General features: G+C 54.1%; 3 protein-coding genes across 9 annotated transcripts; 1 reads left to right on the plus strand and 2 right to left on the minus strand.

Moving 5' to 3' along the window:
* Positions 1 to 255: 255 nt before the first annotated feature.
* Positions 256 to 29,829, plus strand: LOC137166525 (protein sel-1 homolog 3-like). The gene is made up of 23 exons (XM_067568301.1): positions 256 to 321; positions 3,562 to 4,081; positions 6,251 to 6,377; positions 7,137 to 7,258; positions 8,225 to 8,340; positions 8,953 to 9,011; positions 11,536 to 11,668; positions 12,955 to 13,093; positions 13,858 to 14,001; positions 14,504 to 14,709; positions 15,779 to 15,958; positions 16,830 to 16,949; positions 17,628 to 17,768; positions 20,056 to 20,118; positions 22,312 to 22,485; positions 23,287 to 23,414; positions 25,144 to 25,227; positions 25,538 to 25,628; positions 26,974 to 27,061; positions 27,409 to 27,521; positions 27,897 to 28,024; positions 28,401 to 28,503; positions 29,728 to 29,829. Exons 1-23 carry the CDS (start codon positions 256 to 258, stop codon positions 29,827 to 29,829), a joined length of 3,147 nt encoding a protein of 1,048 aa, XP_067424402.1.
* A 4,536-nt stretch (positions 29,830 to 34,365) lies between these two features.
* Positions 34,366 to 38,677, minus strand: ART1 (ADP-ribosyltransferase 1). The gene is made up of 4 exons (XM_067568282.1): positions 38,602 to 38,677; positions 37,123 to 37,879; positions 36,109 to 36,147; positions 34,366 to 35,996 (listed from the first exon to the last, which is right to left on the minus strand). The coding sequence occupies exons 1-4, from the start codon at positions 38,671 to 38,673 to the stop codon at positions 35,902 to 35,904; spliced, it is 963 nt and encodes a 320-aa protein (XP_067424383.1). The 5' UTR covers positions 38,674 to 38,677; the 3' UTR covers positions 34,366 to 35,901.
* A 4,874-nt stretch (positions 38,678 to 43,551) lies between these two features.
* ART5 (ADP-ribosyltransferase 5) lies at positions 43,552 to 51,616 on the minus strand. 7 transcript variants are annotated; one of them, XM_067568276.1, is made up of 9 exons: positions 51,286 to 51,616; positions 50,602 to 50,698; positions 50,314 to 50,420; positions 49,662 to 49,740; positions 49,056 to 49,219; positions 47,690 to 48,413; positions 46,925 to 46,957; positions 45,905 to 46,016; positions 43,552 to 44,141 (listed from the first exon to the last, which is right to left on the minus strand). In XM_067568276.1, the coding sequence occupies exons 5-9, from the start codon at positions 49,125 to 49,127 to the stop codon at positions 44,072 to 44,074; spliced, it is 1,011 nt and encodes a 336-aa protein (XP_067424377.1). In that variant the 5' UTR covers positions 49,128 to 49,219; positions 49,662 to 49,740; positions 50,314 to 50,420; positions 50,602 to 50,698; positions 51,286 to 51,616; the 3' UTR covers positions 43,552 to 44,071. The 7 variants fall into 7 exon arrangements, with proteins under 7 accessions (XP_067424377.1, XP_067424376.1, XP_067424380.1 ...); XM_067568275.1 differs by having other exon boundaries at positions 49,056 to 49,147; positions 49,662 to 49,859; XM_067568279.1 differs by having other exon boundaries at positions 43,552 to 44,133; positions 49,662 to 49,859.
* Between the last annotated feature and the right edge of the window lie 17,086 nt (positions 51,617 to 68,702).

The raw sequence follows: 68,702 nt of genomic DNA on the forward strand, positions 1-68,702 counted from the left end.
GCCGATCTTATTGCAATTTCTTTGTTCACATGGGGCTTGATCCTGCTCCTGCTGCTGTCGGTGGCAGGCCCTCGGCTTTCGTGGGTACAGAAGCAGGCCTGAAACCTGCGTGATGGTCACATTTCCTTGGGAAGAAGTTGTAGGAAAAGTGCAAGGGCTTCCGGTTCTGCAGCTGCCTCCTACCAGACACTGAATGGGCGGGTGAAACTCACCCTTTCCTGTGATTTACGCAGGGCGTCCTGCATTTTCGGGGCCATGTCCCCACGTTCCCGTCCCGCCCGCTGGAGGGAGCTTTTGGCCACCTGCCTCTTTCTCGGCCAGGTAAGGAACCCCCTGCGTGCGTCTCCACTGGCTTTTCCCCTGTGGAGAGTGGGCGCCGGTCTCCGCCATGCATGTCCCCTCACACCTCGTCACAGCCCCGCGTTGACTCACGTCTCCTCTGCACCTGCTGATGGGCTGCCCTGGAGCGTTGGCCGGCTCTTGAGTGGCCGGTGTGAACTGAGTGTGTAGGGTCCCCGCCCAGGCCCTAGTGCAGAGGGGTCCGTATCACAGACCCACCGGGACTGCCTGCCACTAAGACCAGCAGCTCAGTGGTATTTTGGCACCACTCCTAGGGAAATCTGTGGGATTTAGGAGCCTAAATAAGTTTGATGGTCTGGAGCTAAGGGCCCCTGATGGGGAGGCTCAGCAGAGAGCAAGGACTGAGGGAGTAATGGGGGCTGAGCTCCCCTCTCGCCCCTAAGGGAGATTCCTCTAGCTCCTTGGCCATGGTTGGTGGGGCAGCATGGGGGAGGGGAAGCTGTGTTCTGTGGGTCAGTGGGGGACACCGATCTCCAAGGCTCTGGGTCCAAGGCTGCACTAACATATTTAAGGGCTTGTCTACACATGAAGCTATTCAGGAATAGCTATTGTGCTCTAATTCCCTCCCTTAATCTGAATTAACTTTCAAGTGTAAACAAGCCCTAAATTGACTGTGAAACCAATTTATTTCCTCAGTGTATCAACTGCATGTTGACCTGCTCTCAGTCTGCCTTAGGGCTGTGAGGGCGGGGTGATCGCATTTGTGACGGGATCTGGGTCTGATCCTGCACTGCCTTGTATGCTCGAAGAGCCAGATTCTGCTCTCAGTACCCAGGTGTAAACCTGGAGCAACCTCACTGGAGTCACTCCAGATTTAGGGGGATGTGACTGAGAGCAGAATCTGGCCGAGTGGGGCGGTAGAGAACTAATATTCTGATCTGAAACCATTTCAACATAGAAATGTCGGGCTGGAAGGGGCCTCGTGAGGGCATCACGTCCAGCCCATGGTGCTGAGGAAGGACCAAATAACCCTCCTAGACCAGTGTTTCTTAACGACCAGTCTGTGGACTGGCCCTGGTCCTTGAGACCTCCCTGACACGATTTAGGAAGGCAGTAAACCAGAGTAAGCTGGCCCCTGTCATCATAAAGGTTGAGAAACACTGTCCTAGACCCAGGGCCCAAGCACAATTTTTTCAGGCCCACAATTGTAACCCGGGCCCCCTCCCACACACACACCACAATCCCTCGTCCCAGACGTACAATCTTATGAGCCAGGAAAATTTTTTTCCTCATGGTAATGGGGGTTGCAGCCTGGGCCGGGCCCCCTAAGGCCTCCAGGCCCTGGTAAAATGTACCCTTTTTCCCTCCATGTGGGGGCCTGGCCTAGACCAACCCTGACAGCTGTTTGTTCAACCGGTTCTTCCAAACCTCCAGTGGTGGAGACTCCTTGTCAGCCTGTCCCTCAGCTGAACTCCCCTGGGAGTCAGAAAGCTTTTCCTGATATCCAACCTCAGTCTCCCTGGCTGCAGATTGAGCCCATCACTTCTCGTCCTACCTTCAGTGGTCGTGGAGAACAATTGAGCCCCATCCTCTTTAGATCAGCCTTTCACAGACGGTTCTCAGCTCTCCCGCTCCGTCAGCTTTTCTCAAGACGAAACGTGCCCCGCTTTTTGAACCTTTCCTCAGCGCTCAGGTTCTCTAAACCTTTGAGCATTTTTGTCGCTCTCCTTTGGACTCTCTCCGATTTATCCGCATCCCTTCTGAAGCCGGGTACCCGGAACCGGACACAGTTCTCCAGCTGACGCCCTACCCGTGCTGCGTAGACTGGACAAATGACCTCCTGCATCTTACGTACAACACGCCTGTTAATACAGCCCAGAATGCTATTAGCCTCCCGTTGCACCACAGGGCTGACTCATTCTCACTGTGGCCCACTGTAATGCCCAGATCTTCTCCAGCCGTACTACCGCCTCGCCAGTTAGCCCCCAGCCTGTAGCCGTGCATTTGATTTTTTTTCCCTTCCTAAGTGCAGTACTTTGCACTTGTCTTTACTGAATTTCATCTGGCTGGTTTCAGCCCCGTTCTCCAATTTGCCAAGGTCGTCTTGAATTCTCAGCCCCTCCTCCCAGTTCATATCCACTTTGCATGGATGTAAATGGCTAGAGAAGATGCCGGGCAGGCGAGAATCGGGCCGGAAGACAGATTTGTAAAGGCTGAGTGGAGCATGGTTATTAGAGAAGGGGCCAGGATGCTTGGCTTCTATCCCTGCTGCATGACCTTGAGCAAGCCAATTTACCTGTCTGTGCCTCTCTTTCCCCAGCTGTAAAATGGGGAAATGATACAGCCCTCCTCTGTGGAGCATGGGGCGCTCGATTGATGACAGGTGCCAGCTCAGAGCTAGCAGTTATGATGATGTTCCGGGCGCCAGGTTCCCCACCTGTAGAACGCGCCTTAATAACGCCGCCCACCTAGGCACGAGTTGCACGGAGATGCTTGTTGCAGGGTCGGTTGAAGAGAGAGAGATTGAGCCGGGTGGAGTGATAAGGAGGGTTTATTCAGTTACAGCCTTTAAGCCACTCGTTCCCCTTTGCCACGCGTCCAACAAAGTGAGCCTGGAGTTAACTACTTTACAACTTTTTATCTAGGATAACATGTAAACACACACACTTCTACAGCGCCCCATAAATCCCGATGTGGTGATAGAAATGGTTATAAAATGAATATTAATGGCTAGGCGAGGCGTATAATTACACCCACCCCTGTTTGTTATTTCCTACTTAACCTGCCTGGCATATACATTTTCCCCTGAATGTGGCTATCTTGACAGCAGGAATGACCATAAATCTTGTTAGCGAACCAACTGCGAGGGAAGAACAGGGGGGAAGATATCCTGAGCTTTCTCTAACAGGCGTGCTGCCTGAGAACGCATTTCTTATCACCTTCTTTGTCCAGATGGTGACGGGAGGAATAGAAGGGGGGGGGAACATTATAACCCCCTTACCATGGTACCCCTCCCTAACGCCAAGGCTAGGAAATTGCTGTGTGATCAGTGCATGATTATTGCTGGTGTAGTGCATGGCCTTTTTAGCCCAAGACGGGGTCCTGTGGAGGACAATTCCTGCCCAAAGTCTGGGCCCAATTCCCAGCCCCCCAGGAATGTGGCCCAGCGCTGCCCTCCTTCGTGCCCCGCACCCACAATGCTCAGAGGAAAGAGTCTCCCTCAGCGCAAAGCGTTCTGTTGCTGTTTCTTTTCTCCTCCAGCTCGTCGTGTGCCGGAGCGGAGAGGGGGAGCTCCCCCGGCGTCCCAGCGCCTTCGTCCGGCTCCTCAATGCCCCGCAGGCGCCGGCGGATGGCTACCTGCTCCGGGTTCTCTATCGCTGCACGGGCAGGCAGGCCGTTCACCTGGCAGTGGTGGCCTCCTCCGAGACCCGGTCCGAGGTGGCCGTGTTCAGGAGGTGGTGGGCCTGTGGCCCCAGCCCGGCGGGCACGGTCAAGGCGGTCAGGTTGGACTTTCCGGACCAGATGCTTTACAGACCGGATGATGTCCTCAGACACGCTATAGAGCTCCACGGCGTGGAACTGAGAGTCTGGGTCACCGAGGCCTCTCCTGGGCCAGCTGAGGGGTCGTACGAGACGGGGCTGGCCAGGGCCGCTCACCTTCTCCAGCCACTCTCCCCGAGCAGCAGGCCCTTCAAAGTGCACCCGCGCACCCTCCGCTGGGACCAAGAGATCCTCTGGAGCCTGGGGAGGGGCCGGGCCTTCCAGTGCCAGGCCCAGCCAGGTAAGCGGGGCGCACGGGGGGACGGGGCTTCCCTCAGGCGGCTGTGACAAGCGGGGTCGGCTGGGCCCCCGGCCGGGTTTGGCTCCAGAAGAGCCGTTCTGCAGGAACAGTGATTGACTCCACGGCTGCTGCTGAGCGTGCCAGGTGCATCCAGGCAGACAGCAGCCCCCTCCCCCGCCCCCCAGCTGCTGAGTGTGGTCCTGATCCAAGGAAAGCACGTGAGCACGTGCTGAATCACGAGCAGTGCCATGGGTTTCAGGCAAGGCCTTGTGTGATTACCAGGAAGCAGGTGTGTCTGTGCTTTGCTGCCCTGGGCCCTGGTACAGACCCGCTCAGGCGCTGGCAGATGTTCCAGGTGCAGAGGTGTGTTCTGCTGAGTCAATGAAAGCTGGGAGAACCAGTAAGGAAAGGGTTAAACGGGGTGGGTACTGGTTTATAGTCCCTCAATATTACTGCGTGTATAGACGAGTGATCCCTGGAGTGCCCCCCATCCCTGCAGTTCCATGATTAGTGTATTCACAGAACCAGAGAAGACGAGGGTTGGAAGGGACCTCGGGAGGTGTTTAATCCAATCCCCTACTCACAGCAGGACCCGCCCCAACTAAACCATCCCAGCCAGGGCTTTGTCAAGCCGGGCCTTAAAAACCTCTAAGGATGGAGATTCCACCACCTCCCTAGGTAACCCATTCCAGTGCTTCACCACCTGCCTAGGGAAAAACATTTTTCCTAATGTCCAACCTAGACCTCCCCCACTGCAACGTGAGACCATTGCTCCTTGTTCTGTCACCTGCCACCACTGAGAACAGCCTAGCTCCATCCTCCCTGGAACCCCCTTCAGGTAGTTAAAGGCTGCTATCAAATCCCTCCTCATTCTTCTCTTCTGCAGACTAGACAAGCCTAGTTCCCTCAGCCTCTCCTCATAAGTCTTGGGCTCCAGTCCCCTCATCATTTTTGTTGCCCTCCGCTGGACTCTCTCCAACTTCTCCACATCCTTCCTGTAGTGGGGGGCCCAAAACTGGACACAATACGCCAAATGTGCCTTCACCAGTGCCAAATAGAAGGAAATAATCACTTCACTCGATCTGCTGGCAATGTTCCTACTAATGCAGCCCAATATGCTATTAGCCTTCTTGGCAACCAGGGCACACTGCTGACTCATATCCAGCTTCTTATCCACTGTAACCCCCAGGTCCTTTTCTGCAGAACTGCTGCCTAGCCCGTCGGTCCCCAGTCTGTAGCTGTGCATGGGATTCTTCCGTCCTAAGTGCAGGACTCTGCACTTGTCCTTGTTGAACCTCATCAGATTTCTTTTGGCCCAATCCTCCAATTTGTCTAGGTCACTCTGTATCCTATTCCTGCCCTCCAGCATATCTAGCACTCCCTCCAGCTTAGTGTCATCTGCAAACTTGCTGAGGGTGCAATGCACCCCATCCTCCAGATCACTGATGAAGATGTTGAACAAAACTGGCCCCTGGGGCACTCCGCTTGTTACCGACTGCCAACTAGACATCGAGCCATTGATCACTCCCCGTTGAGCCCGGCGATCTAGCCAGCTTTCTATCCACCTTGTAGTTTACAAATCCAAAAATCCAAATATTTGCTTCCCACACCCTGGCAGGCTTGGCTTGTGCATAAGAACCAAACCACATCCTGAGTCTGGGTCAGCCCTCAGGGGAGCCTGGGGTGTTGGGAGATAAACTTAGTGCCCCGGCGGCCCGTATTTCACTAAAACAAAGAGGGTGGAGGGAAGGAACCCAAGAACGGTCCCCATTAACCTGAGTGACTGTATCACCGCGGGGGCAGGGTAAGTGGATCGTTACTCAGTGTCCCCTGCACCGTTCTTGCATATCCACAGCAGGATGGTGTCAGCGGACACCAGATATACGAAGGCCACCAGCCAGCTTCTTCTTGCCTACAGGCTAGCCCAGCTGGCTGCAGATTGAGACACTGGAGCCTTTTTGGGCTTCGGTGCTTCGAGGGCCAGCTCCTCCGCTCTGTAAATCAGCTCCGCTGTCTTCGTCGGAGCTACGCCCGCGGAGGCTCCAGCCCACGTAGGCACCCTTGCTCTCAAAGGCCAAATTCCCGCTGGCTCCCACGGAGCAAGGTTAGGTTCTCCGACGTGCCAGAGCCTGTGAATCCTCATGGACTTGGGATTTCTGTCCCCTGCAGATGCTGAGCCTTTGCTGACCTTTGCTTTCGCCTCCAGCGGGGAGAGCTTTGGGATTGTGAAGACATTTGAGCCTCGCCGTGACAGGTCCCTGGAGAAGATGAGGCAGAGGCGGATCCCCTCCCCCCGGTAAAGCCATCTGCCTGTCTGTCTGTCTGTCTGATCTATCCCATCACACTCTGCAACGGTGCCGGAAACCTACCTAGTGACGTCAGCTGTGTAGGGACTCGAGGCCCCGTGATCTTTGGGTTTAGGATTATGTGGCTGTAGGGAGGAGCTGAAGCAGGGTGGAGCAGCAGAGATGCAGTGGAGGCAGAAGCTGTGGTGGAGAAGGCACTGATCATCATGAATCTGACCTGCTGGCCAAGCCCGTAACATTTTGCATTGCTGCCGGGCCAGAGGCAGCTTTCCTAGCACAGCTTTTACACATTCATTTCACCTGCTGCTGCCTGTGTAGCTCCTACCCGCCGGGGCGCCATGTGCTGGCCATCCCCGGTGAGTCCTGCCCTGGGGAACCGGAAGAGATGGGTGCAGGCTCGCCCTGCACCCGCAGACAGCAGGGACGGTTCAAGCTGCAGAGCACAAGCAAAGCAGCCCGGGTGACACGCAGCACTTGTCACGCTGTGCTAGACGGTGGGCCTGTGGACCAGATCTGCAGCCAGCGCCCGTCCACACAGCTCCATTGAAGCTGCTCCAGGGACTGCATTGCTGAGCCCGCTCTCCGTGGCCATCGCTTTGCTTCTCTTGCGCCTCTTGTGGCATTGGCCGGAGGCATGGACCATTGCCCAGGCTAGGGGGGCTGTGATATTTCACACCCGATGCTCAGTCGATTGACCCACCCCGCCCAGCTGTTCTTCTCACGCCAGGCCTCTCTTGCTCTGACCCTAGCTGCACCATTGCTGTGTGGCTGTTCCTGGTGAGCTATTGCCCGGGGCACTTCTGTGGGGTTTTGTACCATCTCAGCGCGAAGGATGACTATGCGACACCCTCGGTGCTGCTGACTCATGCAGGTAGGAGTCTTTGGGGCCCCGGCTGCTCCACTCGGCCAGGGCATTAAAGCTCTCCCAGGTGTCTGCAGCCCCGTCAGTGTGACATACACGCTGGGGCCGGGGTGGCTCTGCCGAGTCAATGGGGCTGTCTTGAATTGCACCCGCTGGGGATCTGAGGGCAGATCTCGCAAGGACACAAATTAAGAGCTGGTCTTTCCTGGCTGCCGGCACGTAGCTGCAGTGACTTCTGCAAACCACACGGGCGTGCAGGGGGAGGGCTCGGTCTGGGACACAGAGGGCAGATGCCCGCAGCATGGCGGCCAGCCCAGTGCCACTAATACACTGTAGGCGTTCTGTAGGCATTGCTTGCGTGATAACAGCTAATATAGACCCCCATCATTTTGTCTGTAGAGTTGGGATTACGTTTTCCAATGTGCATTCCTTTGCACTTATCAACAGTGAATTTCAGCTGCCATTTAGTTGCCCGCTCACCCTGTTCAGTGAGATCCCTTTGTAACTCTTCGCAGCCTGCTTTGACTTAACTGTCTTGTCCGTCATTTTGTATCATCTGCACATTTTGCCACCGCACTGTTTGCTCCCTTTTCCAGACCATTTATGAGCAGCACAGCTCCCAGTACAGACACCTGGGGCACCTGCTGTTTACCTTTTCCACTGTGAAAACTGACCGGTTTTTTCTATCCTTTATTTCCTATCTTTTAACCAGTGACTGATCCACGACTGGACCTTCCCTCTTGTCCCACAACTCCTTAGTTTGCTTAACAGCCTTTGGTGAGGGACTGTGTCAGGTTTTCTGGCAGGCCATATACATTATATCCACTGGATCCCCCTTGTCCCCGTGCTGGTTGACTTCCTCAAAGTGAAATAAATGACTGATTTGGGACTGAATCCAAGTGCCACGTCTGGGGGGGGACAGCTGTGCAGAACAGCACCTCGTCCCTTTGAAATAACTGCACGTGTCTCTTACAGGCACCCTGCACGTCCAGGTGGTAATGGCCTCTGGCCAGGATGCAGCCCTGCAGAGTCCGTTCCTGGTGCCCCTGTACCAGTGGTGCAGGGTGGAGTTAACGCTGCGAGGCCGGCTGGTAAGCGCTGTCATTCGTGGAGTGGACATCTGTGAGGAAGCGGAACTGTTCTTAAGGTTTTCTCTGAAAACTGTGTGTGTGTGCCTCTGTTTCCCCTATGTATTATTCATATATTTAGGTGTTGGGGTAAGGGCATGTGATCTTTGTAGTGACCACTAGAGGGCAGATATGGCTGCCTTTAACTGCCTGCTGATCTGTGTCGCCCCGTGGTCTGTGTCGCCCCGTGATCTGTGTAGCCCTGTGATTTTATTTATCTCTTTTGCCCTCGTCCTCCCACCCTGTCTTCCATTTGTTTGTTACACTCACTTGCTGCATCCTGTCGTAGTCTGTAAGCGTCTCGGGGCAGGGGCCGTTTCTGACTCTGTTTGTACAGCTCCGAGCGCAATGGGGGCCATCACCCTGACTGGGCTTCCAGGTGCTGCTGCAGTAGAAATAATTAACGATGAACATAATAGTTAGATACCGTCAGAGTACACGGATTGGTAATCCTATCCCTCCAGCCAGCCTTCCCCCTGCTGCACCCTCACAGGGGCTGGGAGGAGACAGATGGGTGGCTCTGTAGTACTGGGACCTACGGACCATGCTAGTCAAACATGTCCCTTGTCTCTCTAGGCTAACCTCACTCTCGTATGTGGTGAATCGGGGAAGACAAAGGACACCTTGGCTTACACGTGAGTTGTTCCCAACCTCGCAAAGGTCCCGAGTCAGAGCAGAGCCCCTGGTACCCAGTAGGGATGCAGATTTAGGGTCTGTCTACACTGCTTTGTAAGGCTGTGGCCTCGGTGTTTCCAAGCCCATGCTCGAGTGTCCACGCTGCATAGTGAACCCAGCTTACAATTGCTGGGCCCGGGTCTCGCAGCCGTGCTAACGCGACCACACTGTGTCCACACTGCACTACGCCGGCCCTTGGACTCAGATCTGCGGCTTGACCTGCGTCCACACTGCAGGATGACAGGGCTTGGACTCAGATCCCAATGGGACGTGGGCTCCGCCCCACCCTCCTAACAGGGTCCCAGTCCTTGGGCCCTGAGTGCTCGCTGACCCGTCTCAGACCGATATGTGTGTGTGGACGGAACAGGGGCTTGGGCTGAAACCTGAGTCAGAGGCCGGGCACAGTGTGCAGTGTAGACATATCCTTGGGGGTATCCTTCCCACAGCCCGTGTGTGTGAGCGAGCGCTGTCACCCTGTTTGGATGGACACACCGATCACTGCCCCACCGCGCACTTGGGCTCCCAGAGCATGGCGGTGCCGATGAGGGAAGCGTCATATTCCATCTGTAAATCCCCGGTTGCCCTGCTTTGTCACTCAGCCGGAATCGTGTGTCCCTGAATCTCTGAAGGGAGCGAGGGTTTGGAAACATTATCAGACCCACCGGGTGAAACGCAGGACGGATGGCCCGCCTTCAGCCAGGGCAGGGGAAGCAGCTTGAATGCAAACTCCCCCCGGGCAGCGTAGCCTCCGCAGTGCTAGCATTGTGCGTCTGTATCGGGCGTTTCGTCTGACCGTGCGTCACAGACAGATCCGAGGCTCAGAAAAGCGCAAAGCCACCTGCCACGCCCCAGCAGTTCTCAGGAGCGTGCCCTATATAGATACATCATCCCCAGAGGCAGCTACTCCTGAGGGGCAGGAAATTCTCTGTTATTCCAGTCCTGTCTGCCCCACAGAGCATCTTGGTCCTGTCCACAGCTCCTCCAGTCCTGGCTTCTCCAGACGCACAGCACTGCCCATGTGCTTCACGCCTGGCCTGCAGCCTCCCTTGCTGTTCTAGTCCTGGCTTTTGTTGCCTTCTCCTCCCCCCAGACACACCCAGAGCATCACTGGCAATGTGGGCAGCTCACCCCTGCTAATGCGGGTGTCACCCCAGCCCTGAGGTGCGGCTTAATCCTTCCCCCTGGTGCCAGCTGTTTGGAGCCGCTTCTCCCCTCTCACCTCCTGGGTTCTTTATCTTAGCACCTGGTGCCTCCACCCAAGGAGGACCCCCTCCAGTGTCTAGGGCATAAGGAGCATTGTCCCCTGGGGCAATATTTATTGCCAAATAATATACGAGGCATGTCGTCCAAAGCACAAGGAGAGAAATAACTATCGCAATCCCCAAAGGTACGATAGACACATCAACAGGCGGCGCCGTATTAGCTCCAGCAAACGTAGTTTAAGGGGAAAGGGAAGAACAGGCGTCTCCAAAGGTTCTTGGTAGCCTGGCCTGGAACCACTCCACGGCCTCTCAGGTTGCTGGTCTCTACTGGGCTGACACCCTTCGATGGCCACTAACCCCCAAACAGAGTCCAGAGTTTGGCCTCCCCAGCTCTGACGCGTCTCTCTCTGCCCCAAAACCGAAAATAAGCCCAGGCCCGTGTCCTCTGAGCTCTGGCTTATCGGTGCTTCTGGTAATTGCTGTCATCTTGGGCTGCCTCTGCCTTGGACTCTAGGCCGGCGGTTCCCAAACTGGGAGTCAGCCATCCCGAGGGCGCCTCGCACGGCCTGACCTGGCAGGTCGGGTGCACGCGAGGCCATGATGGGCGGAGGTGCCCCCACAAAATGGCGCCCTCCACACAGCGTGACCTCGCAGGCACCGTGCACGGGAGGCCGCGCTGCCTGGAGGAGGCCATTTTGCCCTTCAAAACGGTGTCCCCTGTGCTGTCTGGGGTGCCGGGAGGGAATAATTCATTCAAATGCGGTCGTGCTGGCCAAATATTTGGGGGCCCTGGCCTAGGCAAGCTGGGCCATGGAGTCCCCAGGCTCTGGAGCCATTCCCATAGAGCCTTAGGGTGATATGTCAGGAACCACCAACTCCAGAGAGGATTACTCTGGCCCACCCAGTACTCCCAGTTCAACCAGTGCACCTCAGAGCCCAGCAAGAGAAGAGCTGGTTTTCAATGCTGCCACATCATCTTTGCCATAAAGCCATGGCCCTACGGCCCGGCATGGCTGCGTCCCCCACTCATGTTTCCATAAAGAGAATAATTGGTTCAGGTTCATTCCCTGCCCTGCGCACGGCTCTCCAAACCCAGGGCAGATCTCCCCCAGCCGTGGTCAAATCGAGCAGCGCCTTGCTCTGTGGTAACCCGACAGAAATCGGACCTCAAGCAAGGGGCAGCTCCGGGTGCTGGCGACAAACCCGTGGTGCAGCCCGGCCCGCTCGTGCTCTGTGCAGGCCCCGCTAAGCGGTGCGGTCTCCTCTTCTCTTGGCATCCTAGATTCCCTGACCACCTTTACCTGGATGACACAGAGGGGCGTTTTGTCCTGGGTGGATCCGAGTACATCCATGGGATTTCTGGCTTCTACGGCCCAGCCATTTACTATCGGAGCAGCACTCAGCCCTTGTCCCAGGTGAGTGAGAGCACACCCTGGGACTAGAGAGCTATCTGTCTATTCAGCTAATCAAAGAGAAAGTGACGTGATCACGGTCTACAGCTCTCTGCTTGGGGACAGAAACGCGATAGCAGAGGGCTCTTCCGTCTAGCAGACACAAGCCTAACGAGATGCAATGGCTGGAAGTTGAAATTGGGCGGGTTTAGACTAGAAATAAAGCACACATCTTAAACAATGAGGCTAATTAACCATTTATCCAGGGCCATGGTGCAGTCCCCAGTGCTGGCAAATTTTACATCAAGACTGGATGTTGTTCATAAATCGTAGGAATGTGGGGCTGGAAGGGTTCACAAGAGGTCATGTAGTCTAGCCCCCACAAGGAAACCTACTCCAGCCCTGACAGGGGTTTGTCCCACCTGTTCTTACAAACCTCCAGTGATGGCGTTTCCACAACCTCCCTTGGAAGCCTGTTGCAGAGCTTAGCTACCCTTAGAGATAGACCGTTTTTCCTGATGTCTAACCTAAACCTGCCTTGCTGTAGATTAGACCCGCCGCTTCTTCTCCTGCCTTCAGCGGCTGGGTGATGAGTTTTCGAATGATCCCTCACAAGGCATACTTTGTGCAAAATGGATCATAGTCTGGTGAAAGGGGTGAGGACAGGGATCCAGGCTGTCACAGGTGCATTGCGGGGAAGTGGTTTGAATTCCTAAGCCAGGGATGGTCTCCCACGGGAAGGAGTGGCTGCCCTGTTGCTTGAGACATTGCAGAGTGGGCTGGAAAATGTGTCGTAGGTTCTGTGCTGCTGCGGGAAGGGACCAGGCTCAATGACCTGAGACATTAGCTCTTTCCATCTCCTGTGTCTGCAACCCCATGGAGGAGAAGAAAAAAAGAGGCGCTAATGTTCACCCTTCCCCTGTGCCACAAGGCATAAAGAGGTCTCCAGGGCTCATGGGCGTGAGGCCATGTCTTTCCAGAGCCCTGCAATCACAGCTGCAGGGACGCGGAGTGGGGAAGGGGAAGGATATTTTGTCAGGCAGGCTGTGTCCTGTTAGAGCGAATCTCAGCTTCTGGGCAGTGTCTGAAAGGCTGTGGGCTATAGATCAGCGAGGGCTGGCAGCCCATGGACTGCAGGGGTGGTGATGGAGCCACCAGCCCCTTTACTGGTGTGCTGTGTTGTGGGGGGTGGTCTCGGTGAGGGGGGGACAACTCTCGGGGCCAGTGTTGCTGTGAAATGGGCACAGGGGCTGTCTGAGTCCCCTCCGTCCATGCTGGTCTTTCTCACTGGGACTCTTGGTACACGCCAGGTCTCGGAGGTCAGCCTGCCAGAGCCCGTGGGCAGCCTGGGTCTCACCCGCTGGTTCGCTCAGTGTCGCAGGTTTAAGGAGGACGTCTCGGCCTGGCTGCGCCTCTACCAGCTCCAGCAAGAATCGGAGCTGGCGCAAGGTGAGGGAATGCCACCGGCCCGGCCAGCCCCCCTGGAAAGCGGGAGATGGGACCCGGGTGGCCATGGGCCTTGAGCTGGGAGGTCCCCGGGGTGACAGCTGCACGAGTCACCCCCCCTGGCTGACGAGAGAGGGGCGAGCGACCCAGGTTCTAGACCGTGCGTGGAGATGGGCGGCGGGGATGTCTGCCCTGCACAGAGCCCGGGTGCCGCCCTGCCTGGGTTACTCACTGCCCCACAGGAGCGGGGTAGCTGCCTAGGGGGGTGGGGAACTGGCCTCTGGGGCTTGCCGGCCCTCCCCCAGGATTGCCGTGAGAGTCACCGGGGGCTAACCGGGAGGAGATGAGGCCACGAGCTCTCGGATCATCTCGGGATCAGGCCTCAGGCGAGGCACAGGAAGCAGTGCAGGGCTGCCCATCCAACGTGTGCTCTCCCCTACCAGAACCAGGCCAGAACCGGGCCGGAACCGGCGCCCTGTCGACTGGTGTGTTTCCAGTGCAGCGCAGGGAGCGGCACTGCTTCACACCAGCCCACGGGGGTTACCGGGGTGGCTCCGGTGGCGGGGCTGCTCCAGAGTCTTTCATCCCACTTACAGCGCCCCACGCCGTGGCCCCTGCCCCTGTCCCGGCCCGCTGGGCTGTCTGGGCCTGCTGCTGAGCTCAGCGTGGGAACCGGGGCTGCCTGTCCAGGACCCCTTTGCTGGGGGTGACCCACCCTTGTCCGCGTCCTCGTCTCTCTCCTCTCCCCGTCCCTTGGATCCTTGCAGAGTCCTGCCTTGGTGTCTACAAGGAACAGGCCACCAGGCACCAGGAGATCTCGCCAGGGCCCCAGTGTTTGCCATGGGATGCACCATTCCCTCACCGGCGGGCAGCCGTCTACCGGCTCCTCTGGGGAGCTGCCAGGCGCCAAGGTGAGAGCCCCGTCTCGGGGGTCGCCACGTCCCGTTGCAGCCTGCCTTCCCGCCAGGTCCCGCTAACAGTCCATCCCTGCTGCCACTGAGCCAGGACGCAGCCAGCCCGGGACGGGGATGGGTCAGACCAGCTCCCGGGCTCTAAGCACCCGCAGACGCCCATGGATCTAGACCGTACAGCTGTGACGTTGGCCCCAGACCAGGACATTGGCTCAAAGCTGGGGCGGTGGCCCCAAGCATCATTTTTTCGGGCCCAGGAAAAACTTGTAACACGGGCCCCCTCCCACACACACACACCCTTGGGCATTGCAGCCTGAGCCGGGCCCCCCAGGGCCTCTGGGTCCCGGTAAAGTGTACCCTTCCCCCCGTGTGGGGGCCCTGGCCCCAGGCCAGCATGTTGGCTCAAAGCCATTGGCCCTAGGTCGGGATGGTGGCCCCAGGCCAGGAGGTTGGCCCCAGGTGCCTCGCTGCGCTAAGGGCTCTGGTTCTCCTCTTTCCACAGGCCATCAGCAGCTGAACTCGGAGCGCTGGGGCCGGGCGCTTTACCGGAGCTTTGAGCGGAGAATGACAGCCATGGGGGGCCTCTCCCGCCTGAGACATCTGCTGCCCCTGCTGCTGCAGGCCGGCTGCCTGAGATATCCCCGTGCCCTGTACCTGGCCTCCATCCTCCACCAGACTGGCCTGGGGATGAAGCGGCGGCCGGGCGAGGTTCTAGCATCCCTGCTCCCTTTATCAGCCGCCTGCCCAGAGCAGCTTGGGTTTTAAAGAGGCAGGCGGCACGTGTGGCCCCGAGCATGTGCTCTAATGGGGACCGGGGTCAGGGACCAAGCTCCTGTCCTTGGTCCTAAGTTGGTGTGGGTCAGGCAGCTCTGGAGCAGAGTCGCGGCTCCCCATCTCTCCTCCGTCCGACGTTTCTAACATGAGAAACTGAGGTCATGAAGCAGCTGGTGTGGGGAGAAGGCCATGTTCTTCTCTTCCCTCCCCACAACGTTCTCGGGCCTACGTAATGGCCCCTGCCCCAGAGGATGAGCCTAGGACCTCTGCGCCAAAGCACAGACCTATAGCTAAAGGACTTGCTGGCAGCAGTAGTAGGCTGTTATCCTCTATGTGACCCAGCCACTAGAGAGGGATGCAGCACACAGTTTACAGTCATATTACATACCTGCCCACATGCACACTAACCCAGCACCTCCTACACACACACACACACACACACACACACACACACACACACACACACACACACACACACACACACACACACACACACCCCCCCTACGGGGCTGTGGTCTCAGTGGGCTGAGCTGTGAGGGGCTTGCTGGGGAGGGCTACAGGTCCTGCTGTGCCCCTGTGATCAGCACCGCGCCGAAGAGCAACACAGTCTGACGAGGGGTGGGCGGCTGCTCTGAGTTCCACCGGTGTCAATCTGGAGTCACTCCACTGAAATCAAGAGAGCGAGCTGACACCAGGTTACTCCAGGCAGGCTCTGGCCCAGGCACATAGCCCTGAGAGAAGGGATGGGGCCGGCCCCTGGGTAAGCGTGTCCTCCTGAAACCTACAAGTATTCAAAGGCAGTGAGTGGCTGGACAGGGAAATCAAGGGGCCATTCTGCTCTGAGCTGTGGGGCCAAATGAGGGAGCCCATGGGGCTGCGCTGGTCGGCGTGCAGACTGCCTGAGGCTCGGGGGAGCGGGAGGGGCGGGTGGGAGGCCGATGTGGCCCCTGGTTTATTCGGTGGCCCCTGGCACCCGCGCTCACTCTCGGCACTCGACCCACAGGCCCTGAAGTTCAGCCTGCTGGCGGCCCAGCAGGACGGGCGTCTGGCGGGGATGCTGCTGGGCCATAAGCATCACCTGGGAGTGGACGGGTTCCCGGTGGATCACGACCTCTCCTACGCCTACTACGCCAACGTGGCCGCGCAGACCTTGGCGGACCGGGAGCAGCCGGGGGAGGAACAGGTGGGCACCTCCGTTCCTGTGTTACTGCCTAGGGCACTACAGGAAGGGCAGATAAACCACCGGGGCCGGGGGGGGAAGAGCCATGCAGCGGCAGGAGTCCAGTCTGACAGCCCCGATTCCTACAGGGCCTGTACGCTGGAGCGGGGCGGTGTCCTCGTATGGGGTACTGCCCTGCCCCCTCCCCAGCCCCTCTGCCCATGATGGACAGGCCCAGCACGGGAGTGTGGCCTGCAGGGGCGGAGGGTGAGCCCGAGGGGGATACATGGGGCAGGTAGGCGCGGTGGTTGGACAAGCCCTGGGGTGGGTAGGCTGGAGGGGTCTAGGTGGGGTGGGCAGGTGAGCCCCAAGAAGAGGTAGGTGGAGCAGGGGAGTGAGCCCCATGGCGGGTAGAGGAGTGAGCCCCAGGGCAGGTGGACAAAGGGGCAGGTGACTCTGCAAGGGGGGTGCATGGAGCGGGCAGGCAATCTCCAAGCCCCTCTGGTGAGAAGGTTTAAAACAAACAGAAGGATGTCCACACAGCGCACAGGCAACCTGTGGAACTCACTGCTGGGGGATGTTGGGAAGGCCCAATGAGTGGGTTCAAACAAGAATTAGGTCAGTTCCTGGAGGCTTAGGACAGGTTCATCAATGACTATTAGCCAAGATGGGCAGGGGCTCAACCCCATGTGTCCAGGTGTCCCCAAACCTCTGACGGACAGAAGCTGGGACTGGACGACGGGGGATGGATCCCTGGATAATGGCCCTCTTCTGTTCATTCCCTCCGGAGCGCCTGGCGCCAGCCGCTCTCAGAGGATGACGCTGGGCTAGAAGGCAGCACCAGGCACACCAGTCCTTCCCAGCGTGGGGTCTGTCCCTGTCCCCCTCCCCACAGGCCTTTGTGGAGTCCGTCCGGCTGATCGACGAGGACGCCCTCAAGGTGCAGACCAAGGAGAGCGATGACCTCTTCCTGTGGCTGAGGTTTCAGGCCCGGCGTGGGGTGGTGGAGGCTCAGGTAGGACCATAGGCTGGGGACACCCAGGGATGTGGCTGGGGAGGTCATTTGTAACCCGGGGCGTCCCCAGAGCCTGGGGGAGGGGTCTCCCTCCGGAGGGGCCTGCCTCTCTAGCTGGAGATGCGCTGGAGGTCCCCGGTTCAATCCCTGATCCGGATGGCGGCCGTCAGATGTTGCCGACAGATTCCCCCATCTCTGGCAAGGGGTAGGCCCCTGGGGGCTGCCTTTCCACTCAGTGCTCTTCCCCCGGACCTGCCCCCTTGCCCCACTTCTCCCAGCCGCTGTGACCCTAGACGGGGAGCGTGCTTGGGGCCGGGGTCCTGCTGCATTGCTCATAATTGGATGGGGAGCCCTGGCCGGTAGGAGCCTGGGTGGGAAGTACGGCAGGGCCGTGGCTGTCTTGGGGTGCTGGGGAGGGCGGGAGCTTAGCCATCAAGTGCCCAGCCCCAGATCCAGGAGAGGAGCGGCCCTCTGGATCCGGCCCACTTGCGCCAGGGCTCTGAGGCTGGTTCCTGGGGGCCGCACGGGGATGCTGGTACGTGAGCTCCTCTGGGCGGCACGGGAAAGATGGGCCTCATGCAGGGACGCTGGGGGCTGGAGGGGAAGTTCCTGGAGCCCCCCATGGCCGAGCAGGCGGCTGAGGTCGGGGTCCGTGGTGGTCTCTTTCCCCCCTCCCAGCAAGCGGTGAGCCAGATGCTGTTCTGGGGCCAGCGGGGCATTGCCAGCAACCTGCAGGCGGCGGCGAAGTTCTACGAGAAGGGGGCGACGCAGCTCCAGGACCCGGCCCTGATGTACGACTACGGGGTGGTGCTCCTCCGGGTGAGATCCGGGCGTCTGCTCGCTGCCCCTTGGCCATGTGGGCTCCGAGCCAGCAGGTGACGGGGTCCCCAGACCTGCCGGCACCCCATTGGGTGGAGCAGGGGGCATAGGTGCATTATGGGCCAGAGGCCACTTGGCCAGGGCTAGCAAGGACAGTGGTTTCCCTCTCACCCCCTCCCCCCGGTGCCTCTCACCCCCGGTGCTTTGCCGGCTGGTTACCAGATAGACGCCTAGGGACCACCACTGACATGCTGCCACCTCTGGTGAGACTGCCTCCAGACTGGGACAGGAAAGGCGGGTTCTCTTGGCCTGGGGCCCTCGAGCTCCTGATTATAGATGCTCACGTGTGACCGGATCTTTGTACGTCAGCGCAGATCTGCGGCAGCGTCTGACCAGGTAGCGGGGTGGGTGGGAGAACGTGATGGTTAAAATAAAACCAGCCGTGCAATACACAATGTGAGAGAGAGAGAGAAGTTAGCTAATGATGGTGCTAATAATCCCACAGCCACATTCCTCAGAGCTCTTTTTACAGAGGGGGCCAGTATCGCTAGCCCCATTTTACAGACGGGGAAACCGAGGCACAGATTTGCCCAGAGTTACCCAGCAGGCCAGTTATAGAGCTGGGAACAGACCTCCAGATATTCGGAGTCCCGCCCAATGCTCTGTCCATTAGGCTGCACTGCCTCTGTCATCATGGGAACCCTGCCTCAGTATCTGGGCTGACCAGCCCGGTGCTGGCTGGCTGTGTGAAGCTGGAGTCACTGTGTGACCCTCAGCCCTGTGCTCTTACACAAATATCGGGCTGTTTGCTGCAGTTTCCCGGCCAAGTTCCAGTTCAGGTGTGTGTGCCCAGCTACCTGAACCCTCCCAAACCCAGCAGCGTCTAGTAAATGGTGGCTGTGTTCTGCACCAGAAGTAGCTGCATGGAGAACTGATCCTTAGGTGGTCTGAGCTACCTACTGATCTCCTTTGGGGTGGAAGATGCTATACACATGTTTATTACTGTCAGGTGGATAGAAGCTGGCTAGATCGTCGGGCTCAACGGGTAGTGATCAATGGCTCCATGTCTAGCTGGCAGCCGGTCACAAGCGGAGTGCACCAGGCGTCGGTCCTGGGGCCGGTTTTGTTCAACATCTTCATTAATGATCTGGAGGATGGGGTGGATTGCACCCTCAACAAGTTTGCAGATGACACTAAGCTGGGGGGAGTGGTAGATATCCTGGAAGGTAGGGATAGGATGCAGAGGGACCTAGACAAAGTGGAGGATTGGGCCAAAAGAAATCTGATGAGGTTCAACAAGGACAAGTGCAGAGTCCTGCACTTTGGATGGAAGAATCCCATGCACAGCTACAGACTGGGGACCGACGAGCTAGGCAGCAGTTCTGCAGAAAAGGACCTGGGGGTAACAGTGGACAAGAAGCTGGATATGAGTCAGCAGTGTGCCCTGGTTTTCAAGAAGGCTAATAGCATATTGGGCTGCATTAGGAGGAACATTGCCAGCAGATCGCGGGAAGTGATTATTCCCCTCTATTCGGCACTGGTGAGGCTGCATTTGGAGTATTGTGTCCAGTTTTGGGCCCCCCACTACAAAAAGGATGTGGACAAATTGGAGAGAGTCCAGCGGAGGGCAACGAAAATGATGAGGGGGCTGGAGCACAAGACTTATGAGGAGAGGCTGAGAGAACTGGGCTTGTTTAGTCTGCAGAAGAGAAGAGTGAGGGGGGATTTGATAGCAGCCTTTAACTACCTGAAGGGGGTTCCAGGGAGGATGGAGCTAGGCTGTTCTCAGTGGTAGCAGATGACAGAACTAGGAGCAATGGTCTCAAGTTGCAGTGGGGGAGGTCTAGGTTGGATATTAGGAAAAGCTTTTTCCCTAGGCGGGTGGTGAAGCACTGGAATGGGTTACCTAGGGAGGTGGTGGAATCTCCATCCTTCGAGGTCTTTAAGGCCTGGCTTGACAAAGCCCCGGCTGGGATTGGTCCTGCTTTGAGCAGGGGCTTGGACTAGACACCTCCCGAGGTCCCTTCCTACCCCCATCTTCTATAACTCTCTGATTACGGCTGACGTGCAGCTGCTGAGGCCTGATTTACCCTGGCTGTTGTTTCTCCCTAGCAGAAAATGCCTGCTGGGTTCCCAAGAGCCCTGACTGCTCCTTGACTGAGCCCAGCAGCAGCAGGGGAGGGTCAGCCCTGTGGGCTCCACGTTCCCTGACACCGACGGGGTCGCTGAGTGCGCAGGGCGGCTGTGAGCGGCATTCGTCGGCTGACTGTGTGTGTTCTCTTGCAAGGGCCAGGGAGTGAAGCAGGATATTCCCAAAGCCCTGGAGTTCCTGAAGAAGGCTGCTGAGCAGGTACGAGACACTGCAGACGAGGAGCAAATGTTTGAGCCAACCGCTCATCAGTTAATCAGTCTAAGCAGGGCTCAGTGTGAAAAGGGAGTGAGCATTGTGATTGTTCCGGGGCACCAGGAACTTCGCAGCACTGGCAGTGGAGTGCTCAGATCCTCCTTCTCCAGCAACATGGGCTCTGGCCTCTTGAGTTAAGGAGACTCTCTCATTAGCGGTGTAGGGCCCATGACATGTGGGGGAGCAGTTCTGATTCCAGCCAGTAGAGGGCGGCGGTGAGATCACAGCTTTTCATGTTCACAGATATTCTTTGAGTCATCGAACATGTGGACAAGGGTGATCCAGTGGATACAGGGTACTTAGATTTTCAGAAAGCCTTTGACAAGGTGCCTCACCAAAGGCTCTTTTAAGCAAAGTCAGCTGTCATGGGATAAGAGGGAAGGTCCATCCTGGATCAGTAACTGGTTAAAAGACAGGAAACCGAGGGTAGGAATCAATGGTCAGTTTTCAGAATGGAGAGAGGTAAATAGCGGTGTCCCCTGGGGTCTGTACTGGGACCAGTGCTGTGCAACGTATTCATAACTGATCTGGAAAAAGGGGTGGAGAGTGAGGTGGCAAAATGTGCAGATGATACAAAACTACTCAAGAGAGTTAAGTCGAAAGCAGACTGCGAAGAGTTACAAAGGGGATCTCACAGAACTGGGCCATTGGGCAGCAGAGTGGCAGCTGAAATTCAGTGTTGATAAATGCAAAGAAATGCACATTGGAAAACATAATCCCAACTCCACATAGAAAATGATGGGGTCTAAATTAGCTGTTACCGCTCCAGCAAGAGATCTTGGAGTCACTGGGGATAGTTCTCTGAAAACATCCACTCGATGTGCAGCAACAGTGAAAAAAGCTCACAGACTGTTAGGAATCATTAGGAAAGGGATAGATAATAAGACAGAAAATATCCTATTGTCTCTTTATAAATCCATGGGATGCCCGTATAGTGAACACTGCCTGCAGATCTGGTCACCCCATCTCCAAAAAGATATATTGGAATTGGAAAAGGTACAGAGAAGGGCAACTAAAATGATTAGGAGTATGGAAAAATTTTTATACGAGGAGAGATTAATAAGACTGGGGCTTTTCAGTTTGGAAAAGAGACAACTAAGGGGGGATAGATAGAGATCTATGAAGTTGTGACAGGTGTGGAGAAAGTAAATAGAAAGTGTCATTTACTCCTTCTCATAACACAAGAACTAGGGGTCACGAAATGAAATGAATAGGCAGCAAGTTTAAACCAAACAAAAGGAAGTATTTTCTTCACACAACGCACAGTCAACCTGTGGAACTCCTTGCCAGAGGATGTTGTGAAGGCCAAGACTATAACGGGGTTCAAAAAAGAAGTAGAGAAGTTCCTGGAGGATAGGTCCATCAATGGCTATTAGCCAGGATGGGCAGGGATGCAACACTATGCTCTGAAGTGTCCCTAGACACTGTTTGCCAGGTGTCTGGCATTGGCCACTGTTGGAAGACAGGATGTTGGGCTAGATGGACCCTTGGTCTGACACAGTGTAGCTGTTCTTATGTCCTGATGTAGATAGCATCACTCTTAATGCATGAAACGCTGCAGAGATGGGATCCGTCCTGGGCCAAAGAGGAGAAATGTGTTTTTAAGGTGAAATGTAGAGAAGAAATGATTCGGTGTCTCCCACAGGACAGAGCTCCAGACAGAGTGGGGAGAGTGGGCGCCCACTAACCCCTGCAGAACTGGGATGGAGAAGGGGCTGGGAGTGGGTGAGCTGGGGGGGGCAGTAGCTGACAATAATGGGTGGATCAAATCTACGGGGCAGGCAGAAGACCCAGAAGAGTGGGGAGGGAAAGGCGTGGGATGGGGAGCCCCAGGGAGTAGATCTGGGTCAGACTTGGTGGGTTTCCCCCAAGCAAAGGCCAGGTGACAACCAGTGAAATCCCCTGCTGGACGCCTGGTCCCGCCTGGGTCACCACGTGGCAATGTGCTGGAAAGCCTGTATGTGATGGAAACCACTTCGACCAACGGGTGCAGCAGCCCCCTCCCACCCCACGTTCCAGCACCTAGGGCCCAGACGGAGGAACCTCCCCAAAGCGCCTGAACGTGGCCATTTGCGGCTAGCGGCTCACGGCTGGGTTGCCGGCGCGCCTCACCTCTGCCTTTCTTTTCCCTCCCACCAGCGCTTTGCACGGGCCGTCACCGCCCTGGGGTGGTATTACCAGGTCTTTGAGCACGACTACCGGCGAGCCGCCGAGTTCTGGGAGAGGGCCGATGGGATGGGCGATGCCGAGGCGGCCTCCAACCTGGGCGCTCTCTACGCCCAGGGGCGGTACCCAGCGAGGCCGAAGGACCACGTGAGTGACTGACCAGCTGGGATGGGGGGGGGCTGGTGATTTTCCCCAGCAATGGGCACAGCGGGAGAGGGGCGTGCCCAGTGCCAGATGGGATTGGGGTTTGAGACTGAGTGACCCACGTTAACACAGTGGGCTCCATCTAATGGCAGGTCCACCGAGAGGGGCCCCTACTGCTGCTGGCTGGTAGAGCGCCTGTGTTAGCTCACAGAGTGGTGGCTTATGTGTTTACATCCTGAGGTCCCCAGTTCAGTCCCTGCCTGTGACCCACTCTAGGGACCAATACAAGTGTCCCTTAGCAGTGTGGGATCCTGAAATCTAGCCAGTGAGATCCTGGCCTAACGAGCAGCTACTCTGCCAGGAGCACAGGGGCTTTTTTTTTTTTTTTTGCGAGGGAGGCATTTTTCTAGCACCGTAAAGCAGCACAGCTCCATTTCAGGAGCGTGTCTCATCGATTCTCCACGCTGCTCCGCGCCGTGGCTGCAAACCTCTGGGGGCTGGGAGCCAGGGGTGGAGAGCACGCCTAATCAGTGTTGGCGAGGGAGCTTGCAAAGCAGTTTGGGGGACCACTGGTGTTTATGGGATTGACTCAAACTGAAGAGCATGCGTCCAGCTGGAGGCCATGGTGACGGGCACCCGAGGGAGACTGGGGCTCCGAGATCAAACAGCAGCTCGCCCAGTCCAAGAGGTGGCCACTTCTCTCAAGCCACACGGACCCCTGCCAACCAGGGACCCCCCCGCACACCTAGTGCAGCACCCCCCTGAAACGCCCAGGGACCCTCAGTCTGTCCGCTCTCCCTCCAGCTAACAGCCTACCACTACTTCTGGACATCAGCGACCCGTGGCCACGTAGCTGGGGCTGTGCGGCTCGCTGTCTATTTGAACCGGGGGATTCCTGGCCAGCTTCCCAGAAGGCCGCTCAGCGCCGTGCTGTGAGTATGCCAGCTCTTCTGCCGCAGGGGAAATAGACAGGGAGAAGGCACCAACCCTCCTCCATTCCCAGGGTGTCAGCTCCCGCTCCGGGCAGCCGCATCGGACCCCTGGCTAAGAATTTAACACCAGCGTGAAATGGCACCTCTGACTGCGAGAGCTTCTCCAGGCAGCGCCTGTCTCTTAGTGTGTGTGTCTTTGTACAGCGCCTGGCACAGGGGGGCCTTGATCCGGAGTGGTGCCTTTGGAGCGTGCTCCCGCCGGCCAGAGGATGGGCCGGGATCCCCAGCCGGTGTCAGCTGGTGCGGCTCCGTTAAAAGCCAATGCTGATGTGCACCAGTTGAGGATCTGGCCCGAGGACGATCACTGACAGGCGTTATTTCCAGAGCCGGGCCGGCAGCTGCATCTCTGAAAAGCAGCCCGGGTAGGCCCCGCGCCTGGAGATCAGAGTCCTCCAGAGTAGCCGTCAGCTGCAGTGCGGAGAGGGCGTCTGTGTCTGACAAGCTGTGCCCCACCGGCAACACGTGCCGCAACCTGGCATCTGCCGTCGCTCTAACGGGCGCCAGGGTGCCAAGAGGGTGATGTCCCAACACCACGTGGGCAGCTCCCCAGGAAGGACGCACGGGGGTGCGGTGAATGCATGGTGCTCTCGCCACACGAAGCTGCCGCGGCAGACCTGTGTCTGGCCTGGGAGCACATCAAGGAGCACAGCACCTCACTGGGCTGAAAGAGCCCAGACTGGGCGTGCCGGGCACGCGCCGAAAGCCACCTGCCTGAACGATCTGGGGGGTGCGGCTCAGACAGAGGAAGGGGTGGGAAGCAGGCCCAGCTCCCGGCTGAGTTTTATTAACGATTGCTCTGATCAATGTAATCATCAATTAGCCAGTTTAATAATTCATCCATGTTTTAATCGCCTGCTGCTTGGTGCTCGTATTAATCCCGTGCCACAGAGCCTAGAGCGCTGGATAGGGGCCTTTTGGTTATTCCAAGCTACAGCTCCCATTGCATGTTGCACACACACACAATGGGCAATGCCTGCCTAGGAATGAGCATTGCGGAATGGATCTGGGGTCATAGCGGGTCACAAGCTAAATCTGAGTCAGCAGTGTGACACTGCTGTGAAACAGCAACCGTCATTCTGGGCTGGATTAGCAGGAGTGTCGTAAGCACCACGCGAGGAGTCATTCTTCTGCTCCACTCCGCGCTGATCAGGCCTCAGCTGGAGTCTTGTGTCCAGTTCTGGGCAGCACATTTCAGGAAAGATGTGCAGAAACTGGAGAGAGAGTCCAGAGAAGATTAAAGGTCTAGAAAACATGACCTATGGGGGAAGATTGAATGGACTGGGTTTGTTTAGTCGGGGGCGGTTTAGGTTGGACATTAGGAAAAACTTCCTACCTGTCAGGACAGTTAATTGCTGGAATAAATTGCCCAGGGAGGTTGTGGAATCCCCGTCGTTGGAGATTTTTAAGAGCAGGTTGGACAAACACCTGTCAGGGATGGTCTAGATAATGTTTGGTCCTGCCACGAGTGCAGGGGGCTGGACTAGATTCCCTCACAAGGTCCCTCCCAGACCTACCGTTCTATGGTTCCAGTGTGCGACACCCGCTGGGATTCATTTTGCCCTAGGGGGCTTCTGGAGAGTCCCAGACCAATTCCCTGCCAAAGCCAGGCTTAGACTGAATAGAGCACGCCCCGGGTGGGGAAGGAACCGTTTCTTTGCTGCTTTTCCAGGTGGGCCAAGTGGGTGTCGGAGCAGAACGGGTACCTGGGCTCGGTGCTGCGCAAGGCGCTGGACGCCTACCTCCAGCAGTCATGGTCAGTGTCCTCTCCTCCTCCCGCAGGCGTGGGCCTTGCTTCCAGCTCCACGAGGCCGGGGAAGGGGTTAGCCGAGCCCCCCTGCCCCACCGGCTCCAGGGTGGAGGCAACTGTTTGTCAGCAGGCCCTGAGAGCTCCCCTTCCTTTGGGCCTGCGTCAAGCGGCGCTAGCCACGGCTCCTCCGCCACGCGGGCGCGTCTCCTCGCCGGGCACCCTGAGCAGGCTGTGGGAGGAGGGGATCTCGCCGGGGATCTGGAGGCCAGACCCGGGTTCGCGGCTGAGCTGACTGATCTCCTGCTTGCTCCGCCAGGCCGGCCGCCCTCCTGCACTATCTCATGGCGGCAGAAGCTGGGTTTGAGGTGGCGCAGTTCAACGCGGGCTACCTCTGCGACCAGGACCCTGTGAGCCATCCCTACCCCCCGCCCCCCATGCTCTGTCTCTCTTTGCCCCTCTCTCCTGCACCTCACTTTCCAGAGCCCTGCAGTGCTTATGTCTGGCTTTCCCCTCCCCACAGCCTCGGACCTGCCCTGAGATTTGCTCCTCTGCTGGTCCGGTCCTACAAGTCCTGGCCCCTGGGGATGGGGCAGGGGCTCACTCCTGGGAAGCAGGGACTCTGGAAAAGATTCAGGGGATGATGGTGGACAATGAGCTGAGCGCAAGCTGCCAGCGTGATGCTGTGGCTAAAAGAGCTAATGCGATCCTGGGAGTACAGCCAGGGGAATCTGGAGTAGGAGCAGAGAGGTTATTTGACCTCTGCATTGGGCCCTGGTGTGATCGCTGCTGGAATCCCGGGTCTGTTCTGGTGCCCACAACTCAAGAAGGGTGTTGATAAGTTGAAGCGGGGTCAGAGAAAAGCCAGGAGAATGATGAAAGGATCAGAACACCCGCCTTACCGTGAGAGACGCAAGGAGCTCCGTCTCGGTAGCTGAACAGAGCCAGGGTTAGAGGTGACTTGACCAGAGTCTATAACTCCCGGCAGGGGGAGCAGACACTGAACAATGGGCTCTTCGACGTAGCAGGGAAAGGTCTAACCCGAGCCGATGGCTGGCCGCTGACGTTAGACCAGTTCGGACTGAAAATAAGGCGTCCGTTTCCGCCGGCGAGAGTAATTAACCGTTGGAACAAGGCTCGTGGTGGATTCTCCATCTCTGGCGGTTTTCCTCAAAGCTCCGCTCTCGGCGTTAGTGCGGGGGAGCGCTGTGGCCGGTGCTATAGAGACGGTCGCACTAGATGATCACAGGGTCCCTTGCAGGCCTGGATCCTAGGAATCGAGGTCCCTGATCGCACCAGGTCTCTCTGCCCAGTGCAATGTGTCCACGGCCAGTCCTGGTCTCAGGATCCCAGCAGCGCTCCCCTGGGAAGCCCCAGGAGCTGCTCCAGCCATCAGAGAAGTCCCGCACTGCAGCCCCTCTGGCATGCACCTGTGCACAGACGCCGGCCGTCCCCAGGGCCTCGCTCCCAGCGGCTGCGGTGACTGAGGGAAGAGGGGCCGGGGGTCGGCATTCAGCTTCGTCATCAGCCACAGGCTCATCTACTCGCACGTGCCTCCCCGCCTCGCCGAGGGATTTCGGTGCTTTCTGCCCGCCCCGCCCCGCTTTAACGGCAGCAGGTCTCTCCTGGGTCTGCACTGTCTCCCGCTCCAGCAGGGCTTCCTCCCTCTGTTCTTTGCTCAGGGGTTGGCTCCTTTCCCCCTGCAGACGAGGGACCCGCCGGAGCGCTCTGCTAACCGGCCGGTTTCTTCCGCAGGATGGGCTGGCGAGCCGACACCTCCAGCTCGACTGTGTCTGGAAATACTACAACCTCTCCACCTGCAGCCAGCGCCCCGTCTCCTACGGTAGGGGAGCCTGGAGCAGGGGGGGCTCGGCCTCGCAGACCGGCCCGACGCACGGGGTTTGCACCTCGAGCCCTCGTTACGGCTCGCGGCATGGACAGGCAGCCTTGCGGGTGGGAAAGCCGGTGGCCGCCTCCCCAGGGCGCACAGGCAAATTGGCTGGGACGTGCGTAAACAGGACCCCCCACGCCAGGATCTGGGGGAGGAGAATTCCCCCCCCCCGCCGTTGTTGAGAAGTTGCTGTCTCCTGCCGGGGCTGAGATGGGGGCCCTAAAAATTGCTGCGGGAGAAGCAGGGGCCTTCGCAGCACGGGGCGAGGGCGTAACCTTTTCTTCCCACCCGCCCTCCAGCTCTGATCCGCATGGGAGACTTGTTCTACGCCGCACCCCACAGGGAGAGGACGCAGGACGTGCAGGCAGCGGTCCGGATGTACAAAGCCGCTGCCCTCCAGCAAGATCCGCAGGTACCGTGTGGGGCAGATGGGATCTGCAGCTGATGGAGTCACACCTGGGGGGGGGGACAAACCCAGCCACCACTCAGCCATCCCCATGTCACATCAGCCTGCCGTGGGATTTCCATGGTTCTGCCATGTTCCCACCGCCCGAGGCCCCGGTGCCCGGTGTGCTGGAACTGGGCAGCTTTGCGTAGCCAGTCCATGGGTCCCTGAAATCACTCTGGGGGCAGCGAGTGTCCCGCAGGCAGGCCCCGGTGGGCATGGAACCAGACCACCAACGGCCGGATGGTCCCAGAGGAGCTGGGATGGGTGGGCCACCAGGAGTGGTTGGGAAAGGATGGGGCCGGATTGCCCCAGCCCGTGCCCCTCTCTGCTTGGCTGCAGGGCCTCTACAGCCTGGGTCTCCTGCTGGAAGAAGGCGTCTCCATCCCTTGCTCGGCCCTTCGTGAACTGGGGTTCAACGGTTCGGCCTGTGCCAGTAACTACACCGTGCTCCTGGAGCTCTACCAGAGGTAGGACTTTGGGACCAGCCAGGGGAGGGGGTCTGGGACCTTCCTATCCACGTGGCGGTGCCACTCGTGTGGCGAAACGCCCCGGCGTATTGAAATGCATCTCAGCGTGCATCGCTGCCCCTCTGTCGTGGAGAGGCCACTTGGAGGCTAACAGCCTACTACTGCTGCCGGCTCAGGGACTTACCCTTTCAGCTCAAGCCGTAGCAGGCGCCTGCTATGGCGCTGAAGTCCCTGTTCTCAGACCTCGCTGACGGCCCCCGTGGGAGGCACAGAGAGCTCAGTCAAGGAGCACATGTCTCTGCTGTGAGGTGGGCCGAGGGCTGGGCCGAGGGAGCGGGTTTCGAGCGTGCCGAGCCCTCGGTTTTCTTGCCGGCAGGTGCCGAGACCACGTGGAGGAGCACTCCTTCCTGCCCTGCAGCCTGGCGCTCGTCAGCGTCCACCTCAAGTACCTCTGGCTGCTCCACAGCTCGCTGCTGAAGGTAACGGGGGACGAGGGGGGGAGGGCTGCTCCCGCCTGCTGGGTGCTGCTCTCCAGACGCTCAGGCGGGTCGTGGCGCCCGGCCCGTCTCAGACTGGCAGCCTTGGCCCTGTGCAGGGAGCTCGCAGGACGGAGCGGGGGCTATTTCGGGGGTTTCTAAACTCGGGGGGGGGGGTGTTGGGCTCATGCAAAGGAGGCGTGAGTGGAATACGACTGCCTGGGCTCTCCCCGCCCCAGCTCTGCATGTCCCCCTCAGTCCCGACCTGCAGCCCCTGCTGTCCCAGTGATCCCCCTCCCCCAGCTCTGCAGCTGTATCTCCATGGGGCAGTGCAGTCCCCCACGAACCCGGCCCTTGGACTCTCTTGCCCAGAGGCTGCCCCTCCTGCGGGATGGGCAGGGCAGGGCTGAGCCTTTTCCACCCTAAAACCCACCTCACGCCCTCCCTGCGGCTCCCCGACCTGGTGCGGGGCTATTGGGTCCAAGCGTCGGACAGTCACGGCAGCTAGGGCTGGACGGGCCTGTGAGTCACTACCTCCGGTCCCCTGGACCTAGCTCGTCTCTCCTCCCGGTCTGGCCCCGTCTGTGCGGGCTCTGCTCCCCAGGTGACTCTGCCCGGTGCTGGTGTCTGAGTGCTCGCCCCCGGCTGCGGTGCTGGTTCCAAATCGCTCTCGGGGCTCGGACGTGCCGATGTCACGTCCGAATTGGCCCTCACTTAGTTCAAGCGAGTAGCTTCTAGTCGCGCAAACTGGGCCGCCCTCAGGGAAGTCTGTAGCATAACAGATCCATGGTCTACCAGGGCTTCATGGAGACAGCAGGGATAGCATCTAGGGCCTCACACGCCACAAGAGCCCCGGCTTCTGTCCCTTGAGCTAAGGAAGACTCTATTAGCAGGACGGGGTTTATGACACACAGTGGGGCAGTTCCGATTCTGTCCAGTAGAGGGCAGTGGTTCACGTGCTCATTATGGGGCCCCTCTTGGCTGGACTATTTGTACAGAGCTGAGACGTTAAACGAAGCCCCTTTGAACCCTCTCCATGTGCGTCAGATGGTCCAACCCCCTTCGCCGCTTTGCAGCGCTTCTCTGCACCTTCTAACTTATCACACTGCAAAGCGGCCCCCGGGGGTCCCAGCCCGCGTTGTGCACACGGACAGATCCTGCTTCCTGTAGCCTCCCCCTCAGCGCCGCTGTCCGCCTGCCCACCCCGGCCGTTCCCTTTCTCTCCAGTTCTCAGGAGCCATAGCAATTGTCATGGTCACCGCGCTCAGCCTCCTCGCGGCGCTGAGCCGACTGCACCGTGGGGCCGCCGACCTCCGGGACTCGGTGTGAGCGAGCGTCAGCCCGGCCGCGACAGACCCTGGACAGAATCCATGACCTTTCCTGAGCGCGGGACAGATTTCTCCCAGGCCTTCCACACCTTCTGCCGGGGGGCGCCAGCTCCTTCCCCACCCGCCCTCCCCCTGGATGAGGCTGCCCTGGCAGGATGCGAATCGGTTCTCAGACGGAGCTAACCCAGTCGCTCAGGCCCCAGAAACAACTCCTGGGAATGGGGCGGGACACGGCATCCCGTCCACACCACGCCAGCAAGCTGCCTGCAGCTCCCCGCCTTGGAATCTGGCCTCGACCCTTGCAAGAAAATGACAGGAGAAGACGTGGTCAGGACACCGGCTCTGACTCCCACCATTGGGTCAGCCGTCAGCTTCGCCATCTACCCTGCTCTGGATGGGAGAGCCAAGGGTTTTACCGCCGTGGGGTTGTGGTCCAGCGCCTCCCTGGAGGACACCAGAGTGCGGACGGCACATTCAGCCACTGCCCGTCACGGCGGGGGGATGGGTTGTAATAAACCTCCACACAAGTGCATGATCGCTAAGAGGAAAGCAGGGACCTGGGGATAGGAGGGTCGTAGGGGCTCCCTGGGCTCAGATAATCACCCCAAATTGATGAGGCTCCTTCAGTTCCCTCCATGCAGCGTTTACAATGTTTTCTGCCTGATTTCTTTTGCAGCTGGATTTGTTGCAATGAAACCCAACAGGGACATCATAATGTGGTGGCGAGGGAGGGACGTGACCAGCAGTCCTGGGCTCCTGGACTGGAATACGAGGGGGCGGGGTGCAGGAAGTGGCTGGAAGCTACTCTGGGCTCTTGTCTATAGCTGTGCCCCGCAATGCTCAGGACACGAGCTGTTCTCTTTCCATTCTGATGCTAGACTCCACTGCCTCAAACCAGCCGGCCTGGGCGATCCGCTGGGGAGACCCTCGAGAAAGAATCGCAGCCGCTTTCCCCAGCAATAGATTGATTAAAATATAAAATCAGGCAAACACGGACGGCCTGAAGCAACCAAACCAGCCCAGAGACCTCCAACAAACCAGTTCCCTGGCGCTTTGAGAGCTAACACGAGACTCATGTTGACCAACGGTGGTGCCAGATACTTGACCACGCTTTGGTTCGTTACGAGATATGCTCAGGAGACCAAATTGCCAGCCTCAGTCCCGTTTATTGCTCTAAGCCATCATAATATAGCACAAGAAAAAGGTTCTGGGAAGCCATTTCACATTCGCCTTCTGCAGAAAGTGAGCTCCCAAAATCACCCCCCTAAAGCCGTCTCTTTCTGCCCATCCTGGTTACAAGTAAAAGGTACAATGTACATCAATCAAAACTGGACTTAACCAATCCGCTTTTTGCCTTGTTTTTCTGGTACCGTGGTGTGTACCCCTTATCTCTTTGTACTGCACACATGCATCCCAGCTTCAAAGGGGCGTGAAGGCATCTCGTAGGTCTGTACTCAGAAAGAACAATCCCATGGCTCGTCCTCTTCCTTCCGGAGATTCCCATGCAGGTCTGGGAGAATAACTAACGCCCTAACTGGTGCTATGGTAAAATACTCTTTATGGTCCTGATCCTGGTAGCTTTCCTTGCTTCTTAGTGCAAAGTGTTATGGGATACCTAGCATAAGGGACCAGGGTTATAGTAAAGGAATAGGTCTGTTTAGGCTCTATATGTGTGCTCAGTGCTATTTGTACCTAATGCATACTAATGTATATAGAGGGTGAGGATAAAACGTAGTATTAATAGGATATAAATAGACGCGAGTCAGCTTATATTGGTCAACGGCTAATTGACCCAACTGTTTTTAGCCCCTCTGACAAGCCAACCCCATATGTTACGGGGGCTTTCCAGACAGAGATGGCTCATTTCAAAGCTAACACGTGTAGCCAAAACACAGCACACGGAAACACCCCGCACCATATTGGAAAGCACAGGTCTGCTCTGAAAAGCGCTGATGGAAAATGGCGTCTGCTCTTCTGTAGTGCAATTCCCCTCTCCTCGCCCTTGATTTCCTTTGAAATGGGGTAAACAGGGAGGTGGCAAAGATAGCAGCTGATACAGAATTACTGATGTTAGTTAAACCCAAAGCTGACTGTGTGTGAAGAGTTACAAAGGGGATCTCACAAAACTGGGTGACTGGGCAAGAAAATGGCAGCTGAAATTCAGTGTTGGTAAATGCAAAGGAATGCACAATCCCAACTCTACATACAAAATGATGGGGTCTAAATTAGTTGTTACCGCTCAAGAAAGAGATCTTGGAGTCAGCGTGGACAGATCTCTGAAAACATCTGCTCAGTGTGCAGCGGCCAGTCAAAAAGGCTAACAGAAGGTAAGGAACCATTAGCAAAAGGATAGATAATTAGACAGAAAATATTATAATGCCGCTACATAAACCCATGGTTTGCTCACACTTTGAATGCTGTGTGCAGTTCTGGTCACGCCACCTCAAAACAAGATATATTAGAATTGAAAAAAGTACAGAAAAGGGCAAGAAAAATAATTGAGGGTATGGCTCAGCTTCCATATGAGAAAAGATTTAAAAAACTGGGACTGTTCAATTTAGAAAAGAGATAACTAAGAGGAGATCTGATAGAGGGCTATACAATTATGACTGGTGTGCAGAAAGTGTTATTTATCCCTTCTCATAACACAAGAGACAGGGGTCACGCGATGAAATTAATAGGCCGCAAACACTAGTCAGTTTTTCGTCACACAATGCACAGTCACCCTGTGGAACTCATTGCTGTGGGATGTTGTGATGGTCAAAAGTTCAAAAAGGAATTAGATACATTCATGGAGGATCGGTCCTTCAGTAGCTATTAGCCAAGGGTGGGCAGGGATGTAACCCCTTGCTCCGGGTGCCCCTACACCTCTGACTGCCAGGAGCTGGGGCTGGACGACAGGGGATGGATCACTCACTAATTGCCCTGCTCTGTTCATTCCCTCTGAAGCACTGGGCACCTGTCACTGTCGGACAACGGGACACTGGGCTAGATGGACCCTTGGTATGATTCAGTGTGGCCGTTCTTATGGTTTCCCATTTAGCTCAGTGTAAGCAACAAGGAGAATCAAGTCCAGTGTATCAGCAGAATCACTGCTGTTGGTTGCTTAGGTTTTTACCTCTGCAAAGACAGCACAAGGATGGGAGTGGGAGCCGGCTTTGATTCTGGTTCATGTATCGGCAGCACAATTATCAGCTAAGGTCCAGGTGCAGACCCCGGCTCTGCCCTCAGTGACGCGCTGGTGTAACGGAGCGGACAAAAGCATTACGGGGGTGTCAGCGAGGGACAGAATTTGGCCTGCCGATCTGTCACTACCAGCGAGGATGTGTGAGAAGGAAAGAGCCCCGAGCGGCTCTCCGACCTCAGGGAGACAGTGGCAGGGCTAGCACCTAGGAAAACCGTGTTGTCACTTGGAAACGGAATAATCTGGAGCAGGTGTCAGGGACAAGAGAAACAGGAATCTCCCCTTATGCCATTTTTAGGTCTAATTCTCTGAGCAGAAATACTTAAAACAATCAGAAAAGCAGCTTTTATTTGATTGTCAATGTCTCCCCTCATTCCTTTCTTATCATCCACATAATGTTATCTTATCCCTGGGCAAAGGGCTGGTCTACGGCACCACTCAAGTAGCACCAGCCGTTTTTTAACCTCTTGTGAGAATCAGGTTGACCACCAGGTGGGGCTGGAGGACGGATTAGATTTGTCTGTATATTACACTGCTCACAGCACTGTACCTTATATCTAGCCTTGGGAGGAGTCGATTTTTATTGGTAAATGTCGGTAAACGTCAATTTCACACACATACCACGTTTCCGCCAATAATAATCCAGATTTACAAAGGCAAGGTGAGGCGATGCGGCTCGGGAAGGCGTCAGAGTTTGATTTAAGGATATTTACTGTGTCTATGTTGATGTGATGTTGACAATTTGTGTGTTTTACCTGGTATAAAGCTTTAACTTTCTGAATCTCAATGTTTACTGTTATTAAATCATTATCGTCTGACCCCCCCACATTGCCTGATCCCCCCCATAATTTTGCACAACTGTGTAAAATTTAAATCGATTAAAAAGCCTAACAAAAACGCTTAAAAATGGACAGTGATACTATGCATTGAAATTATTTTTAACAAATCAAATTGTACCAAACCTACTTATCGTTACAGTTTCTGTTCTCACTCACTCGTAACTTTCCGAGCACTACTTTGATGTGCCTAAGTGCCGTGTTTTGATAAGGTTATCAAGATTACCAGAGACAAACGGCCTCCTAAATCATGGGAGCAGTTTGAAGGGTGCTTTAAGGCACTAAGGCGATTGGTATATATCCCCTTTTAAGACAGAGTGTAAGGCTTGGAAATGTTAACTTAGAAAACATAGCAAACTTCCCAGAAAAATTTGACAGGCTTACTCAGATTCTTAACCATTTAATAGTCTTTATTTATCAACTTACTAATACTACACCTAGCAACTTAAATGATTTACTTTACCACAAATCATTCTCCCTTATTCTTTTACAAATTTTTAAAACACAAATAAAGCTAAAAAAACAACTAACAAAAACAATTACAGCTACAATCACAATCACTCCTGGGATACAAGTAGAATTATTACTAATTTTACATTCACATTCACTACTCACCACATACAGAGATGAACTCAGCTGCAGCAAAACAACAAATATTTTATGACCTGGTCTTTTTATTTAGAGCTCTCTTTTTTATCTAGGTGGAACCTCTATCGTATTCACACCCAGGTTATCATCCGCAGGACAAGTCCCAACGGGTTATCAACCCAGTTACAACGGGCTGGAGAGAGGCAGGACGACTGATCAGACCCTCTTGCAGGCACGATTCTGGTGTACCCTTGGGGAGGCTCGGTGGTCCTCACGACAAGATTCTCTAATTTTTGCTTTGTCTGACAACCCTTTTATCCCCACTCCAGCCTATACGTCCGCCAAACCAATTACGGGCATTTTCTACATCACTTTGTCGGTCCCTCCTTGAGGAATCCCTAGGTCAGAAGTTTATTCTTGACCAGGTGTAACAACAAATAAAAGTTGCAGTGACTGCAAACTTCCAAATTTGGGCCTGGGAACTGCCGTGCTCGCAAGTTCCCCCCATTATGGGTTCAACTGGTCACTTTTCGGTCACGGTTTTGCTGCCCCCGAGTCTTCCTCCCCAGGTGGCTTACAATTTCTACCTCCTTATCTATTACACAAGATTAACGACTTCCCTTTATCTACTACAAAAATAACTAGGAACAATTATAGAAACAGATGGTCACAAAACCTTGAAGCACAATTAATAATCTTCAATACATTTTTCTATGTCTCTTTCTCATCATGGACTCAGGGCATACACACACACAATGATTTTAACCCGTTACGACATACTTCTTATGGGCTGAATCTTGCCAAAATTGGTGTTGCATAAGAAGGGCTGGCGGGGATTGTTTGTTTTGGGTTTTTGAAGTTGGAAGGACGGTTGGGTACAGGCCTTTATATGAACTTAACAGGTGTGAAAAAGAAACTGGTTGTCCTGTTCTAAAAATAGACATCAGACTTTTTATGCCAGTGTCACTTGCCCATCCCCGCATTATATATCTCCCTCTGTACTCGATCACGTAAGCCTGGAAGTTGTTTTAAAATGGCAAAGATCTAAGCAACTAAAGAAAAAGGTGGCTGAAGTACGTGAAGCAAAAGCATGTATAAGCCCAATGACAATTGCCCTGTTTGTAAACCAGGGGGAACTCCACCGGTGTTATGGTGATGGGTGCACTATAGAAAATAAAGTGTTGTGGTCTAATCCAAAGCCTGCCAAGTCTGAGGGGCTTTATCCGGAGTCTATGCCAGGTGCTGATCTCTGCACAGGGTGATTTCACCCACTGTCGCTTCCAAGCAGGCAAAACTCAACCCAAATTAACTCTGTTCCTTTAAAGTTTCATTCTTGTATGGCTCTTCTGAGGCACCAGCAGATGGGCTCCAGGGTTTCTTTTTTCTTCATGTCCTTTTCCTCGAAGCAACTTTTACAGGGTTTTAATAACAGCTCAGGGAGAGAGAAAGCATGCTGATTAGGATGTCAAAGGAAACCAGGCGCTCCCAAGGCATTGGCCACCACAAGGACTCCACCGAGGAGGTACAGGCGCTGTATGTCGGAAGAGAAACGGCTCGTTGCTACAGGTGCCAAGAAAGAGAATAAAAAAAATTACAATGGTGAGGCGGGTGGGGGGAGATGTCAGCTCTGTGCTGCCTCCTGGAAGAATCAGATTGTCATTAATGCTCTTACCGGAGCTGAAGACGCATCGCCGGTTCTTGCATCTTTTCTCTGCCAAAGAAACCAACGACAGTTAAAAAAACCAAACAAAAAACCCCACCCAGTATGTCACTTTCACCTCCTTCTCTACGTAAGGCCAGGTGCTTGTCCTGGGACAGGCATGGTGTTATGGATATGAGGCCAGTGCGCTGACATCAGGATGATCCCAGAAGAACTCGGATGGGGGTTGAACCAGTGGTGGGTGGGAAGGAAAGGGGCCGGTCGGCTGCAGGCTGGCAGCAGGACGCCTTCCCCCGGAAGGAGCTGTTTGGCTTGGATTCTCCCATGGCTTTACCCGGGTTGCCCTGGCCCTGGCCTTCTTGGCTCAGTTGCACGGCCTCTACAGCCTGGGTCTCCCGGTGGGAGAAGGCATTTCCGTCCCTTGCTCTGCTCTCTGTGAACCGGGCCATAAGTACACCGTTCTCCTGGAGCTCCGCAGCAGGTACGGGCCCAAGGCAATTGGGGGTCTGTGAATTCCTTGTCCACCGCGCCCGCTGTTATTTGTACTGCAGCAGAACCTAAATGCCTAAATGACTAGGGCCCCGTTGCACAGGGTACGGCTCAGACACAATCCTGGGCCCAAAGACTAACCACCCATAGCCACCTTATCTCAGCGGCAGCTGTCCTCACCCCTCCCAACAACTGGTCGCTGGAATGGGATGCTCCTGACCAACGAGTGGGGAAGCAAAACGACATCGGTTTCATCCCAGGCCCAGCCACAACCACAGAACTGGAGCTGTCGCAGGTAGCCGTGCCTCCGGGAGAAGAAGGCTCACCTCGGTGGTGGTCTCTGCCTCCGCTTCAGAGAGCGCCACGGTCCCAGTCGAAACCCCAGCTCTGAGCCGCTCTGATGAATTCGGGACATAGAATTGGGTCAAGCCATCCCCCCGGTTCTTAATGCCCTCCGATCCGCTGGGAAGCTCAGAGCAGGATCCGCGAGAGAGCACAGAGGGTGGGGGGCGACCATCCCCGGTGGGTGGACCTTACCTTTCACGTACTCGCAGTTGTAGTTGCTGGCGCCGTCCTGGGAGCGGAGCTGGATGAAGGTTCTGTCCTGAGCCCTGGTGAAGTTGGTGACCTGGAACCTCTCGAAGGGGGGGATCAGCACTTCCTCCTCGCCGGGGAAGAAGGAGAAGTTCTTGATGTTGACCCCGGAGCAGGTCTTTATGGAGAAGAAGGTGTCCTGCCCGAACTGCAGGGCGCTCTCGTTCTTCAGCGACGTGGACGTGAAGTGGCCAAACCGGACGGGCTTGCGGCTTTCGGCTTGGAAGCGGATGCCCCGGATGCCGCGATACACCTGGTGGCACTTGGTGGGCTCGGAGGCCTTCAGGACCTGCAGGGCTCTGGTCAGGAGGAAGTGCAAGGTCTTGAAGTTGAAATGGTTGAGGTAATAGTCCCGGCTGCGGCCTGCCTCCCGCACGGCCGTGTTGAACGCCTGGTGAAGGGGCTGCTTCTGGAGGGAGCCCTGACTGGTGTAGGCCAAGAGGGCGACGGCGAACTCGGGCTTGAAGCCCGGCGGCACGTGGCCCTGGTCCTTCCTCTCTTTCCACACGGCGGCCGCCTCCTGCCAGGCCTCGGCGTAGTTCCTGTTGCTGGCGAACTCTGTGTCGTTCAGGGCACCCAGCTCCGCCTCCATCAGGCTGGCGCAGTCCTTGTACTGGTCGTCGAAAGAGCCGAGGGCCAGGTCCAGCGGCGCCTCTCTGACGGGAAAGAGGTCTCGCTTGTGGAGGGGGAAACACTGGACCTGAGGGCAGCGGGAGAACACAGTGAGGGGAGATGGTGGAGCAGGCTTAGCCTGGGATGCTGCCTGCTCTGCCACGGACTCCCTGTGAGATCTTGGTCAAGTCCCTTAGTCTGCCTGGGTCTCAAGTCCCCATCTGTACAATGGGGATACCAGGGGTGCACAAGGATAAATATGTTACAGACTAAGAGGTGCTCAAGCACTGTGGTAAATGGAGGCCTGAGGAGCCCCTGAGTTAGCTAGAACATAGGGTCAGATCCTCAGCCGGTGCGACTCAGCCATGGAAGTCCGTGGAGATAGGCTGACCGGCTCAGGCTGTTTGTCCACGAAGAGCTGGCCGCTGTCCCGCCTTCTGCCCTGTGTGTCACAAGGGACCGTCACATAAACGTCCTACTGCCTCAGTGGACCCCGTGTTCACGCTGGTGGGAGCAGAACTGCTACGGCTGGGCCCATTTCGGCCCGCGCATTAGCTAAATCTGCTGCAAAGCGGGGTTAATTAACCTGGGGATAAAGCCATGCGGGGAAGCCAACAGAGCCTTCTCCAAGCCATGATTCCCACCGGTTTGGCTGACACAGCGCCAGCCAGTAGCGGCTGGGCTCAGACAACCCGAACCAAGAGCCCTACCCCCTGTTCATCTCAGTGGAGTGTTAACTCTGAACCCTAATGACAACATTGCTGATTGTTTAACTGCTGCTTGTTTTCAGCAGAGCTGCCCAGGGAGTACCTGAGGGCCTGCCGCGAAGATCCCCAACAGCAGCAGGGCAAAAGCTAGTGTGAGACGCCCCATCTTCGCCATCCACATCTGGAAAAAAATAAATACACTCAGTCCACAGCAAGTACAGACCACGGTGGGATCAGTAAGTGACTTATTCATAATGAGCTCCAGGCTGTGTAAGAGAGGGGGGAGGAGCCGCAAAACACATGGGAGTGGGCTGGGGAGACAGAAGGTGGGTGCGCCCCTGTGAAGCCCATTGTTCCCCCCCAATAGACTACAGATTTCTGGCCCTTTCTTACAGGGAGGCAAGAGCAACCTATAGTTTTTCACCGTGAGGCCGCATGCAGGACCACAGCTTCCATGTGCTAGGTGCTGAACATATGTACACAGCGAGAGCAAGTTTGCCCTGGAGAGTTTCCAGTCTAGACACGGCCAGGAGAATGTAAGTATTATCATCTGTAGTTTACAGACATCCCTAAGGCCCATAGTCTGGGGCCAGGGCTGACTTTGGGCCCGGAACAGTCGGTTCTTTTCCTCGCTCTCTGTCTCCAGTCACGCAAATCAATCAAGAGCGACAAATTTAGAGCACAGAGGAGGCACCGCATCGTTCGCTGGGGTCCCGTGAGACATCAGAAATACGCAGGCGTGGCTGGGCCTGGATCAGCCCCCCAAACCAGGGCCTGGACTGTTGAGAGGTTCTCCAGTCAGTGTTGAAGCCTGGGTAGCCAGGCCCGTCCAGGCGTGGGAGCAGCGAGACGCTCCCCCGGAGGAAGGCGGTCCGTGGAGCTGGATCAACAGCTGAGCAGCTGATTGAGGGGCGTGTCTGTGCTGAGGGTCTCCAGGTGACCCCCTCAAACACCTCCCGAGCTGTGTCTGAGCAGAGAGGCCAAGCACGGCTCTTTTCTCAGCCCTCAGAGCTCCCTCTCTCCCGCTCAGGACCGAGACACGGCGATGGGGTTGATGCGGAGAGTTTTGCATGGCTACCGCCTGCTCGGGCTATCAGGCTGGCACCAAAATCGCTGCAGAACCCTGCTCCCTTTTATTTGTGCAGGTGATTCTGAAAGGCAGATGCCCAGAACCTGGAGAGCCAGGATTTATTGGGGGTTGGGATCAACCCAGCAGCCAGCTCCCACAGCGGATGCAAACCTGCTCCTGACCCTGAGTTATCCATGGAGAAGGGCTGCCAGAAACCCAGCCTCACCTGTGCAAACTGGGGGTTCTGAATGGGTTTCCAGGGGTGTAATTTGTAGCCGTTATGTCCTGCTAGCAATGGCAGGAATGCTCGTGTAAACGGGGCTTCGCCTCAGCAGGGCAGCCGTGGATGATGCGGGGGCTGGGAACATCTTTTATTGAACCAAATTCTGGTGGGGAGAGAGACAAGCTTTTGAGCCACGCAGAGCTATTCTTCAGGGCTGGGAAAGGGGCTCCCAGCAAATGCAATGTGGTGGACCAGATTGTTTAGCATCAGGCATTAGCAGGTTCTGTAAGGGGCCAGTCAAGGTAGAGAGGCCCGTCAACACGCCTGCAGTCACAGGCAAGGAGAGAGGGTTAGTGGTTACAGATTGGTGTAAAAACGTAGCTCTCTCATCCACAGAAGTTGATCCAATAAAAGATACTCCCTCCCCCACCTCGTCTCTCTAATATCCTGGACAATCACGCTGCATGCAGGAAAACTTCCATGCCTGTGTGTAAAAACAACGAAAGTCCTGTAGCACTTTAAAGACTAACACATTTAATTTGTGCAGGCATAAGTTTTCGTGGGCTGTAACCCACTTCGTCAGATGTAAGGAATAGAAATCAGATAGCAGGTATGTATATCTATATCTATATCTATAGATACACACACATATGCCTGTGTGTGTGTCTCCAGAGCACGTTCCACACTAAGCCCTGTTCTGGAGTTAGGTCAACTTAAGGCAGCTTATTCGCCCTGACTCTGTGAGTGTCTACACTAAAATGTAGCTGCCACTGATGTATTTCGCCCACCACACCAACTTCATAACGCCACCTCTGCGGGAGGCAGAGCCCTCGGGCTGGTGTAGTGAGGTCAATGCAGGGTCAGTGCAGGCACCGTGTTGCTTACACCAACTGCTGGCGCCTCGCAGAAGCTGTTCCGCGATGCCCCATGCTGCCAGTTAAAGCAGTGCGAGGGCTCCTGGTGAGTACACGTGTTGCCGACACAGGGAGCATGGTGGGGACGTGCCAAAGCAAGTTAATTCCTGGGGTGGCTGTACGTCGCCGTAATTCTTTAGTGTAGACTGGCCCTGGGTTATTGTACGTCCCCTTCGCTTAGAAAACTCCAGGTTTGCAAGTGTGCCTGGGTGGCCTTAAGACTCTGATAAAAATCAAGATGCGTCTGCATCAAACACCTTCATAAAAGACAAACGCGTTTGCTCAGCTATTTCGTGATTGTACCTTCTGGGGCGGCAGCGTGTGCGGGCTCTGTACAACAGCAATAGTTGCTTGGTAGACAGATAGTCAACAAGCGGGAATACAAAGATCCCACTTGCTGAAAGAGAAAGAGGCGTCCGCATGGCATTCTGAGGCCCTCTCGGCAGAGATTAAAGCCCTCCTTCTGTCACACGCCCCTGCGACACTAAATAACACCTGGCACCTGGTCCGTAACAGCCAGCAGAGTGTTCAGAACTATCTCCAGGTTGATTTCTGGCTTAACTGGCCCAGGAACCACTCAGACCAGTTTCCTGCACAAGTGGAGTCATAAAATTAGAGCCCTGACTTCATACCCTTCCTCCCCGGCCCTTAAAAAGTCCACTCCAGCCCTCTGCTGGGGGCCGAAATTGACAAGGTTTCCCGTCTGTCCGGCTGAGTCGGAAGAAGTGAGAACTTTTACCTGGTTCTCCTTGCCCCAGAGGTGGGTGGGGAATGCCTGGGGCGTGTCCGCTTCCCCCGACTCCCGTGGCGTGGCGGCTGCTCTGAGCTCTGGGGCGCTGTGGACATGACAGCTGAGAGGCAGCTGGTTTTTCTTTTTATGGTGATCTCCAGCTGCCTTCGCCCAGGTTGGGAGCCGTTCCACCCCCCTTCTGCACGGCTATTTATATCCCGGCTTCGCATGGGCGCCAGGAATGCCGTTTGCTAACGTCTTGCCCCTCTAACTGGGCTGCCAGGCATGCCGGTGCACAAACAGGGTGGGCTCTGATGGATTTAAGAAGCTGCAGCTGCCTGTTTTAGTCAGGAGATGAGACCAGCCCCAGTCACCCCCTGAGATTAGGGGAGGCAGCCCTGCCTTTTGCTGGGGAGGGAAGCCAGTGGCATTAACACCAAGCAGGTGACCCCGCTTCACCCCCCAGCTGGCTTCTTTTGGAACCAGCGATGTCTCGTGGCTTGGTGGTAACGCTAACAGGGATCCTATATGCCAGGCACCTCACATATTGTGTGTCTTACAGCACTGCTCGGAGGCCCACAGCTGAGATCTGGGCCCTGTTGTGCTAGAAGCTGTGTCTACTGTACAGAGCAAGCGATGGTCCCTGGCCCACCGCGTTCATGAGCGAACCAGCCGGAGGAAGCTTTCTGCCCATTGTCCAGCTGGGCAATGGCAGCGCAGAAACATTGCGGGATGTGCCCCTGATCAACCCTGGAGGCTGCGGCGGAGCGAGGCATTTCATGGTGTCAGAGAGTCCCTGGCCAGAAGGGATCATGAGCCCCTGCTGCCTAGCACAGGCCAGAGACCCTTGCTCAGTGACCCCAGTATGGATTGGACTAATGCGTTTTAGTCCCCAGGAGACTAAATGGTTGTGTCCACAGGTGAAGAGCAGGAGGGACCCAGGGGCCACCAGTGCCCTAGGTCCTTGCCATGGCAGGGAACTGTTGGGGTGAGAGTGACCCAGATGATCCCAGCTGGCGACCCGCGCCCCAGGCTGCAGAGGGAGGCAAAACCTCCCCAAGATCCCTGCCACGCTGACCTGGTGGAAAATTCCTTCTCTACCTCTAGTCTGTGACCAGTTAGTCTCTGAGCACGTGAGCCAGACCCATCAGCCCGGCATCTAAGAAAGAGGATTCTCTGTACCACTCCCCCGGGCACTGGTCCGCCCCGTCCTGTGTCCCTTCTCCTGCTGCGGCCAATCCCTGAAGCTTCAGAGGAAAGTGAAACACATCTCACCCACAACACATCTGGCCAATTGTGCATTGGGGAGGGGACGGGAGGGAGATGGAATTCCTTCCTGACCTTGCAGGTGGTTGGCGGAAGCCCTTGAAGCATGAGATTTGATTATACAAGATACAAGCCATCATCATTCATTGTCTTAGTGCAGGCCTTCAAGTGTTATGGGCACGTTGAGGGCAATTCTGGCCATCCAGTTCTCCTCACGGGCCAGGAAGGAAGGGGATGAATGGGGGGATGCCCAGATTCCAGGGCCAGAAGGTGCCACCATGCCCAGCTCTCCACATGCACTGATGGTAGAATTTCTCCCGGAAGCTGGATTAGAGCATGTCTTGTAGAAAGTTTTTGTTTCTCATCTTAAGGACTCCAAGCAATGATGGGTCCCCCGCCTCCCCTGGTGAGCTTTTCCCAGTGTTCAATGATTCTCACTGCTAGTAAATGGTCAGTTATAATTTTGGCCTTCACAATATCCCCCATCAATGAGTTCCACAGGTTGACAGTGGGTTGTATGAAGAAGTACTTCCTTTCATTTGTTTTAAACCTGCTGCCTATTAATTTTATGAGGTGACACCTGGTTTTTGTGTTACATAAAGGGATAAATAACACTTCTTTATTCACTTTCTTCCCACCAGTCGTGATTTTATAGACCTCTAGTATATTTCCCCTTAGTTGTCACTTTTCCAAACCAGTTTTTAATCCATCTAACATGTGCCCTGTTAATTCCATATAATGCAAGTCTTCATATCAAAACGTCATGTGGCATTGGGTCAAATGCCTTGACGAATTCCAAATATACTATAAAAACTCAGTTACCTTTAACAGCCAGACCTGTAATCCCATTTAATAATGATAACAACAATAAAAGGCCACAGTTTGTTTGACGAGATCTAACTACTATGCTGATTGGCAAGGATTGGATAGCTAACTTCTAATTCTTTGTTGACGGTGTTCCAGATTAACTGATCACTCTTGTATCTGGAACTGAGAAAAGATATTCCCTCACTCCCCTTATCTCTCTCAGATCCTGGGACCAGCATGGCTACAACACCACTGCAAACGCCAATGGAAGATCTCGCATGTCGCTGTCTGAAATGGAAACTCCACAACCTTTCCCAGCCCTGAAGAAGAGCTCCGTGTGACTCGAAAGCACGTCTCTTTCACCAGCAGACGTTGGTCCAATAAAAGATATTCCCTCACTCACCGTCTCTCTCTCATATCCTGGGACCAACAGGACTTCAACAACATCTGGGATTGACGTCAGGCTAACTGGCCTGTAATTCCCTTTTAAAATATTGGAGCCACATCGGCCGTCCTCCGAGCCTTTGGAATTTCCCGTTTGCCAAGATTTAGTAAAAATGAACGTTAGGGGTCATAGCGCTCCTCCGCCAGCTCCGTTATGAGCCTTGCGTGTACATTTTCCAGGCCTGTTGATCTGAAAATATTTAATATGAGCAAATGCTACCACACATCCTCTTTGGTGACAGATGGCACATATTCCATTCCATCCACAACCTCATCTGGGGTGGATGCGTCTGCCTGCTTTATGCCAAACACAGATCAGAAATACCGGCTGAACATTTCTGCCTTTTCTACCTCATTTTACCATCTGCATCTACCTGTCCTCAGCTTCCTTTTGTTCCTAATACATTTAAGAAACGCCTTATTATTATTTTTAACTCTCTTGGCCATTGATAGTTCATTGATTTCTTTAGCTTCTGTTATCAGTCACCTACATTTTTTTAAACTTATCATTTGTTTCCCCATTTTTTTATCCTTTTATATATATATTTATATAGTTTGTTTATTGCCTTTTCCATATCTCCTTTAAACCAGGATGGCTTCTTGCCCAGCATAACTTTTTTCATGTGTGTGTAATTATGGTTTTTGGGGCATCCTGTAGGATATCATAGAAGATTAGGGTTAGAAGGGATCTCAGGAGGTCATCTAGTCCAACCTCAACTAAATCATCCCAGCCAGGGCTTTGTCAAGCCAGGCCTTAAAAACCTTTAATAATATCCTTGCACAATACCCAGTTTTCATCAACATTTCGCACTTTAACTTTATGTTCTCAGTCAATTATGCCAAAAACGGAATGAAACTTTGGAAAACTGGCCCTTTTAAAGTTAAAAATGTACATCTGACTCATAAGTGCCATATTCTGTTTGCACAAGATAAATACAATCCAATCATGATCAGTGGTACCTAGACAACTGCCACTTTTCAACTCAGCAATGACCTCTTCTTTGTCAGAATGAGAGCCAGTATTGAGTTACTCTGTGCTGGGTTCAGGACTTTTTGTGTGAAGAAATCATTATTGATTATATTTAGAAATTCCAAAATCCCAGCAGACCTCACAGAGGTCCTCACATTGCTGGGGGGACCAGCTGGAGGTTTTGTTCTCTATCTGAGTCTGTTTTCCTTACGACCTGTCCCATCTCAGCATGGATTTATCCAGCTGGGGGTGTTGTGCATCTCATCTTTGAGGGGCTTGTGTACACATTCACAGCACTGCTGAGTGGTAGAGATTTTCTTGAGGGTTTATGCTGTAGATTTGCCCCAATTTTTAGAAGTAATAATTTTGGGAGACAATACACGTAGGTCTGATGCAGGGACCTGGGTGGTTTCTGGGACAGGGAAGAATTTCACCCACAGAGCGCTACGCATTCCTGGCTCCTTCTTCAGCTGGCAAAAGCAAAAGGACTCAAAAGCCAGTCATTGCAACAAATGGACCTCCCGATGACCCAGCTGAGACGTGTGCGGGTCGTGTGATTAAAAAACCCAGTACAATTCAGAGACACTTAACAGACTGATACCAACGGAACTTTAAAAATAGTGTAAGAGGTGTGCATTTTATAAAATTCCTTGTAAGTGGCAGGAATGTAAAATGTAAAGGGGGTCATGCAATGGATCGCTACGCTGTATTCTACTGTTCAACCACCCGTATCCGGTATGGCCACTAGTTTAACCACTAATGTGGCGCTACGTGCTATTAGCGCCTCTCCCCTCCCCTCCGGCAGTGTGTTAAAGGGTCTCGCGTATTGCTGCAATGGAAGCTCTGGGGCCAGTCCGAACCTGGTACGGAAGCCTGACCTGCTAATAGCAGCCCACCGTTTCCAAGGAGTACACAACGTCCAGTAAATGACCCCACCAGCATTTAGTTTTTTAAGCTAATTTTTAAAAAAAAAATTATTTTACATAATGGAGATGAGTTTGCAATTGGCGAAGAGCTTTGGTGTGGCGACGTTGATCAGGACAATTGCACCGAACAACACAGGACCCATGTTGCTGGACACCTGGATACTTCTTCCTGTAATTAAGGAAAGAAAACAGGTGAGCTGATGCAGTGAGTAACCGTTTGTAGGCAAGGAGAACGTTTAGCACCGACATCCACACCGAGTGGTAAACCTACGGATGATCAGCACCTCTAAAAACCAGGCCGCCCATTTATCTAGGTGCTACCAACCTTATCGAGTATGAAGAAATCATCGAAAGGTCGGGCTGGAAGGGACCTTGAGAGGTCATCAAGTCTAGCCCCCTGCACTGAGGCAGGGCCAAGGAAACCTAGACCAGCCCTGACAGGGGTTTGTCCCACCTGCTCTGAGAAAGCTCCAGTGACCGGGATTCCACAACCGCTCTTCGGAAGCCAATTCCAGAGCTCAGCTACTCTCCGAGTGAGAGAGCTTTTCCTAACACCTCACCTAAATCTTCCTGGCTGCAGATTAAGCCCATCACTTCTCGTCCTACCTTCAGTGGACATGGAGAACCACTGAGTCCCATCCTCTGTAGAACAGCCCTTCACAGATCTGAAGGTTTTTATCAGGTCCCGCCTCAGTCTTCTTTTCTCAAGACTAAACATGCCCCGTTTTTTTTAGCCTTGCCTCACAGGTCGGGTTTTCTAAACCTTTGATCATTTTTGTTGCTCCCTGCTGGACTCTCTCTGTTTGTCCACACCGTCCACAAAGTGTGGCACGCAGAACTGGGCACAGAACTCGGGCTGAGGCCTCAGGAGGACAACGACCTCCTGTGTCTTACATGCGACACGCCTGTTTATACATGCCAGGATGACGTCAGCTTTTTTTGCAGCTGCCTCACATTTGCGGACACGTATTCAATTTGTGACCCACTGTCCGATGCGTCAGGTAATGTATCAGACTAAAAGCCTCTGGCTTACGTCACTGGGCTCCCAGGGACCAGAGTGGAAAAGAGTTTTCTTACCCGTGTTGTAAACGCATTCTTGGGACTTCTCTCCTAAAACACAAAGAGAGACGTCCATCAAATTACAGCCTGTTCCGGGAGCGGGGGGCGGAATTTTCCAAGACTGGAATGGACAAATGTCAGCATCGCACTTTAGTCTGTATTGGTTCAAAGTCGCAGGGCAGCCAGCTGTGCATTTAGGACTAGATTTTACAAGGTATTTAGATGCCTAGAAAGGCAGATAAACACCTTGCTGGATTTTCAAACGCACCAGGCCAGCCGGCAAAGGATGAAGGGGAGGGAAGGTGTTATTCCGAGTGGCTGGGCTGGGCTCCAGCCTCAAAGGTTGTTTAAGGCTGCCAGGGTGATGCTGACGATCAAGGCGCCCAAAGCTTGTATTAGGGAATCTTTAAAAACTATTTAAATGGAAGTTAAAAAAATGACATTTCCAAGCTTCCGTACTGGGGGGCCCAAGTCTGCAAACCTTTGCCTACCTGGGGGGAAGCGCCCTGGGCAAAGGGGCCAGCAGAAGATCAAGGACACAACTTACTTCCCATGGCTTGAAAGATGGGCACTGAATAGCAATAACGGGCTGACGTGGGTGGCACTGAAGTGGTGCGGTAGGCCTGGTGCCGGCCCAACGCACAGGGCTGAGTTTCACCCTTAGGAAATGACTTCGCTTCACTTAAGATGCGGTTCACATTTGAGTCTCCCGTCTAGATGCTTCCTCTGAGATTGGGTTCCCCCAGGTCCGAGGGGGATGTACGAACGCAGCCCCACACTCACCCCCGAGGTAGGCGCAGTTGTAATGGCTGCAGGTCCGGTTTGTGCTGTGCAGGATGAAGACGCTGCGGTTCCCCTCCCGGGCGAAGCTGGACACGTTGAATACTTCGCTCCCGGGGATCAGCACTTCTCTTTCCGCCGGCAAGGCAGAGAAGGCCTCAATGTGCACGCCGAAGCAGCTGTGCAGGGTGAAGAACGTGGCCGTGCCGTAACTCTGAGCTAAAGCCAGGTCCAGCGAGGAAGAGGTGAATTGTCCGAACCGGAAGATGCCTGACCCGCTGGGCTCGAAGCGGAGGGATCCAACGCCTCGAAACAGCTTGGTTTTGGACATCTGGCTGCAGTCTGCCCGTAAGAGCTGCAGGGCTCGCGTCAGATAATAATGCAGAGCTTTGAAGTGGAAATTGCTCATGTAATTATCTCGTGAGGCCCCAGCCTCTCTCATTGCCTTGTTTAACTGCTTGTAAAGTGGCTTAGAGGAATCAGTGTAGACCAGGATGGCTATGCCGTGTTCATCCCTAAAGCCCGTGGGCAGAGAGAGCCCTTTCTTCCTAGTCTCCCAGACAGCTGAGAGGTTTCCCCACATAGCGCCCAGCAGCGGGTGTCTGGAGTTTTCCTTCTCCAGCAGGCGAGGTGCAAAGTCTGTTTCCATTTCTTCAGTGCAGCTGGCATACTGGTCATCAAAAGAGTCGGGGGCCATTCCCAGCTGCACGGAGGGCTGGCATCTCACCTGGCGGGAGAAGAAACAGGTTGTTTGGGGGTGGGTCATTTGGGGGTGGGTCGGGGGCAGCCAGGTCTGACTGGTAGCTTGCCCCTCGCCCCTCCTGCCGCACAATGCTCCCTCCTGAGATTTTACCCAGTGCTGGGAACGGTTCTTCAGTGACGTTGGGATCGAACTAGACAGCCATAGAACTCTTCAGGGCAATTCAGGGCTGACCGGTGAGAGAAGTCACATCCCCCGCTCGCTGCCTCAGTTTCCCCTGGGTGACATGGGGATACGGATATTTCTCTTGCTTTGGCATCTGGAGCAAAGCATGCTGGTAGTTAGGGTGACTTCCCGGTCCCGGGTGCGCTCATGAGTGTTCTGGGACTGACGTGCCCGGCAGCTGCATAAGGGGCAGTTGAGTTACAGCAAAATTTTCCTCTCACTCCAGACTCCGCCCAGCTCACAGAATATTCCCTCCCTCTGAAGACAGCTCTAATTCTCACTCAGTGAGCAGACACCCCCAGTGGCAGGGGGGCCCTGTACAGACGGGCCCTCTCCTCTCCTCCCATTGGCTGTGAGTCTCCGGGATGTCGCTGTCCCTGACTCTCCAAGACCGAGCGAGGTGATGGGAAAGAGGGGGCGGCGGAGCGGGAGGAGTTCGGTTACCTGCGGTGTTTCCAGCAAGGCCAGAGCCCAAAGCGAAGCCAAGGAGAGAACCGCAGACCTCATCATCTTCATTTCCCAGCTCACCTGTGAGGCTGAAGGCAAACCCAATGGGCAGATCAGTGGAAACCGGGCAGACGTCCGCACCACGCGTCGGAGGGGGGAGCCTGCAGAGTCAAGGGGTGCACTGAGCTGAACTGCCGAGGGGGCATCGACCTTCCACCGCTCAGCGGCCATCACACCCTAACGCTGGCCTGGCGTGGAGGGGAGGTGGTGTGGGGGAAGCCAGCCTGCCCCACACTCACCCTGCCGTGTCAGCTCTTTCCCTCAGGGCTGGGCCTGCCTCCCCACTCTGGGCGTTGGGACCTGGCGCACAGGGCGTAGTGCTGCCCAGGTTTGGGGTGGGAGCCCCTCCATCACGATGGAGCAGAGACCTGCTCTCCACACCCTTCTCCACCCTCCCCTGCCCCTGGGACCTCCTCTTCCACACCGGCTGGGAGACCTGGACGTTTGCCTGGCTTTGGCCCCCTCAGGTCCATGATTTCCGTGGGTGCAACTGACCCCATGAAACCGACGCTGCCAGCACCCCGCTCACCCATCACCACGAACCTCCTCACGTTGGTCTCACCACAGCTCAGGCAGTTCGACCATCCCATGAGAAACAGCGAGGTGTCTGGGGCCCGAGTCCCTGCAGCAGGGGAAGTGCGACTCTAGAGACAAGTTGTTGACTATCTGGTGTATTTTTAGTTTCCTTTCACAGGAACCAACCAGGCAAGTCAGGTGTTGGTCACAGTCCAGAGGACGTGGCTAAAAATAAGCGAACGAAGCTGCAGTTTGAACAGAGAACTGGCTAGGACTTGTGGGACAGACACAACAGCAGCACGTCCTGCAGAGGACTTTTTTTTTCATGAGGATTTTTCAACTGGCAGCCTCTCGGCCTAGGATTGTGCAGGAGAGGGCAGATTGTAGTGGGGTTTCCCTGCAATGTACATTAATCATGCAGAACGGGAAGCACTCGACTCCGGGGACTCGACGCACATTTTAGATTTAAGACGGTGTCCCAGGGATTAGATTTAAGACGGTGTCCCAGCAACCCGCCGCCAGCCACATCCCCCCCCCGAATGGACGAGGACAGGTGGCAGTTGTAACAGTGCCAAAGATCACAGGAGGAAAGCAGCTTCCAAGGGTTTCCTGGGAGACAGCTTCAGAACAATGTTTGCAAGGAAAGCAAGGCGGGGCAGAGGAACAGGGGGTGCTGTACCTGCTTTCCCCAAACAGACGACTGTTCCTGGCAGGCTGGATCCCGAGCCACACGTCTTACGTTGCAGCTGACGCTCTGCTCTCACCAGGGCTGCTCCGAAGGAAAAACTGTTCAGGAAAAACAAAATTTTGAGTTTTCTGAGCCCTTTACCTCCCTGCGGGAAACAGCAGACACCAAGTGACAACAATACACAGAGACCAGGAGCCCCATTTATCTTCGTTATGTCCATATATTTGACCCCAGGTCCCAGGAAGCAGAGCACAGCTAGCTTCGCAGTGTGGTACTTACAGGTCTCATGTGCCCATATTCTGCCAGGGGACCAGCTGACCTGCCTTCAGTTCCCACGAATAGACTCCAGCTGGAGATGCCTTCACCCTGCACACGCCTGTTTACAAAGTGAAGTGATTCTGGTTCTAAGCCGTGACCTTATCACTTATCTCAGCCAGCCAAAAACTGCCTCTGACTAGTTTTTCTTCGCTCCAGAAATAACCAGGGGCAACAAGAAGAAATAGCCGGCAAGTGTAACCCCTCTGCTGGGGGGTGTTGGCAGCAAGAGAGGCCAGGTTCACGAGCTAGGGCTTCCTCTCCACAATACAAAAGAGAACAGGCTGCAGGCCAGGAAAACTAACCACCACCCCTGGGTGCCTCTAAAGAGGCCAGACTTCCCCACTCACGAGCGCCGAGTCCGTGTAACAAAAGAAACCTGTGATTAAAAGGCAGAGGGACTCAGCGTTAATCTGGGAAACCACCGCAACAAAGAGTCAGAAGCATGCAGACCATAAGTACACCCCCACCCCCAGAGTGCATTGGGAGGGGGGGGTCCTTTGCCTCAGTTTCCCACCTGGCGGTGTGAAAATCCAGTGGAGAAATGCCCCTTTAAGATGTCTTTCCTCTTTCCCTCCGCTGCCCCCCACTCAGATGGCCATCCAAAGCCCACGGAGTCCCAGAACCTGGGGCGGATTCATCTCCTACCTCCAAAGGCCAGTTGAGTCACGCTTCTGCTGTTGCTTGCTGCGTTCTGAGGTCCCCCTGTTTAGCAATTTCAGCTCTTAATGATTTCACAGGACGGGGGGGGGGGGAAAGACGTCACAGCGGCTGCAGCCTCTCCCTTATCTTTCACTGCAAGACAGTCCCCACACCACATCTAAAGTTCACACCCTAGACCTGCTTATTTACCACAGCAGCAATAACAACCCCCAAACAGAAGTGAAACATCTAAAGCAAGTCTAAGCAGCACGCTCATCAAACCGTGGGAAAGAGAAACAAGCCATACCTAAAAACATTACACCCACTAGAAAGTGGAACTCACTGCCCCTGGTTTTCATCTGAGAGTGGTGCCATTACCCTCTGCTTCGCAGGTGACATTCAGTTTAGGGTGACCCCTCATTCAGGGCTGGCTAGGCACAGTTCTGCTGCCCTTTGCTCAGACATCAGGGCTAGCACTAGTTCATTACCCCTGCACTACAGCGGGTTGTACCCCAATCCCAGCCAAAATGGATCACGCTGGCAGTTGCTCAGCTATGCCCAGGAGGCGTGGCTATGCAAATGCGCTCGGCTCCCGGAGTCTGTTCCTGCGGTGGGGCGAGCTCACTCAGACCCTGCTTGCAGCCGCGCTGGCCTGGGCCAAGGATCAGGGAGCGAGGGGCTGCAGTTCCCTGGGCTCCAGCAGCACCTCGAACCTGCACCCGCTGGCCAAGATGCCCAGCCCCACCTGGCAGCACTCAAGCCGGGCATTTGGCAGCCTGTGGCGGTGGAAGGTGGGGGTCTCACTGCAACCGGGCGAGGGTGGGGAGCAAGAAGATGGCTGCCTCCAGCTGTGGTCTGTACTGACAGCCTGGCCGCCCGGCCTGTAGCATGGAATTTCAGGCCCAGATCTCTTGTCTCTGATGGACTCATCCAGCCATGTAGAAGGGTCCTGGCCCCGTTCGACTCTTCCGAATGCCACTGGCTCCTGGGTGTTTGACCCTAATCCTGTGCTGCTTTAGCACCCCCGGGTGCAATCCTAGCTTTTGGAAGGACTCTGCTCTTCTCCGAGGGCCGGATTCCATGCTCACGTAGACCCGCTGACCTCAGTGGGCTCGGAGGGGCTGGGGGTCAGGGCGGAACTCGGCCCCTGTAGCTGTGAGCAGCCTTATGGTCGTCTTACATAACCAGTGTGATCCTGGTATATCTGTTGGGTCTGGTCTTCCCGCAGCCCCCGACACGTAACTTCTGTGGGCTGTGGAGGTGGCGGCCGAGGGGAAACACCCACCCCTGCAATGCCGGTTTTCCAGGCTCTCTTTACTAATCATGAACGTTGGCAGACATTGCTAGTTTCTTAGTCATCGAGGGTGGGATTCCCTCCTGTGCAGGGGGCCAGCATGAGGTCTCTTAGCCTGGGGAGTTCCTTGGGGCAGGAGCTGCCACGCACTCTGTACAGCCCATCACCTCCCGGGGCCTGGCCTGCCTGGTCTCTAGACGCTGCCGCAATACAGAAGTGATACAATACAGATTTTGCTTCACTAAAGTGGTATTTATACGGTGATAGGTCTCATGCTGACGGCACAGGGGAGACTTGTGCCCCTATGGACTCATCATCAAAAGCGTTAGCGTGACTGGGATCTGCAGCCCTTATGACACATTTTGTTTAACTTGAGCCCCTCCATTGCAAAGGAAATAGCATCTGGAACAGACATCTGGAAAGCTCTTTGCACAGTTCCAGTGAGGGGCTGCAGATGGCGGTGTTTAGTGTTCAGCCGAACACTACAGTCAGGTAAATCCTGTGTGACGATTTGGGAAATCTGTCTGCAGCGTATGAATCCTGGGGGGTTGGTTATAAAGAGATTGTAGTAGAAAGTGAGAGCCTGAATTTTGGCAGACTCACAGTAACGGACGAGAACAGAGCTGGTGCAACAAACACACATTCCAAAGGCGTGCTAGGCACAGGCACTTTCCAGAAAGGTGCCAGAACATCCCCATAGATAACGAGGCTCTCTGCCCTCTCCACACAACACTGTAATGGGTAGAAACGGCCTGCCAATATGATGACTAGAGATGTTTTGAGGGAACCATCCGGTAGAAGATAACGGTGGTATCCTACCACGTCAAAAGGCGGCACCCTGCCACATCGGGAGGTGGTCACTACACACATCAGAGGGGCAGTACGCAGCTTGTTTGTATCAGTCTATAAAAGAGGGTCTCAGAGGAAGCAGCTTTGGCTGGCCAAGGGGGAAACGGAAAGTCCCGCCGTTTGCTGAGCCGGTACCATTGTAACAAGCACACGTGTGCTAGTGGTCCTGGAGAGTCTGTGGGCTACTAGGACCATGTTTGCCCACAAAACACCTGGCCGGGTGCCTTCATTGCTGAAAGGATCTGTGGTCTGGTCGAATCATTCGATTGTGGAGTGGTGTCTCGGTTACGTGTGCGGCGCTGGGATAGTATACACATGGGAGCACACACACGCAGCCAACAACCGACAACACTGGCGACCCCGACCAGCGATCTGGTAAGTAACCAAGCTGTCCTCTATAGGAATCGCCATTTAACATGGCAGAAAACCACGAGCTGGATAACCCCCTTTTCCCTTCCCTGCAAATCCCCACAGAGTTTAATAAGGTTTGGCTGCCAGCAAAGGGGGTCCATGTGAATTTAAAAAAGAGAGTGGGGAAGAAATATGGACGGGAACCTGTAAAGCTAGGGCAGAGATGGTAGCCTGGAAAAATAATAAGAGTGAAAAATGTAGACAACACGCCCCAAAACAGACGGGGCAACTAACAGAAACAAAGAAAGAGTTAAAAGAATTAAGAAAAGCAACAGAGCCCTGGAAGCTCTCGCTCTCCGAGCAGGGCAGCAAGCAGTCCAGAGACACTGTACGGTGCAGCACGCACAGGAACAGACTAAAACAGTTGTACAAAAGCCACAAAAAAGAGAAGTGCCGTCCCCTGTTGTAAGTATTTGCGATCTACAGCAGGCTTCAGGTAGTTCCCCTGTGCCTGACGAATGGGGACAGAAATGGAAAAAGGTGGCCCTAGCAAAACTGACAAACCAAACAGGGGCCACCATGTTGCAAGAATCACTGTATGATAAGAGCCAGGTTCCGGTAAAACTTAAACCGAGACCTAAACTGGTGCCGGTCAGAGTGGGGGAAGTGAGTACACAGGAGGGAGAAGCAGCAAACAATACTTTCATTGGATTGGTGAATCAGATAAGAGGAAAAACGGAACAGTTCACAGAGCACATTAGGAGACTGGAGCTGTGGCTTGATTGCAGGGGAATAGGTAACAAAGAATTTCAAAGAAAAAAACCCCTAAGAATAAGCAATGTAACACCTAAAACTAATGCATTAACACGTGGAGTTGCCCCAAAACAGTTAACCACAGCAAGCAAGGGCATTCCTGCAATCCATTTGGCATGCAGACAAAAGCAACAGACACGGGGGGGGGGGGGATAAATTCAGGTTTCACAAGAGCAGGTAACCATCATAATATCACTTATTTTGTTTTTTTTGCAAACTCAAAAGGGCCTCATTTATAAACATATGTACATATATTTTTGCCTTAACAAATAACGCAATTGCAAACAAAAATACTTTTTTATTAATCACAATATTTTTATTACGCAAAGGAAAAAATGGAAGCGGAAACCTCAACAGTAATGCAAAGGTAAAATTAACAAAATATCAGGCTCCTCTTTGGGTTTTTATAAATGTGTTTGCACCTTGCTTAAATATTGAAATATAGTTATAAGAATGTTATAGCAAAAATGGTACCATGTCTGGTTATGTTGCAAAAATGTGAAAACTAACTAAACTATTCCAACAGAACCCCTTATCCCCATGTCACTGGCTCTCCTCCAGGACCCACTCTCCAAATTCCAATGCCCGGCTCCCTTTCCGTGGCCAGAAACTCTGCCCCCAAAGGACCCAGCTCCCAACCAGACCCACTAAACAAGGGATCCGCTCAGCAGGTGAACACAGGCGTGAAGAGGGGAGTGCTGGAGGGCGTAGCTGCAGTGTAAAGGGACATGGGGAGCTGGATGTTGGTCTGTTTGCAGTTTGTCTCCATGTGGCTGGGGTGTGGGTCCCTGCCCAGCCAGGTGACAGAGGTCTGTGTGTCTGTGTCTCTGAGATGGCCGTGTGGCTGCGACCCTTGGCCTAGGCTCAGCGCTGGTGTTTGATGTCTGCGTCACTGATCACGCCCTTGGCCATGGGGCAGAACGAAGCAGCCAGGCACGGCACTAGCTGTCGTATTCCCACCATCCAGAATCCTTTAGGGAAATGGGATCGCTGGGAAGTGAAGGAAGGATTTCCCCACAGCTACGCCCCACACCCTGCATTGCAGACTGTATTCCAGGGCCAAATCCACCTCCATTACGGCTGAGCTGCAATGCGAGAAATAGCTACTCCTGCCTGGGAAATCCCAGTCACTGACCGGAACAACAGAGCGATCTGGATTTGCAGTGTGCTTTTCCCGAACCCTCCACTGACGTCCCTGATGGATTCTCTTACAGCCGCACGGGAAGTTGGAACAATGCTGAGACCTGCACTGCTCCCCTGGACACACGTCTGTCTGTACATCTTGCTGGGAATCCCGCAGGTAAGGTCTGGAGCCTGCCCATGTGAGCTCTCTGTTCTCTCCTTAAGGCCACGCACGCGGCAGTCCTAGAACCACAGACAGGGGAGGATGAAGGGAACTCGAGAGGTCCCCTGGTCCAGCCTCTCGCTGATGCAGGACCAAGCAAACCTAGAGCAGCCTGGCAGGTGTTTGTCCAACTTGTGCTAAAAACCTCCTGGGACGGGGATTCCACAGGCCCCTTTGGAAGCCTGTTCCAGTGCTCAGCTACCCCCGAGTTGGAAAGTTTTTCCCCATATCTGACCTAAATCCCCCTTGCTGCAGATTGAGCCCATTCATTCTTGTCCTGCCTTCAGTGACGTGGAGACCAACTGATTACTGCCCTCCGGATAACAGCCCTTCAGACACATGACGACTCTTATCAGATCCCCCCTCCCTCGTCTTTTCTCAGGGTTAACCAGGCCCAGTTTTTAATCTCTCCTCATAGGGCAGGTTTTCTAAACCTTAGATCATTTTTTGTTGCTTTTCTCTGGATTCTCCAATTTATCCCCGTGTAACCCTTCTGCCAGACCGAGTCTGCAGCATCAAGGGCCGGGTTCTATATCTAGGGGTCCATCTCAAGGATACAACACTAAACTGGCTGGAGCCCCCCACCCAGTCACCTGGGAAATTACACACTATCCTCTGGGCGCTCCCCAAAGGGCAATACTTCCCCTCTCACAAGCACAGAGTCTGAGTGTAGAAAGAAACCTTTTAATAGCAAAAGAGAGGTAACACAGCACTGGTTTGGGAAACAGTGCAACCAGAGTTCATGAACTCAATGAGCCAAACCCATCCCAGAGTACAGGGCATGTTCTTCGCCTCTCCCTTCCTTCTTCCCCCTGTACTGACCGGCACGGTTGCAATGTCCACCTCTTGGGTGTGGCTTCACCCCCTATGCCACTCCTGTCCGACACAGGCTTGACCAGGCCTCCTCTGCTGCTGTCTCCTACCGTCTTCCGGCTTCGCTGAGTCCCTGCCCGCTGGCAGTGACCAAGCCTGTTTCCCACTGACCGCTGTGTAGTTTAGGGTGCAGATTCTATCATAACAAACTAAGCACAGTTTTGCTGACATCTGTTCATACAATTGAAGGACACATTTCATTACCCCAGCATTAACACAAAAGTGGTTTGTAGCCCAAGACCAGCCCTGCTAACCATTTCCCATTATGCTCAGCACCTAGGTAAGTTATGCTAAATACTTCATTGTACTCATGCAGATACAAAGCCCATGCAAATAAAGTGCCCCCCTTTCAGCAGCTGAGCAGGGAGACTGCCACTCAGACACTCAGACCTGGCTTACATACATAAAAGGTTGTTACAAGGAGGAGGGAGAAAAGTTGTTCTCAGTAACCTCTGAGGACAGGACAAGGAGCAATGGGCTTAAACTGCAGCGAGGGAGGTTTAGGTTGGACATTAGGTAAAACTTCCTACCTGTCAGGGTGGCTAATCGCTGGAATAAATTGCCTAAGGAGGTTGTGGAATCTCCATCATGGGAGATGTTTATGAGCAGGTTGGACAAACACCTGTCAGGGATGGTCTGTGTATTACTTAGTCCTGCCATGAATGCAGGGGGCTGGACTAGATGACCTCGCAAGGTCCCTCCCAGACCTACCATTCTATGGTTCCAGGGTGCGTCTCCCCATGTCCTCAGCACAATCCCAGAGACACCCGCTGGGATTCATTTTGCCCTAGGCGGCTTCTGGAGCATCCCAGACCAATTCCCTGCCAAAGCCAGGCTTAGAGTCCCAGCCCCAGCCCCTATCCCCCTCCTCTATCCGCCAGAGCCTCCCCGCCAGTGATGCGCCCCTGAATACAGCACGCCCTCGGGTGGGGAATGAACCGTTTCTTTGCTGCTTTTCCAGGTGGGCCAAGTGGGTGTCGGAGCAGAACGGGTACCTGGGCTCGGTGCTGCGCAAGGCGCTGGACGCCTACCTCCAGCAGTCATGGTCAGTGTCCTCTCCTCCTCCCGCAGGCGTGGGCCTTGCTTCCAGCTCCACGAGGCCGGGGAAGGGGTTAGCCGAGCCCCCTTGCCCCACCGGCTCCAGGGTGGAGGCAGCTGTTTGTCAGCAGGCCCTGAGAGCTCCCCTTCCTTTGGGCCTGCGTCAAGCGGCGCTAGCCACAGCTCCTCCGCCACGCGGGCGCGTCTCCTCGCCGGGCACCCTGAGCAGGCTGTGGGAGGAGGGGATCTCGCTGGGGATCTGGAGGCCAGACCCGGGTTCGCGGCTGAGCTGACTGATCTCCCTGCTTGCTCCGCCAGGCCGGCCGCCCTCCTGCACTACCTCATGGCGGCAGAAGCTGGGTTTGAGGTGGCGCAGTTCAACGCGGGCTACCTCTGCGACCAGGACCCTGTGAGCCATCCCTACCCCCTGCCCCCCATGCTCTGTCTCTCTTTGTCCCCCTCTCCTGCACCTCACTTTCCAGAGCCCTGCAGTGCTTATGTCTGGCTTTCCCCTCCCCACAGCCTCGGACCTGCCCTGAGATTTGCTCCTCTGCTGGTCCGGTCCTACAAGTCCTGGCCCCCCCACGTAGGCTGCACTTCCAGGCTGGGGGGGGGGGGGAGGGGAGCTCCTGGGAAGCAGGGACTCTGGAAAAGATTCAGGGGATGATGGCAGACAATGAGCTGAGCACGAGCTGCCAGCGTGGTGCTGTGGCTAAAAGAGCTAATGCGATCCTGGGAGTACAGCCAGGGGAATCTGGAGTAGGAGCAGAGAGGTTATTTGACCTCTGCATTGGGCCCTGGTGCAACCGCGGCTGGGATCCCGGTAATTAACCGTTGGAACAAGGCTCTGGCAGTTTCCCACTCAAGCCAGGCGGTTTTTCTCAAAGCTCCGCTCTCGGCGTTAGTGCAGGTGAGCGCTGTGGCCGGTGCTACAGAGAAGGTCGCACTAGATGATCACAGGGTCCCTTGCAGGCTTGGATCCTAGGAATCGAGGTCCCTGATTGCACCAGGTCTCTCTGCCCAGTGCAATGTGTCCACGGCCAGTCCTGGTCTCAGGATCCCAGCAGCGTTCCCCCGGGAAGCCCCAGGCTCGAGTCATCCCCAGGAGGTGCTCCAGCCATCAGAGAAGCCCCGCACTGCAGCCCTTCTGGCATGCACCTGGGCACAGACGCCGGCCGTCCCCAGGGCCTCGCTCCCTAGCAGCTGCGGTGACTGAGGGAAGAGGGGCCGGGGGTCGGCATTCAGCGTCGTCATCAGCCACAGGCTCATCCACTCCCACGTGCCTCCCCGCCTCGCCGAGGGATTTCGGTGCTTTCTGCCTGCCCCGCCCCGCTTTAATGGCAGCAGGTCTCTCCTGGGTCTGCACTGTCTCCCGCTCCAGCAGCAGCGCAGACGTAAGGGTGGCATTGGGGATGAGGGGGCGTCATGCACGTTACATGTTTCAGTGCCATATTTTTTCCATTTCATTAATGAATATGTTGAACGATACTGGTCCCAGTGCAGACCATGGGGGACACCACTATTTACCGATCTCCATTCTCAAAACTGACCGTGTATTCCTACCCTTGGTTTGCTTACATTTAACTAGTTACTGGTCCAGGAGAGGACCTTCCCTCTTATCCCATGACAGATTACTTTGCTTAAGAGCCTTTGGTGAGGGACCTTGTCAACGGCTTTCTGAAAATCTAACTGCACTGTATCCACTGGATCACCTTTGTCCACATCCTTGTTGACCCCCACAAAGAATTCCGATAGATTAGTGAGGCATGATTTCCCTTTACAAAAGCCATGTTGACTCTTCCCAAGAAATTATGTTCATCTACGAGTATAAAAATTCTGTTCTTTCCTATAGTTTCAACCAATTTTTCTGGTAATGAAATTGGGTTTACCGATCTGTAATGGAGCCTTCTTTAAAAACTGGTGTCACATTAGCTACCTCCCACTCATCTGGTACAGAAGCTGATTTTAATGATAAGTTCCATACCAGGGTTAGTAATTCTGCAATTTCATGTTTGAGTTCCTTCAGAAATCTTGGGTGAATCCCATCTGGTCCTGGTGACTTCTCACTGTTCAATGTATCAGTCTCCTGATGACATGTGCTATATAAGAGCTAGGTTCTATTATTAAGCCCTGGCTGAGGTATCCCTGTATAGCCAATTACTGCGTCCCATCCTACTGCAGGCCCATCCAGCTGGGGCACGGCTTTGGTGCTGATAAACGCACCAGATACAAGATTCAAGTGCCTATTTTAGCCTGTAGGTAGCCAGGGATGATAATCTGCTTTGTGCGCTTCACAACAGCAGGCACACACCCGGCCCTAGCAAAGACTGAAAAATTATAATAATAAATTCTGCTCTAAACCCAGAACCCAGAACAATCGAGTGAGTTTGATCATTTCATATTTTATTTAAACTATGCATAATTAACATTGGAATCCCGGCCAACAGTTGCTGTTGCTTAGGAGATTAGGAGGATTCAACAAAGGAACTGGAAGTTTTTACGTGTGACAGGAACACGAACAGCTGTGTGCAACAGAAGCAGAAAAGTTAGAAGAGTTTTTACCGCTTAGAGTTCCTGATCATGACCTTCTGCTCCTGTCCTATTGCTGAGAAAAGGAAGGAGGGTCTTGTGGGTAAGGCAGGGCACCAGGATTTAGCCAACTCACATTTAATTCCGAGGTCTGGCACAGACTCCCTGTGTGACCTGTGACCTTCACCCGCAGAGCAGAGCCCAAACCACAGGACCAACCTGCCAGCTGGACCGGCTGGATTCTCCTGCCCAGAGCTGACCCCTGCTCTGTGGAGAGCAGGGGTAGCAAGGAGCCAGTTACAGGGGTTTGATTCTGGGACCAGTTCCCCACCAGCCTCGGTGGAGTTTAGAGTAGCCTGGGGGCTGAGCTGACTCCCGCCTGTTTGCAACATCTTCCCACAGCACGCTCTGGTCAAGTCCCTGCAGACGGCTGCCACCCCAGTGTATCCCCTTGTGGCCTGAGGTACCCTGCAGGCACCCTGCCCCTCCCTCTAAGGTCTTTGCAGTTACTTACTCCCACCTTGATAGATTGAAAACAAGATCCCCCTGTGTGGGGTCATATTTGTTCTCACAGGTTCTTTTAGCCTCTGCACCACCCTCCTACATAGCTCAGGAGCCCCCCCCCCCGCTTCCTTGCTGGGGTCTGCGTTGGTTCAGGCTCATCGCAGCTTTCCTGGCTCGCCAACTGGTCCCGTCGGTAGCTCAGTCCCTTACCCCCAGGCTGAGCGAGGGCAGCCGTCCTTCCCCTGCTGCTGTCGCCATGTTCTGAGAGAAGAGGCAGCCGGCCCTGCTCCCACGGCTCCTGCAGGTGGCAGGGATTGAGGGGAGCCAGACCCTGCCCTGCACTACAAGGCCCCGGTCTTAGGCCCTTAAAAAAGCAATAGGCTGGGATTTCTCAAAGCATGAACTATTCCCCAGCCGGGACCATCTTCCTCTCTCCCAGTAGGTGCCTCTGCTCGGCCTCGGTCAGCTCCCAAAGTCCCAGGAACATTAAAGGGCTACACCGTGGAGCAGGGGTTGAATCTCCGTCAAAGAGAAGAATCCCCGACACACCCCCTCTAATGGCCACTGAATGGCTGGGCTGGGCGAGGAGCTGGCTGTGCCCCTTTTGGGGAGCTGAGTCCCATTTCTGCCCCTTTGCATATCTGGGGAGCACAACTGGAGGGGATTGGGAGAGAACCTGGGCCTGAGTCTCTTATCAGACTGTTGTGTGTGCGACCCTCGCTCACAGATGCAGCTCTGCTCTGCCTGGGGGTTTTTAGCAAGAGATCCATCCCCGTCTCTCCTAGACCCAGCTTCTGGCACTCAGAGACTTAGAGACACCCAGAGAATGGGGCTGCCTCCCTGACCAGCTTGGCTTATAGTCATCGATGCATCTGTCCTCCGTGAACTCATGTGCTTCTTTTCCGGCCCCTGCACAACATTCCCTGGCCACAAGTTACAAAGGCTGCCTGCCCGTTTGGTGAAAAAGATCTCCCTTTTGTTTGGTTAAACCTACTGCTTATTAATTTCACTGGACGACCCTTGGCTCTTGTGTTAGTGAAGGGGTAGATAAAAGTTTCTTAGTCACTCTCTCCACAATATTTATGATTTTATAGAGTTCCATCATATCATAGAATCATAGAATATTGGAGTTGGAAGGGATCTCAGGAGGTATCTAGTGCATCCCCCTGCTCAAAGCAGGACTAACCTCAGGTAATTCATCCCAGCCAGGGCTTTGTCAAGCCACAGCTTAAAACCCTCTAAAGATGGAGATTCCACCACCTCCCTAGGTAACCCTTCTAGTACTTCACTACCGTCCTAGGGAAAAAGTTTTTCCTAACATCCAACCTAGACCTCCCCCACTACAGCTTGAGACCATTTATCCTTGTTCTGTCATCTACTATCATTGAGAACAGCCTAGCTCCATCCCGCCTGGAACCTCCTTTCAGGTAGTTAAAGGCTGCTATCAAATACCCCCTCATTCTTCTTTTTTGCAGACTAAACAAGCCTAGTTCCCTGAGTTTCTTCTCAGAAGTCATGTGCTCCAGCCCCCTAATGATTTTTGTTACCCTCCACTGGACTCTCTCCAAATTGTCTACATCCTTTTTGCAGCAGGGTGCCCAGGACTGCACACAATACTACAATGTGGCCTCACCAGTGCCGAATACAGGGAAATAATCACTTCCCTCGATCTGCTGGCAATGCTCCTACTAATGCAGCCCAATATGCTATTAGCCTTCTTGGCAACCAGGGCACACTGCTGACTCATCTCCAGCTTCTTATCCACTGTAACCTCCAGGTCCTTTTCTGCAGAACTGCTGCCCAGCTAGTCGGTCCCCAGTCTGTTGCTGTGCATGGGATTCTTCCATCCTCAGTGCAGGATGCTGCATTTGTTCTTGTTGAACCTCATCAGATTTCTTTTGCCCCAATCCTCCAATTTGTCTCTGTCACTCTGTATCCTATCCCTACCTTCCAGGGTATCTACCCCTCCCCCTCACTAGTGTCATCTGCAAACGTGCTGCGGGTGCAATCTACCCCATCCTCCAGATCATTAATGAAGATGTTGAACAAAACCGGCCCCACGACCGACCTCTGGGGCACTCAACTTGTGACCGGCTGCCAGCTAGACATAGAGCTATTGATCACTACCCACTGAGCCTGACGATCTAGCCACCTCTCTATCCATTTTATAGTCCATTCATCCAATGCATACGTCTTTAATTTGCTGATAAGAATACCGTGGCGGACTGTATCAAAAGCTTTCCTAAAGACAAAGTATATCATGTCCACCGCTTTCCCCACATCCACAGAGCAGTCACCTCTTCATAGAAGGCAATCATGTTGGTCAGGCATGACTTGCCCTTGGTGAATCCATGTTGACTGTTCCTGATCACTTCCTCTCTTCCAAGTGCCTTAAAATGGATTCCTTGAGGACCTGCTCCATGATTTTTCCAGGGATTGAGGTGAGGCTGACCGGTCTGCAGTTCCCTGGATCCTCTTTCCTCCCTTTCTTGAAGATGGGCATTAGATTTGTCTTTTTCCAATCATCAGGGACCTCCCCCAGTTGCCATAAGCCTTCATAAATAATAACCAATGGCTCTGCAATCCCATCAGCCAACTCCCTCATCACCGTCGGATGCATTGCATCTGGCCCTATGGACTTGTGTATTTTCAATCTTTCCTTCAACCTGTTCCTTCAGCACTTAGGGATGTTCACCTCCTCCCCGTTCTGTGCTGCCCAGTACAGCAGTCTGGGAGCTGACCTTGACTGTGAAGACAGGGGCAAAAAACCCATTGAGTACCTCAGCTTTCTCCATCTCCTCTGTCACTAAGTGTCCTCCCTCATTTAGTAAGGGGCCCACACTTTCTTTAATCTTCTCTTGTTGGTAACATACCTGTAGAAACCCTTCTTGTTCCCCTTCACATCCCTTGCTAGCTGCAATTCCAATTGCGCTTTGAACTTCCTGATTTCATTGCTGCATGCTTGAGCAGTATTTTTATAATCCTCCTGTAAGCCATTGGCACCGTCTGGCGGGGGCGTCGCGACCCTTCCTTGGGTCTAGGCTCCGAGGAACACCACAGCGTCTCCCTTAAGGGGGAATAATCAGTGCTCATTCACAGGTCCTTAGCCCTGAACCCAGTTTGGCGAGCTAACAAGCGGACTTTAGCCCCCAGCCTTCCCACAGGCGGGGCTGTTAAAGTAATCTGGTGCCCCCGGCCCTCCAGCAGGGCGGGGTAGGTAAACAGTTTCCAGTCACTGGCCTGCACGCTGGGCAGGGCTGGTTGGGTAGTCAGCAGCCCTCGGCCTTCCCACCGGTGGGGCTTGTACAATAGTCTGGGACACCCGGCCTTGCAAGGAGGCGGGGCCTGTAGAGCTCGGGATCCTCTGTCTGCAGCTGCAGAAGATAGCACTCCCTCCCGGAGTGGTTAAGGAAGGGGGGAGGGGAACGCAGGCCCACCCGTCTCCACTGCGTCCCAGTCCAGGGCCCTATCAGTGGCAAAGCCATTTGCCACTGAATCAGCGGGGCTCCGGCTGCAACACACCGATGGGATTTAGCCCCGGACTCAGCACTGGCTAGGTGGCTGTCCCTGGGCCACTTCCTCTGGTCCCTGGGTACCTGTGTGCTTTTAGTTTCCCTCTGGGTCACTGGGGTACATGGCAAGCAGAAAGCCCGCCAGTCCTTCCCCGTTGACCGGCACCGGGCACGGGAACTCCTCTGTGTCATCAGCAGAGGGCAGATCCTCAAGGTCCCAGGGTCCCAGTGGTTCCTCTGGTCCACAGGGTTCACTCAGTCCCGGGGTCCTCTGGCGTCAGGCAGCTCCTCCAGGTCAGGGTTGGCCTCAGGAGGTATTTCCCACCCCGCAGTTTCGGGTAGCTCATTCCAGCTACCAGGGTTCGGTGGTATCCAGTCACCGGGACCTGGCCATCCGGGCAGATTTTGGACACTCCGCTCGGTGGGGCGGCTGCGCCAAACTACTGCTCCGTCAGGGTCAGGTCTAGGCCGCAGCCTGCGGGAAGACATGTCTGCCTCCGGCGGCAGCTTCCCCTTTACTAAACTGCTAGGCCGACCTTTTGTACCTCCCCTTCCTGCTTTGACTCCTCCCCCCTGTTGCTGGGCTGTTTGGCCTGTAGGGCACAGTGCTGCCCAGCAGGGGCGTCGCGACCCTTCCTTGGGCCCAGGATCCGAGGAAGGCCACAGCGCCTTTCTACACCTCCCGAGTCATCCAAACAAGCTTCCACTTCTTGTAAGCTTCTGTTTTGTGATTGAGCTCACCAAAGACTTCTTTGTTAAGCCGAGCTGGGCGCCTACCATATTTGCTCTTCTTTCTGCACATCGGGATGGTTTGTTTCTGCACCCTCATTAAGGTTTCTTTAAAATACAGCCAGCTCTCTTGGATTACTTTCCCCCTCACATTAACCTCCCAGGGGATCCTGCCCACCAGTTCCCTCTCTTACTCATTGCTTTTCCAAGATGGAAAGTCCTAATCCTATTAATTTCCCCTCATATATAAGCTCTTCCAAACCCCTTATATTTTTGTCAGCCTTCTCTGTACCTTTTCCAATTCAATTTTTTTGTTGTTGAGATGGGACTCCCAGAACTGTACGCAGAATTCACGGTGTGGGTGAACCATCCGTTTATATAGTGGCTTTATAATATTGTCTCTCTTAGTATCTATCCATTTCCTAATGATTCCCAACATTCTGTTACCGTTTTTTCACTACCGTTGCACGTTGAAACTAGCGACAGTGACTCCAAGATCTCTTTCTTGAGTGGTGACACCTATATTTAACGGGAACGCCGCTGGAGTCTTTTTGAAATATTGGCTTTACATTAGCTATCCCCCAGTCATATGGTACAGAAGCTGATTTAAATGATATGTTATATTCCACAGTAAGTAGTGCTGCAATTTCATGTTTGTGTTCATTCAGAACTCTTGGGTGAATCCCATCTGGTCCTGTGCTCACATATTACCGTTTAATTTATAAATCTCATAATGACAAGTGCCATATAAGAGTTAGGTTTTATTATTAAGGCCTGGGTGAAGGATCCGTGTATAGCCAACTGCTCACTTCCATCCCACTGCAGACCCATCCAGCTGGGACACAACCTTTGTGCTCCTAAATGCACCAGATACCAGATCCAAGTGTCTATTTTAGCCTGTAAGTAGCCAGGGATCATATTCTGCTTTGTGTGCTTCACATCCCCAGGCACGCTCCCGGCCGTGGCACGGACTGTAAAATAATAATAAATTCTGCTCTAAACCCAGAATCCAGGACAATCGAGTGAGCTTGATTTTTTCGTATTCTATTTAAACTATGCCTAATTAACTCATGCAAATCCCAGCCACCAGCTGCTGTTGCTTAGGAGAATTGAAGAAACAGACTTGACTTTTTTATGTGTGACAGGATCCTGCACAGCTGAGTGCAACAGGAGCACAAAAGATAGAAGAGTTTTGATCTCTTGTTCTTCCATATCGAAACCTTCTGCTCCCGTCCTGTGGCTGGGGAAAGGAAGGATTGTCCTGTGGATAAGGCTGGGGACCAGGACTTAGGCAACCCACATTTAATTCCAAGGCCTGGCAGAGGCTCCCTGTGTGACCTTGGTCCTAGAGCTGCAGAGCAGTGCCCACGACACAGTGCACTGTGCTTTACTTCCAGCTCGACCGGAAGGAATCTCTGCTCCCCAGAGCTGCCCTCTGTGCTGTGGAGAGCAGAATACCAAGAAATCACTTACAGGATTTTGATTCTCTGGAGCTAGTGAGGACTGACACTTTCACTTGATGAACACCCTTATTATACTTGCACGAATGGCTTTGGTTTTAACACTGTACACGATTGGGTTCACCAGAGGCGGGATCAGCAAATAGACGTTACCCAGGACATTTTGAAGCCAGGGAGAAGAGCTCTTCATGAATCTGTGTATCACGGACAAGCCAATCCGTGGCATGTAGGAAAGCAGGATGACGCAGACGTGGGAGATGCAGGAATTCAGGGTCTTGAGGCGTTACACGTGGGATGCGATGCTCAGCACTGTTTTGAGGATCATCACATACAATAGGAGAATGAACAGAAAGTCCAACACAACTGAAGAGACTGTTATAAAGAAGCCATAGATGATGTTGACTTTGATATCTGAACAAGCCATTGTCATGACCTCCTGGTGCAGACAGTAGGAATGGGAGAGGATGTTGGCCTGACAGTATCGGTACTGTTTCAGGAGAATGGGGAGTGGGAATATTAGGACCACCCCTCTTAACAGAGAAACCAGTCCCATCTTGGCTATTCTCGGTAGGGTTAAGATGGAAGCATATCTCAGCAGGTGACAGATCACCACAAAATTGTCAAAGGCCATCGACAAGAGCACGGAGGATTCAGTTAACGTAAGCAAGTGGATGAAGAATAGCTGGGCAAAACAGGCATCGTGCCTGATCTCCCTAGAGTTAAACCAGAATATGCCCAGTATTGTTGGCATGGTGGATATGGATAAGCCAAGGTCTGTGAGGGCCAACATGGAAAGGGAAATGTACATGTGCTGATGAAGGGATGGATTTGTTTTTATAATGAACAGAATGACTGACTTTCCTAATATCGAAGTAACATACAAAGTGTGGCCAATTGTATCATGTTTATACATATGGGAAGCACATGGTGAAAATGGTCATTGTATTTATCTCTCCTGCTTTGATGTTATTTATAAATGTGTGTCATTGCCTCATTTTTTAAAATGTTCTCCATCCCAAGAGCCCAAATTATACCACTGCCTCTTTGCAGGACATGTGATAAATTCTTAGGCCAGGTTCTGAGTTCAGGAACACTGACTTCAACAGTGTCACTCCAGATTTACATGTGTAAATTTGATTGGAACCAGGCTCTATTTACTTTCACTTAGCAAACGCTCCCGGTGATACACTCTGAACCCCAAGAATTGCCTGGCCAGTGTTGACTGAATCCAGAGAGGTCGATCATCCTACAGGTTTCTATGTACCCTCACAGGACCCCATCCTCTCTCCAGACAAGGGTTCTGTAGATATTTGGTAAGTTTCAAGCTAACACAGACAGTTACTTCATCTCATCAGGAAAGGGGTTGTGCATAATAATGAATAGTGCAAACATTAGATTTCTCTCATATGCAATTAAGTGTGCACGTTATCTCAGCCATCTTCATGTAACAGGTGATGGGCGTAAATTACATACAAGCACTATATAATCCCCTTTCCTACACCTCATGTCTACTCTGCTGAAACACAGACCAGAGGTTCTGTTGTTTCATGACTTTTTGGAAAGTCTCACACACGTATTGCAGAGTAATTGTGTGCACGACCCTGACTGTAAGTGTTAGGAACAGCTTCTGGAAATTTACCAGGAGACAGTGTCATGCAACTGCTCACTGAAGAAAGAATTAATGGCACAAACCCATTGCAAAGTGTTTGGAATACCTCTCAAATACTTTCTAAAGCAAGGCTATAAAGTAGTAAAGTTACCACTGGTCCTTTCTGTAGAGATTCCAAAAACCCTGCTGCTGGCTTTTGATATACAGGCAAAAGTCTGGGAAATCCTCTCCAACTACTAGCTCCTCTATCCTTGGGTTAATAGCTGACTGGTTCCCCTTAGGGTCTGTGATGTTAATATGCAGCCTTTATCTGAAGTGGTAGAAGCACTGGGATCAGCATTGGGCTCACTCTATAGTACACTGATTTTCAATCTTTTTTTCATTTCAAAATTTCAAATGAAGGTGTGAATAACTTTGGAAAGCTAACACACAGTCTGCAAACCCCTAGAGGTCTGTGGACCACAGGTTAAAAACCACTGGTCTGGTACAGAGTAAGCCCAGCACCTGTTATAGTGCT

The sequence above is a fragment of the Emydura macquarii genome, unplaced genomic scaffold, assembly GCF_026122565.2.
Source record: "Emydura macquarii macquarii isolate MOO-44397 ecotype Brisbane River unplaced genomic scaffold, CSIRO-AGI_Emac_v2 contig_2865, whole genome shotgun sequence".
In the NCBI taxonomy this organism is placed as follows: Eukaryota; Metazoa; Chordata; order Testudines; family Chelidae; genus Emydura; species Emydura macquarii.

What these genes read in the sequence shown, in the direction of transcription:
- ART1 (XM_067568282.1), bottom strand. Translation starts at nt 38,673, where the DNA reads ATGGCGAAGATGGGGCGTCTCACACTAGCTTTTGCCCTGCTGCTGTTG. An exon ending in TCTTCGCGGCAGGCCCTCAG is followed by an intron (nt 37,880 to 38,601) that starts GTACTCCCTGGG and finishes CGCTGCCCTCAG; the next exon opens with GTCCAGTGTTTCCCCCTCCA. An exon ending in GCGATGCGTCTTCAGCTCCG is followed by an intron (nt 35,997 to 36,108) that starts GTAAGAGCATTA and finishes TGGCACCTGTAG; the next exon opens with CAACGAGCCGTTTCTCTTCC.
- ART5 (XM_067568278.1), bottom strand. Translation starts at nt 49,127, where the DNA reads ATGAAGATGATGAGGTCTGCGGTTCTCTCCTTGGCTTCGCTTTGGGCT. An exon ending in CAACTGCGCCTACCTCGGGG is followed by an intron (nt 46,958 to 47,689) that starts GTGAGTGTGGGG and finishes TTTGTGTTTTAG; the next exon opens with GAGAGAAGTCCCAAGAATGC. An exon ending in TGCAAACTCATCTCCATTAT is followed by an intron (nt 44,142 to 45,904) that starts GTAAAATAATTT and finishes AAATATTTTCAG; the next exon opens with ATCAACAGGCCTGGAAAATG.
- LOC137166525 (XM_067568301.1), top strand. Translation starts at nt 256, where the DNA reads ATGTCCCCACGTTCCCGTCCCGCCCGCTGGAGGGAGCTTTTGGCCACC. An exon ending in CCTGCCTCTTTCTCGGCCAG is followed by an intron (nt 322 to 3,561) that starts GTAAGGAACCCC and finishes TTTCTCCTCCAG; the next exon opens with CTCGTCGTGTGCCGGAGCGG. An exon ending in GGTGCTGCTGACTCATGCAG is followed by an intron (nt 7,259 to 8,224) that starts GTAGGAGTCTTT and finishes TGTCTCTTACAG; the next exon opens with GCACCCTGCACGTCCAGGTG.